At 45.1% G+C, this 55,000-nt stretch overlaps 1 protein-coding gene across 1 annotated transcript; it reads left to right on the top strand.

Moving 5' to 3' along the window:
* Positions 1-1,177: 1,177 nt before the first annotated feature.
* Positions 1,178-48,783, top strand: LOC120035910 (sushi, von Willebrand factor type A, EGF and pentraxin domain-containing protein 1-like; the record flags this gene model as incomplete). Its single annotated transcript, XM_038982377.1, has 9 exons — positions 1,178-1,571; positions 9,282-9,458; positions 34,434-34,592; positions 36,334-36,513; positions 38,565-38,744; positions 43,759-43,953; positions 45,950-46,068; positions 46,352-46,481; positions 48,676-48,783. Coding segments are annotated over exons 1-9 (1,642 nt in total), but the record flags the coding sequence as incomplete, so codon positions are not given.
* Positions 48,784-55,000: the final 6,217 nt, after the last annotated feature.

The raw sequence follows: 55,000 nt of genomic DNA, 5'->3' as shown, positions 1-55,000 counted from the left end.
AGTCATCTCTCCTCCTTCCAGGCTTTTTCATCTTTGAACTTATATGGTGATTGGCATCTAAACTTTCATAGTATTACCACGACGACCGACGACACAGTTCGTCTGTCAATCACCCACGTGGGTATAACCAATGAGGAGATGGCACGTGGGTATCTGCTTCTATAAACCAATGAGGAGATGGGAAAGGCAGGACTTGCAGCGCGATCTGCGTCACAACTAGAACTGACTTCTATTTTAGGCCTTGGCAACGCAGACACTCGTTGACACGCGCGAGCAGTCTGGGCGCAATAATTGAATAACATAGATTTCTAAATGTAGTCAGGGTGTAATATCGCTCCATCAATCTCTCTTCACTCTTTCCCTACAGTATCTTCACTGTCTTTGTCTTCCTCTTGTCACTCTCCTCTTCATCTCATCTATACAATTCCAATTAATTTCATTACAAACAAACAAACCAAGTATAGAGTATTGTAGCAGGTCTGGTCTGGCTTGGTCTTGCATGTCGGGTACAAGACAGTATAGCACAGCAGCAGAGCTCTCTCTATTCTTCTCTCCAGGATTTTTGTGCAGGGGAAAAAAAGATATGTTTCTCTGTGTCTTTAATGTCCTGTCTAATTGTACAGGGATTGGTTGTCAACTGCAGCTAAACATAGTGCTGTGAACCAGAGCCTGTGTCTGAGGGAGTCCTGTCCTGGGTTTCAAATATTATTTAGAAATCTTTGAAATACTTTGAAAGTTCGCTTTAGCCTGCCTAAAGAAGCCAGATGGGTAGTGGTTACACTTTTTGGGACTATCATATTCGTCCCATTTTGCCAAGCAAGCTCCATCAAACACAGATAAAGTATTTGAAATGATTTCTAATAGCGCTTGAACCCAGGTGTGAGGCAGCTGCTTTAGTAGGGTTGTTCTAGTGTTCTAGTGGTTAGCTGACAGCAGACCTATCAGACTAGAGGAGAGGGTCATTGCTGCTTTTTTCTTCTCTTCTCTCTATTGCTTGACTTGCCAATGTCCATTTTGATTTCGGGGAGTAAGTCTCACAGAATTGTGGGGTTGTGTCTGTGTGTTGGGGGGGGGGGGTATGTGCAGTTAACTAATATCATGAATCATTCCATTTCTAAAATGTATCCATGTCAGAGATGTTGGAAATATATTGGTATGTTGGTCTGCGTCCCGAGGAATGGTATCTTTCAAACCACATGAATGTGTTTACTATATTCATGGAGTTACAGTTTTCACTCTCACAACACCTGATCATGATCCAACAACTTCCACCATTCATTCACACGTGTTAATTATTCCAATCCCCCCCCCGCAGCAAATCCTGCGTCACTCGCGGGCCAACGCCACCAAGGTGATCTTCCTGATAACGGACGGCTACTCCAACGGGGGCGACCCTCGCCCGGTGGCGGCCGCTCTGAGGGAGCAGGGGGTGGAGATTTACACCTTGGGGATCTGGCAGGGGAACATCCGTGAGCTCAATGACATGGCCTCGCATCCCAAGGACCAGCACTGCTACCTGGTACACAACTTCGCCGAGTTTGAGGCCCTGGCTCGCCGTGCGCTGCATGAAGGTGAGGTGAATGAGCAACTGAATAGTTTGAGTACCAGTCTTTTCACTCTTTGCTACTCCTTGTCAAGTCTACACTTGTTGTATTCAGCACAATGACGAATACAATTTTATTTGACTCTCGTGTCATGCCAAATATATTTTCATAAAGGAGTGGCAAGGAGTTTAATGATAGCACAAGAGACTGGTACCCAGACTGACCCTTGAAGGCTTGAATCAGGTTTTACAGTACTATGTCAATGGGAGATTTGTGGGAAGGAAAGGTTGAGTGGAAGATGTTTTTCTCAACTTTGCATACAGGTAGCCCATTGTGACTAAGATATATAAAGTGCATTCGGAAAGTATTCAGACCCCTTGACTTTTTCCACATTTTGTAACGTTACAACCAGTACATCACCGGGGTCAAGCTTCCTGCCATCCAGGACCTCTATACTAGGCGGTGTCAGAGGAAGGCCCTAAAAATCGTCAAATTCTCCCCTAGTCATAGACTGTTCTCTCTGCTACCGCACGGCAAGCGGTACCGGAGCGCCAAGTCTAGGTCCAAGAGCCTTCTAAACAGCTTCTACCCCCAAGCCATAAGACTCCTGAACAGCTAATCAAATGGCTACCCAGACTATTTTCACCCCCCCCACGCTGCTACTACTCTGTTATTATCTATGCATAGCCACTTTAACAACCCTACCTGCATGTACATAATTACCTCAATTACCTCGACACCGGTGCCCCCACACATTGACACATTGACTCTGAACCGGTACCCCCTGTATGTAACCCCGCTATTGTTATTCACTGCTGCTCTTTAATTATTCGTTTTTCTTATCTCTTACTTTTTTCTTAATCATTTTTTTAGGTATTTTCTTAAAACTGCATCCATCGTTGGTTAAGGGCTTGTAAGTAAGCATTTCACTGTAAGGTCTACCTGTTGTATTCAGCATATGTGACAAATACAATTTATTTATTATTTATTCTAAAATGGATTAAATCGTTTCCCCCCTCATCATTCTACACACAATAACCCAGAACGGCAAAGCGAAAAACAGGTTTTTAGAAATATTTGCAAATTTATTACAAATAAAAAATGGAAAAATCACATTTACATAAGTATTCAGACCATTTACTCAGTACTTTGTTGAAGCACCTTTGGCAGCGGTTACAGCCTTGATTCTTCTTGGGTATGACGCTACAAGCTTGGCACACCTGTATTTGGGGAGTTTCTCTCATTCTTCTCTGCAAATCTTCTCAAGCTCTGTCAGGTTGGATGGAGAGCGTCGCTGCACAGCCATTTTCAGGTCTCTCCAGAGATGTTCGATCAGGTTCAAGTCCGGGCTCTGGTTGGGCCACTCAAGGACATTCAGAGACTTGTCCCGAAGCCACTCCTGCGTTGTATTGGCTGTGTGCTTAGGGTCATTGTCCTGATGGAAGGTGAACCTTCACCCCAGTCTGAGGTCCTGAACACTCTGGAGCAGGTTTTCATCAAGGATCTCTCTGTACTTTGCTCCGTTCATCTTACCCTCAATCCTGACTAGTCTCCCAGTCCCTGCCACTGAAAAACATCCCCACAGCATGATGCTGCAACCACCATGCTTCACCGTAGGGATGGTGCCAGGTTCCCTCCAGATGTGATGCTTGGCATTCAGGCTAAAGAGCTCAATCTTGGTTTCATCAGAGAATCTTGTTTCTCATGGTCTGAGAGTCTTTTAGGTGCCGTATGGCAAACTCCAAGCGGTCTGTCATGTGCCACTGAGGAGTGGCTTCCGTCTGGCCACTCTACCATAAATGCCTGATTGGTGGAGTGCTGCAGAGATGGTTGTCCTTCTGGAAGGTTCACCTATCTCCACAGAAGAACTCTGGAGCTCTGTCAGAGTGACCATCGGGTTCTTGGTCACCTCCCTGACCAAGGCCCTTCTCCCCCAATTGCTCATTTTGGCCCGGCAGTCAGCTCTAGGAAGAGTCTTGGGGTTTTCAAACTTCTTCCATTTAAAAATGATGGAGGCCACTGTGTTCTTGGAGACCTTCAATGCTGCAAACATTTTTTGGTAACCTTTCCCAGATCTGTGCCTCGACACATTCCTGTCTTGGAGCTCTATGGACAATTCCTTCGACCTCACGGCTTGGTTTTTGCACAGACCAACACTGTCAACTGTGGGACCTTATATAGACAGGTGTGTGTCTTTCCAAATCATGTCCAATCAATTGAATTTACCACAGGTGGACTCCAATCAAGTTGTAGAAACATCTCAAGAATGATCAATGGAAACAGGATGCACCTGCACCTCAATTTCCATTCCAAAATTAAATCTAGAATCGGTTTCCTATTTCGCAACAAAGCCTCCTTCACTCATGCTGCCAAACATACCCTCGTAAAACTGACTATCCTACTGATCCTTGACTTCGGCGATGTCATTTACAAAATAGCCTCCAACACTCTATTCAGCAAATCTATCACAGTGCCATCTGTTTTGTCACCCAAGCCCCATTTACTACCCACCACTGCGACCTGTATGCTCTCGTTGGCTGGCCCTCGCTTCATATTTGTAGCCAAACCCACTGGCTCCAGGTCATCTATAAGTCTTTGCTAGGTAAAACCCCACCTTATCTCAGCTCACTGGTCACCTGTAACGGTCGTCTTTTGGTGAGAGAGTGGACCAAGGCGCAGCGGGTGATGAATACATGATGAATTTAATTGACAAGACGAACACTGACACGAAAATACACTTGATAATTACAAAACAACAAACGACGTTAAACAGACCTGAACATGTGAACTACATAAAACGAAGAACGCACGAACAGAAAAGAACGAAATGAACGAGACGAGACAGTACCGTGTGGTGTATCAAACACAGACACAGCAACAATCACCCACAAACAAACAGTGTGAACAGCATACCTAAATATGGTTCTCAATCAGAGGAAACGTAAAACACCTGTCCCTGATTGAGAACCATATCAGGCTAGTTAACATGAACCCAACATAGAAACACATAACATAGAATGCCCACCCCAACTCACGCCCTGACCATACTAAACAAAATACAAAAACAACGGAAAACAGGTCAGGAACGTGACAGAACCCCCCTCAAGGTGCGAACTCCGGGCGCACCCCTAAAACTCAAGGGGAGGGTCTGGGTGGGCATCTGTCCGCGGTGGCGGCTCCGGCGCAGGACGAGGACACCACTCCACCATTGTCTTTGTCCCCCTCCTTAGCGTCCCTTGAGTGGCGACCCTCGCCCCCGACCCTGGTCCAGGAACCTTCACCAAGGCCCCTCCTAAATAGAGGAGACAACTCAGGACAGAGAGGTAGCTCAGGACAGAGAGGTAGCCCAGGACAGAGAGGTAGCTCAGGACAGAGAGGTAGCTCAGGACAGAGGGGTAGCTCAGGACAGAGGGGTAGCTCAGGACAGAGGGGTAGCTCAGGACAGAATGGTTGCTTCGGACTAGATGCAGCTCCGGACTATATGGCAGCTCATGACTGGAGGGCAGCTCATGACTGGAGGACAGCTCATGACTGGAGGGCAGCTCATGACTGGAGGGCAGCTCATGACTGGAGGGCAGCTCATGACTGGAAGGCAGCTCATGACTGGCAGGCAGCTCATGACTGGAGGGCAGCTCATGACTGGCTGGCAGCTCATGACTGGAGGGCAGCTCATGACTGGCTGGCGGCTCTGGCAGCTCCTGACTGGCTGGCGGCTCTGGCAGCTCCTGACTGGCTGGCGGCTCTGGCAGCTCCTGACTGGCTGGCGGCTCTGGCAGCTCCTGACTGGCTGGCGGCTCTGGCAGCTCCTGACTGACGGACGGCTCTAGCGGCTCCTGACTGACGAACGGCTCTGACGGCTCGGGACAGACGGGCGGCTCTAATGGCTCGGGACAGACGGATGGCTCAGATGGCGCTGGGCAGACGGATGGCTCAGATGGCGCTGGCTAGACGGATGGCTCAGATGGCGCTGGGCAGACGGATGGCTCAGATGGCGCTGGGCAGACGGATGGCTCAGATGGCGCTGGGCAGACGGATGGCTCAGATGGCGCTGGGCAGACGGATGGCTCAGATGGCGCTGGGCAGACGGATGGCTCAGACGGCGCTGGGCAGGCAGGCAGCTCAGACGGCGCTGGGCAGACGAGCAGTGCAGGCGGCGTTGGGCAGACGGCCGACTCTGACCTGCTGAGGCGCACAGTAGGCCTGGTGCGTGGTGCCGGAACTGGTGGTACCGGACTGGAGACACGCACCTCAAGGCTAGTGCGGGGAGCAGGAACAGGGCACACTGAATTCTCGAGGCGCACTATAGGCCTGGTGCGTGGTACCGGAACTGGTGGTACCGGGCTGAGGGCACGCACCTCAGGGCGAGTGCGGGGAGAAGGAACAGTGCGTACAGGGTTCTGGAGACGCACAGGAGGCTTGGTGCGTGGTGCCGGAACTGGAGGTACTGGGCTGGAGACACGCACCACAGGGAGAGTGCATGGAGGAGGAACAGGGCTCTGGAGACGCACTGGAAGCCTGGTGCGTGGTGTAGGCACTGGTGGTACTGGGCTGGGGCGGGAAGGTGGCGTCGGATATACCGGACCGTGCAGGCGTACTGGCTCCCTTGAGCACTGAGCCTGCCCAACCTTACCTGGTTGAATGCTCCCCGTAGCCCGACCAATGCGGGGAGGTGGAATAACCCGCACTGGGCTGTGTAGGCAAACCGGGGACACCATACGTAAGGCTGGTGCCATGTACACCGGCCCGAGGAGACGTACTGGAGGCCAGATATGTTGAGCCGGCTTCATGGCACTTGGCTCAATGCTCAATCTAGCCCGCCCAGTGCGGGGAGGTGGAATAACCCGCACCGGGCTATGCACACGTACAGGAGACACCGTGCGCTCTTCCGCATAACACGGTGTCTGCCCGTACTCCCGCTCTCCACGGTAAGCATGGGAAGTGGGCGCAGGTTTCCTACCTGCCTTTGCCACACTACCCTTTAGCCCCCCCCCCCCAAGAAATTTTGGGGATTTCTTCTCGGGTTTCCGTGCTAGCCGCGTACCTTCATAACGCCAGTTCCTCTCTCCGGTTGCCTCTGCTCTCCTAGCTGCCTCCAGCTGTTCCCATGGGAGGTGATCCTTTCCAACCTTAGCCCAGGGTCCTTTTCCGTTCATGATTTCCTCCCATGACCATTCCTCCTGGTACCGCTGCTGCTGTCGCTGCTGCCCGTTGCCCCGCTGCTTGGTCCGGGTTTGGTGGGTGATTCTGTAACGGTCGTCTTTTGGTGAGAGAGTGGACCAAGGCGCAGCGGGTGATGAATACATGATGAATTTAATTGACAAGACGAACACTGACACGAAAATACACTTGATAATTACAAAACAACAAACGACGTTAAACAGACCTGAACATGAGAACTACATAAAACGAAGAACGCACGAACAGGAAAGAACGAAATGAACGAGACGAGACAGTACCGTGTGGTGTAACAAACACAGACACAGCAACAATCACCCACAAACAAACAGTGTGAACAGCCTACCTAAATATGGTTCTCAATCAGAGGAAACGTAAAACACCTGTCCCTGATTGAGAACCATATCAGGCTAGTTAACATGAACCCAACATAGAAACACATAACATAGAATGCCCACCCCAACTCACGCCCTGACCATACTAAACAAAATACAAAAACAACGGAAAACAGGTCAGGAACGTGACATCACCATAGCAGCACCCACCCGTAGCACGCGCTCCAGCAGGTATTTTTCACTGGTCACCCCCAAAGCCAATTCCTCCTTTGGCCGCCTTTCCTTCCAGTTCTCTGCTGCCAATGAATGGAACAAATTGCAAAAATCACTGAAGCTGGAGACTCATATCTCCCTCACTAACTTTAAGCACCAGCTGTCAGAGCAGCTCACAGATCACTGCACCTGTACATAGCCCATCTGTAAATACCTCATCTCCATACTGTTATTTTTTTTTTGTCCTTTGCACGCCAGTATCTTTACTTGCACATTCATCATCTGCACATCTATCACTCCAGTGTTTAATTGCTAAATTGTAATTATTTCACCACTATGGCCTATTTATTGCCTTACCTCCCTTATCTTACCTCATTTGCACACATTTTTCTCTATTGTGTTATTGACTGTATGTTTGTTTATTCCATGTGTAACTCTCTTTATCTTGGCCAGGTCGCAGTTGTAAATGAGAACTTGTTCTCAACTGGCCTACCTGGTTAAATAAATGTGAAATAAAATAAATTAATAAATACATTTCGAGTCTCATAGCAAAGGGTCTGAATACTTATGTAAATAAGGTATTTCTGTTTTTTACTTTTAATACATTTGCAAAAATCCCTAAAAACATGTTTTTGCTTTGTCATTATGGGGTTTAGTTTTTATTGAATCCATTTTAGAATAAGGCTGTAACTTAACAAAATGTGGAAAAAGTCAAGGGGTCTGAATACTTTCCGAATGCACTGTATATATATAGAAATTCCATCCACGTCTTGCAGACAGTTTGCTCTGTACATCTAGCCAACACATAACATCAGAGTAAAAAAGGACGTAAAATACTTCGGTGCTGGAGTCATCATTTTTCAGACGTCAGTTGCATCGGTCCATAAAACAACAACATGCAGCACCGAAGCCATCTATGCAGCGTCCCAAATGGCACCCTATTCCGTATATAGTCCTATGGGCCCTGTTCAAAAGTAGTGCACAATAAAGGGAATAGTGTACCATTGGGACACAACCTATGTTAGAACCTAGACGGTGGTAAATCTGTCCTGTTAGACAGAGAGAGTGATAAGGTTGTCAGACATTCATCCCAAATGGCACCCTATTCCCATTATAGTGCACTACTTTTGACCAGTGCCCATAGGACTATATAGGACTAGGGTGTAATTTGGGACGGATCCAGTGTGAGCCATGGCAGCCAGTGCATGTTATCAAGCCTGCCAACCCCAACTCAAGCATCAGCCCCTCAGCCCCATAGCCCCCGTTTCAGCCATAGCTCCCACTCCAGCCATTGAGTCCATTGCACCAGGCAAGCTCAATCGAGTGTAGTTAACATTTTTGAAAGTGTTCAAATGCTATTTGAACCCAGGTCTGCTTTCTCTACCTCTGCCAACCTCTGGACCAAACACCATCCTCAGCCATGTGTGAAAAACATCTGGCCCACAATGCTCTTTGATTGGTTCCTGCTTCTCAGAAAGAACAAACAATGGCTCAGCCAAACCTGCTCCCTTTGTCATTATTTATGTATGAGGCAGATAAGCATGTCTAGCCCTAGCTTAGAGTACATGACATTTACACCGGATTCATCAACACAGATGTGTTTATACAGTAGTAGGCCAATTTACGGTAATCTACTCTGTTATCAGGATTGGAGTAAACTACAGTTATCAGTAAAATGACTCAGGAATGTTTTTTCCCACCAGTATATTAAACCTCTTCCAGTGGCCTTTGGTTTGATTAATTGGTTTGCTTATATCACAAAATCTCTCTATCTCCTCTCTATCTCCTCTCTCTCCCCTCTCGCTTTCCCTCTCCTTTCTCATCACCCCTCGCTCCTCTTTTAGTGAGTTGATCCAACCCTCCACTCATTCCCTCTCTTCTCCACCTCTCCCTTCTTTCCATCTCTCCTCTCTCCTTTTCTATGGACAAGCAAGAAGTTTATGAAATGATGAAAATATTTACAAATATCCTCGGGTGACCTTTGACCTCTGCGTCGACCCTTGTCTCCCCTCAGACCTGCCGACAGGAAGTTACATCCAGGAGGACCTATCCCGCTGCTCGTCTCTGTGCGAGGCAGGTTCAGACTGCTGTGACATCATGGCCAGCTGCAAGTGTGGCACCCACACGGGCCAGTACGACTGTATCTGTGAGAAGGGCCACTACGGCAAGGGGCTGCAGCAAGAGTGCACAGGTAGGTCACAGATGTAGGGGAATGTGCCCAGTATGGACCATAGACATAGAGCAGTTTTATATCTATGGTAAGGACAGCCATGTCGACTCTATTCTTGTTGCCTCGTGAATAAAAATGTAAGCATAAAATTACTTAAAAAATAACTTTTTGGAGTGTGGACCCTCTACAATGCGTCTAATGGTTTCATCTTGGTGTGTGCACCAGTTCTGTGCACAGTGGTTTCAAGAACTGTTGTCAATAAGGACATCGCTGTGGTCTTTGGAGAGTGACTGAATGTGGTGATGGATGGTGAAGATAACGGTGTGATTTCAGAGGGTTTCAGCCTGGGCTATCTGACTATTTCACCTCTGAAAACAGACCACTTAGCCCCATGATGCCTGTCAATCAAATTCAATCAAATGTATTCTATACAGTGCCCTGTAAGCTCACAGTGAAAGGACAAATAACCAAGTGTCATTGATTCACTAAGGAGGCTGTGTAGCCAGTCAGTGCTGAGATCCTGATCAACAAATACAGGATTTCCCCAAGGTGTAGGAGCTGACCTTGGAGCCGTGTGTGTGTGTGTGTGTGTGTGTGTGTGTGTGTGTGTGTGTGTGTGTGTGTGTGTGTGTGTGTGTGTGTGTGTGTGTGTGTGTGTGTGTGTGTGTGTGTGTGTGTGTGTGTGTCGATCGATCCTAGACCTATCCGTGTGTAGAGAGGCCTGGCGGGGGTCTGTGACAGACAGTGATGTGTGTTTGTGTGCATTAGGTCTCAGATGGCCTAGCTCTCCTTCTCTCTCTCTCTCTCTCTCTCTCTCTCTCTCTCTCTCTCTCTCTCTCTCTCTCTCTCTCTCTCTCTCTCTCAGTCTCTCTCTCTGTCTCTCTCTCTCACACACTCTGGCTCTCTCTCTCTCCCCCCGTTGTGCTGTTGCTGCCGACATGTTTTAAATACTGGCCCTGAAATGTGCTGAGGGCATCAGGGTCATCAACGGGAACGACTCCCAAATCACAATCAGATGTTGTGGAGACAAGAGACAGTCTGCTTATTAATGGCTGTTTAATTCATTGCAGAGAGCCAGAGAGCAGACAGTGTGTGTGTTTAAGCAGACAGACAGAATCTGAGGAAGGAAGACGCTGTGTGACACACAGGAGGCTGCTGAGGGGAGGACGGCTCATAATGTCTGGAACGGAGCAAGTGAAATGGCGTCAAACACTTGGAAACCATGTGTTTGATGTATTTGATACCATTCCACTTATTCCGCTCCAGTCATCACCTTGAGCCCGTCCTCCCCAATTAAGCTGCCTACAAACCTCCTGTGGTGTGACGCTAGGCTAAACCGCAGGTTACTGCTTCCTGTGTGTCGCTCTCTTCTTCTGCCTGTCTAGCCAATTGGCAGGCTAATCTCACCACCCTCAAAATGTCCAAGGCAGAACTTATATGTTCTATATATAAAGGTGTTATACAAACATTTGTATTTGTATTTTTTGGAAAGATAAAAACAGCAGTCACCTATATCATGCATTTCTGCCCCATATACCGTCCATCGTTAGGAAGATCTCTTCCTCAGGATTTCCTATTGACCTTGTGCTTCTGAAACCCCACCAGGCTTGGCCTAGTGAAAGGTGTTGTGGTAGTTATGGGTAACGTCTGTGCTGCTGTTAGCAGGGTTAGTGTTGTCTAAACTTTAGACTGTGAACTACTAGAGATGGGAAGTAAGTGTTTAGAGGCCTACTACTGTGGATGGGGGTGAATGTCAGGTTCTTCGGTAGCTTGAAGTACTGGACTGAGGAATATTTTAGTTTGGACAGGGAGGAGCTGACCTTGAGCGTGTGTGTGTTTGGACTTGTTTTACTATTCTTGTGGGGACCAGGTGGGGTTTAGGGTTAAGGTTAGAATTAGAATTAGTGTTAGGGTTAAAATTACGTTAAAGGTTAGGGTTAGGAGCTAGGGTTAGTTTTAGGGTTAGGAGCTAGGGTTAGTTTTAGTGTTAGGAGCTAGGGTTAGTTTTAAGGTTAGGGTTAGGAGCTAGGGTTAGGTTTAGGTTTAGGATTAGGAGCTAGGGTTAGTTTTAGGATTAGGAGCCAGGGTTAGTTTTCAGGTTAGGAGCTAGGGTTAATTTTAAGGTTAGGGTTAGGAGCTAGGGTTAGGTTTAGGATTAGGAGCTAGGGTTAGTTTTAAGGTTAGGGTTAGGAGCTAGGGTTAGGTTTAGGATTAGGAGCTAGGGTTAGGTTTAGGATTAGGGTTAGGAGCTAGGGTTAGGTTTAGGGTTAGGAGCTGGGGTTAGTTTTAAGGTTAGGGTTAGGAGCTAGGGTTAGGTTTAGGATTAGGAGCTAGGGTTAGTTTTAAGGTTAGGGTTAGGAACTAGGGTTAGTTTTAGGGTTAGGAGCTAGGGTTAGTTTTTAGGTTAGGGTTAGGAGCTAGGGTTAGGTTTAGGATTAGGAGCTAGGGTTAGGTTTAGGATTAGGGTTAGGAGATAGGGTTAGGTTTAGGATTAGGGTTAGGAGCTAGGGTTAGGTTTAGGATTAGGGTTAGGAGCTAGGGTTACCTGGTTAAATAAAGGTGAAATTAAAAAATAAATAAAAAGGTTAGGTTTAGGATTAGGGTTAAGGTTAGGTTAGGTTTTTGGGTTAAGGTTAGGTATTTGGGTTAAGGTTAGGGTTAAATTTAGAGTTAGGGTTAAAGTTAGGGTTAGGGTTAAAGTTAGGGTTAGAATACGGGTTAGGGAAGGAAGACGCTGTGTGACACACAGTGCCTTCGGGTTAGGTTTAGGGATTAGGGAAAATAGGATTTTGAATGGGACTGTGTGGTGCGTCCCCACAAGGTTAGCTGTACAAGACGGTGTGTGTGTGTGTGTGTGTGTGCATGTGTGTGCGTGTGCGTGTGCGTGTGCGTGTGCGTGTGCGTGTGCGTGTGTGTGTGTGTGCATGTGCATGTATGCGCTTCTCTAGGAGGGACAATCATGTGGAATCACAGAGCGACTTTTTCACTCTGACAAATTGGTTTGATTGAATTAGCTAGAATTGATTAAAGTATTGAGGAAGGATCTTGGGTATGTGCTGTGTGTACAGTAGAGCTAACTGTGTCCTGTCTATTCTCCTAAGGAAAATAAAACATGTCTGGAATGTGATGAGATAGACAGAAAATAGAAGAAGCCTCTTTAAACAACATGTTACTTTGCGTCAATAGAGTCCCCATCCTCCTTGGCCACCCGTCAATTACTAATCTAGCCTGATCCCAGATCTGTTTGTGCTATCATGACCATGACCATAGCAATTGGCAAGACAGCACAAACATATCTGGGGCCAGGCTACTAAGTCACATGACTGAAAGGGAAAACATGACACTGAGTGTACTCCTAGTCCATACCAATAACAGTTGTCAGGTCTAGCCTGAAGCCAGAGAATGGAGAGAATGTGATAGATGCAGTGAGAGGATAACATCTCCTTCTCTTCCTCTCTTCCTCTCACCCTGGCAGGACTATCATAGCCTGGGAGGACAGGGAGGATGGAGGGGGGAGGAGAGAGAGAGAGAGAGGGAGATACAGTGCCTTCGGAAAGTATTCAGACCCCTTGATTTTGTCCACATTCTGTTACGTTACAGACTTATTATAACATTTATTAAAAGTTTTTTCCCCTCATCAATCTACACACAATACCCCATAATTACAAAGCAAAAACAGGTTTTTAGACATTTTTGCAAATGTATTGAAAATAAAAAAACGTAAATATCAGGAAAGTATTCAAACCCTTTACTCAGTACTTTGTTGAAGCACCTTTGGCAGCGATTACAGCATCGAGACTTCTTGGCTAGGACACTACAAGCTTGACACACCTGTATTTGGGAAGTTTCTCCCATTCTTCTCTGCAGATCCTCTCAAGCTTGTTCAATCAGGTTGGATGGGGAGCATCGCTGCACAGCTATTTTCAGGACTCTCCAGAGATATTAGATCGGGCTCAAGTCGGGGCTCTGGCTGGGACACTCAAGGACATTCAGAGACTTGTCTCGAAGCAACACCTGTGTTGTCTTGGCTGTGTGCTTAGGGTCGTTGTCCTGTTGGAAGGTGAGCTTCCGCCCCAGTCAGGTCCTGAGTGCTCTGGAGCAGGTTTTCCTCAAGGATATCTCTGTACTTTGCTCCGTTCATCTTTCCCTCGATCCTGACTAGTCTCCCAGTCCCTGCCGCTGAAAAAAGAGATGGTTGTCCTTCTGGAAGGTTCTCCCGTCTCCACAGAGGAACTCTAGAGCTCTGTCAGAGTGACCATCGGGCTCTTGGTCAACTCCCTGACCAAGGCTCTTCTCCCCCGATTGCTCAGTTTGGCCGGGCGGCCAGCTCTAGGAAGAGTCTGGGTGGTTCCAAACTTCATCCATTTAAGAATGATGGGGTCCACTGTGTTCTTGGGGACCTTCAATGCTGCAGAAATGTTTGGCTACCCTTCCCCAGATCTGTACCTCGACACAATTCCTTCGACCTCACAGCCTTTTTTTGTGTTGACATGCTCTGCCAACTGTGGGACCTTATATAGACAGGTGTGTGCCTTTCCAAGTCATGTCCAATCAATTGAATTTAACACAGGTGGACTCTAATCAAGTTGAATGTTCATGTAAATAATGTATTCTGTTTTTTTAAAAATAAATGTGCAAATATTTCTAAAAAACTGTTTTCGCTTTGTCATTATGGGATATTGTATGTAGTTTGCTAAAAAACTTTAAATCAATTTTAGAATGAGACTAACGAAATAACGTGTGGAAAAATTCAAGGGGTCTGAATACTTTCTGACGGCACTGTATATGGAAGTGGAAAAAGATAGGGAGGGTAGAGAGAAAATGTGAAATAGGGCAAATGGACAATGGGAAAGAGAGAGGGAGAGAGAGAGAGATGTAAGAGGTAGAAGTTAAGAGTCATAGGTCTGTGATTAGCTTGTCCGTGTTCCCTAAATAACTATAGACCCTTTGATGTCCATGATGGTGTGTGTGTTTGTGTTTGTGTGTGTGTGTGACGCGTGCCAGCTGGAGTGAACCCAGGACTCCGTCTCTCTCCATGGGGGGCCATTTATTTCCTCTAAGCTCACACGGTAAATATTTGCTCTCGTCCGATGGGCCGGTCCAGATCCCAGGAGGAAGAAGCCTCGAGGTGAACATAAATCCGACGGTCGAAATAAAAACTTCAAAAAGGAGAAAAAGGAAAGGAGTCTTGGATATGCTGAAGAGGACAGGGAATTCCAGGGAAGAGGATGAATGTTGCAATCCTTTGTTTCACTCTTCCCCCTCCTCATCCTCCTCTCCTATCCTCTAACCCCGTGTTAGGTTTCCTGTGTGTAGTACTAGTAATACACTGTAAATACGATCGGGAAAAGCATTTGGTATGAAACCAGAGGAATGCATGAGAACCCCTAACACTCCATTAATTATCAGAGACTCTCCAGCTCTTCTCTCCTCACACTCTCACTCTGAGTCATGTATCAGCCAGGTCAAACAGACAGACAACAGCTACAGTGTTCAGTATCTCAGGGTGAAAGAGGAATGGTTCCAGAGACAGACAGGGCCTCGAACCATAGAGAGAGAATCGCCAGGCTTCAACTTCAACTGATGTACTCCAGTCCCAGAGAAAGTCAGCGAGTTAGTTGCTTAGAAAGACAAAAGATCGGAGACAGAGCTACGATCTGTAGAGTGAGAATCACTGGGAGAGAATGAGCTTCAGTTCACTGATGTACAGATGTAGGATCTTAATTTGATCACTCTTTTGTTGCTGAGGATTAATGCACAGCAGGAAATGCAATCGTGTAGTGTATTTTAGTTTTTAAAAAGGCTTCTAAAGTTTGTCATTTCCCCTTTGAAATGTCAGACTTGATTTTCCCTTACGAAAAATTTATCAACCCCTACAAAAATGTCCATTCATTAAAATCCACATAATAATTCACATTTGTTGTTGCTGCAGGATTAGACGAGTCTGTAGACGAGTCCTGAGCCAGACATACAGTGACGGAAATGCTAAACTTTTCCACTGTACTTCTGATACCTCCCTGGCTCCATCTGAAAAGACAGGTTCTGGCAAACATCAATAACGTTGTCTTGTAAATGACCTGCTTTGCATTCATTTGAGCCAACCTAAACTAAATATTTCCTTCTTGACTAATACATTCGTCTTTCATAGCTAATCTGAACCCAGGTCAGGTTTTGATGTTAGCTTCTCTGTTTTGACTACCAGGAAAAATCCACTCATAAACTACATTTGGAAGATCATTTTTTTTACTGCACTGTTAATACAGTCCCAAAAGGTTTTGGTGAAGTTTTCGAGATATTTGAGTTTTTTTCCTTTAAGTATATAGTCACATATATGTCCTAGTACGACCCATTCACACACAAACACTAACAACCTGGAGCAACATGATACAGACCATGCCTTAGGAAGCAATACAATACACGTGTTTACATTGTCAGACAACATGCTGCATATATACACACACACACTTCTCCAGCTGTGTCTGTATGTACACAGTGCATTCAGAAAGTATTCATACGCCTTGACTTATTCCACATTTTGTTGTGTTACAGCCTGAATAACCCCCCCCAAAATTATCTCACACATCGACATACAATACCCCATAATGACAAAATGAAAACATGTTTTTAGAAATGTTTGCAAATATATTGAAAATTACCCCTGAGTCAATACATGTTAGAATCACCTTTGGCAGCGATTACAGCTGTGAGCCTTTCTGGGTAAGTCTCTAAAAGCTTTGCACACCTGGATTGTAAAATGTTTGCACATTATTCTTTAAAAAATTATTCAAGCTCTGTCAAGTAGGTTATTGATCACTGCTAGACAGCCATTTTCAAGTCTTTACATAGATTTTCAAGCCAATTTAAGTCAAAACTGTAACTAGGCCACTCAGGAACATTCAATGTCATTTTTGTAAGCTACTCCAGAGTATATTTGGCCTTGTGTTTAGGTTAATGCAGCCACCACCATGCTTGAAAATATGATATGAAATATGAAGTGAGGTACTGTGTTGGATTTACCCCAAACATCTTTGCCACATTTTTGCAGTTTTACTTTAGTGTCCTATTGCAAACAGGATGCATGTTTTGTAATATTTTTATTCTGTACAGGCTTCCTTCTTTGCAATCTGTCATTTTGGTCCTTCTTTTCACTTTGTCAATTAGGTTAGTATTGTGGAGTAATTACAATGTTGTTAATCTATCCTCAGTTTTCTCCTATCACAGCCATTCAACTCTGTAACTGTTTTAAAGTCACCATTGCCGTCATGGTAAAATCTGAGCTGTTTCCTTCCTCTCCGTCAACTTAGTTAAGAAGGACGTCTCTATCTTTGTAGTGACTCGGTGTATTGATACACCATTCAAAGTGTAATGAATAACTTCACCATGCTTAAAGGGATAGTCAATGTCTGCTTTTTATTTTATTTACCCATCTACCAATAGGCACCCTTCTTTGCGAGGCATTGGTTGCATCTTTGTTTGAAATTCACTGCTCGACTGAGGGACCTTACAGATAATTGTATGTGTGGGGTACAGAGATGAGGTAGTCATTCAAAAATCATGTTAAACACTGTTATTGCACACAGAGTGAGTCCATGAAACTTATTTAGGCTTGCCAGGACAAAGGGGTTGAATACTTATTAACTCAAGACATTTCAGCTTTTCATTTTTAATTCATTTGTAAAATCTTCTAAAAACATAATTCTACTTTGACATTATGGGGTATTGTGTGTAGGCCAGTGGCATCAAATCTCAATTTAATCAATTTTAAATTCAGTCTGTAACACAACAAAATATGGAAAAGCCAAGGAGTGTGAATACTTTCTGATGGTACTCTATGTGTGTATGCATGTGTGTGTTTGTGTGTGTCTGCAAAGGTTATGTAAGCGTATCCACGAAGGATCTCTTCCTAAATATGAGGCCCCCCCTTCCCAACAACCAATGGCAATGTGCCCACAGAAAAAAAACACTGACTTTTAGTCCAAAATAAAAGCTGAGGAGTTGCTCAACAAATGTTGGAGCGTCGGTCCAAAACACTTTTTTGGCAGCGGTGACCATCTCAGCGAATGCCTGAGATTCTCTGAGGATATGAAGAGGTCGTAGGGTCAAGAGGGGGTCTCCTAATTTATTCAATTGATAGGCTGGAGGTTTAAAGGTTTAGATTTGTGGATTCTCCGTTGTTGTTGATCGTTGAGGAGGAGAATCCTTGGCTGTATCCCAATATTGCGCTACTTTCGACCTGGGTGTCACATTGTATAAATGATTGGAGACAGGCGCAATAATTCGTAATAGGGGGTTTTAATATTCCACCCAAAATATACAACATGCCATGAAAAGGCATGGGGACAAAGCCCAAAACAAACTCGTATACAAAAACACAGGGCTGTAACCCAAACAAAAGAGCGAGGTAAAACCTCTAATAAATACACTGGATGAGACCCGTAATAACAAGATCACAATAAGCACAGCACGAAAGCCGAAATAACAACGCACAGGTACTCACAGACGCACAGGTACTCACAGACGCACAGGTACTCACAGACCAACGGACATGGGAACAATTACCGACCAAGACAATGGTGAACAGAGGGTACATATATACAATTACTATTCAGGGGAATGGGAATCAGGTGTGCGTAATGAGACAGTTCAGTAACACCTCCGGAGCTGGTGAACGGAATGAGCAGCAGTACCGACACTGGGCCCATAGTGTTCTAATCAAACGTAGTGCACTAGGGAATAGGGTGCCATTGCTTTGGCTCTGTTGTAGTAGAGGGTGCCAGTGCCCCTCTCTCAGTCAATGGACAGATGGACTGAAACAGGACCAGACTGGCCTGGCGCTATCAGAGAGACAAACGGACGGATGCACAGAGCGCATTGGCTGAGTTATCTGAATGAGATCTATGGAGAGAGACCGAATGTCAGTGTTAGAATAGAGACATGGAATATGGGATCCTTGTTAGAATCTAATGAGTAGTACATCTGATTCACAGTCCTGTACACTGAGTATCACCTATCACCATCAGGACCACCAGCATGCGCCTCTTTAAAAGACATATAGACTATTATAAAGGTTTAATTGATGCCTTTGAGAGAGGGGGACTGTGATGTAGGACAGGGACATTGTGAAAACCCTGTAAAACAAACATAGCTGTTGTCGTAAAATGAGAGAGAGAGAGAGAGAGAGAGAGAGAGAGAGAGAGAGAGAGAGAGAGAGAGAGAGAGAGAGAGAGAGAGAGAGAGAGAGAGAGAGAGAGAGAGAGAGAGAGAGAGAGAGAGAGAGAGAGAGAAAGAGAAGAGAGGAAGAGGTGCAGTCTGGGATCCCACACACCTGAGTTGTCGGAAAACTGTGGCACCTCCCAGGCGACGGCCTCACTGCATCATTAACACTCCCCCATCCATCCCTCGTTCCTCCATGTCCTCCCTCTCTTCCCTTCTCTTCCACCCCATACCACCACCATCAACCATAAAAAGAGGAGTGAGTTTACAGGGTGATATAAAAGAGCCATTACACACATTAGAACCCCCCCTGTTGAATGTGCTCTAATTCCTCCTCCTGGGGGCCCAGGTACAGTGGACGCTCACACATCAAGGAGGCAAAGATAGCACCAGGCATGCTACACAAACATGATGTCTATAAACATGCTAAACACACACACACGACGTCTAATAACATGCTAACAACACACACGACGTCTAATAACATGCTACACACACGCACCATCTACAAACATGCTACACACACAATGTCTATTAGCATGCTACACACACACGTCTATTAACATGCTACACACACACACACAATGTCTATTAACATGCTACACACACAAAACATATATTAACATTCTACACACAAAACATCTATAAACATGCTACATACACAATGTCTATTAGCATGCTACACACACACACACACACACACACACACACGTCTATTAACATGCTACACACACACAATGTCTATTAACATGCTACACACACAAAACATATATTAACATTCTACACACAAAACATCTATAAACATGCTACACACACAATGTCTATTAGCATGCTACACACACACACAATGTCTATAAACATGCTACACACACACACGTCTATTAACATGCTACACACACACAGTGTGTTAACATGCTACACACACACACAATGTCTATAAACATGCTACACACACAATGTATATAAACATGCTACACACACAATGTCTATAAACATGCTACACACACAATGTCTATAGACATGCTACACACACAATGTCTATAAACATGCTACACACACAATGTCTATAAACATGCTACACACACAATGTCTATAGACATGCTACACACACAATGTCTATAAACATGCTACACACACAATGTCTATAAACATGCTACACACACAATGTCTATAGACATGCTACAGACACAATGTCTATAAAAATGCTACACACACAATGTCTATAGACATGCTACACACACAATGTCTATAAACATGCTACACACACAATGTCTATAAACATGCTACACACACAATGTCTATAAACATGCTACACACACAATGTCTATAAACATGCTACAGACACAATGTCTATAGACATGCTACACACACAATGTCTATAAACATGCTACACACACAATGTATATAAACATGCTACAGACACAATGTCTATAGACATGCTACACACACAATGTCTATAAACATGCTACACACACAATGTCTATAAACATGCTACACACACAATGTCTATAAACATGCTACAGACACAATGTCTATAGACATGCTACACACACAATGTCTATAAACATGCTACACACACAATGTCTATAAACATGCTACACACACAATGTCTATAAACATGCTACAGACACAATGTCTATAAACATGCTACACACACAATGTCTATAAACATGCTACACACACAATGTCTATTAACATGCTACACACACAATGTATATAAACATGCTACACACACACAATGTCTATAAACATGCTACACACACAATGTCTGTTAACATGCTACACACACAACGTCTATAAACATGCTAAACACACACACACGTCTAATAACATGCTAACAACACACACGACGTCTAATAACATGCTACACACACGCACCATCTACAAACATGCTACACACACAATGTCTATTAGCATGCTACACACACACGTCTATTAACATGCTACACACACACACAATGTCTATTAACATGCTACACACACAAAACATATATTAACATTCTACACACAAAACATCTATAAACATGCTACACACACAATGTCTATTAGCATGCTACACACACACACACACGTCTATTAACATGCTACACACACACAATGTCTATTAACATGCTACACACACAAAACATATATTAACATTCTACACACAAAACATCTATAAACATGCTACACACACAATGTCTATTAGCATGCTACACACACACACAATGTCTATAAACATGCTACACACACACACGTCTATTAACATGCTACACACACACAGTGTGTTAACATGCTACACACACACACAATGTCTATAAACATGCTACACACACAATGTATATAAACATGCTACACACACAATGTCTATAAACATGCTACACACACAATGTCTATAGACATGCTACACACACAATGTCTATAAACATGCTACACACACAATGTCTATAAACATGCTACACACACAATGTCTATAGACATGCTACACACACAATGTCTATAAACATGCTACACACACAATGTCTATAAACATGCTACACACACAATGTCTATAGACATGCTACAGACACAATGTCTATAAAAATGCTACACACACAATGTCTATAGACATGCTACACACACAATGTCTATAAACATGCTACACACACAATGTCTATAAACATGCTACACACACAATGTCTATAAACATGCTACACACACAATGTCTATAAACATGCTACAGACACAATGTCTATAGACATGCTACACACACAATGTCTATAAACATGCTACACACACAATGTATATAAACATGCTACAGACACAATGTCTATAGACATGCTACACACACAATGTCTATAAACATGCTACACACACAATGTATATAAACATGCTACACACACAATGTCTATAAACATGCTACAGACACAATGTCTATAGACATGCTACACACACAATGTCTATAAACATGCTACACACACAATGTCTATAAACATGCTACACACACAATGTCTATAAACATGCTACAGACACAATGTCTATAAACATGCTACACACACAATGTCTATAAACATGCTACACACACAATGTCTATTAACATGCTACACACACAATGTATATAAACATGCTACACACACACAATGTCTATAGACATGCTACAGACACAATGTCTATAAACATGCTACAGACACAATGTCTATAGACATGCTACACACACAATGTCTATAAACATGCTACACACACAATGTCTATAAACATGCTACACACACAATGTCTATAAACATGCTACACACACAATGTCTATAAACATGCTACAGACACAATGTCTATAAACATGCTACACACACAATGTCTATAAACATGCTACACACACAATGTCTATTAACATGCTACACACACAATGTATATAAACATGCTACACACACACAATGTCTATAAACATGCTACACACACAATGTCTGTTAACATGCTACACACACAACGTCTATAAACATGCTACACACACACAACATCTATTAACATGCTACACACAAAACGTTTATAAACATGCTAGACACACACAGTCACACACACAAACTTCTGCTCACTGCAGACTCAAGCCTGACACGTGGCAGTGTAATGCCCTGTTTGACTTTTAATTCACGCAATTTTTGTTTGCCCTCTTTTTGTCCGTGGGCCTCTCGGGCTCTACCCCTCTTTCTCTCTCTCTCTCTCTCTGACTCCCTTTCTCTGACTCTCTCGCTTCTCTCTCTCTCTCTCTCTCTCTCTCTCTCTCTCTCTCTCTCTCTCTCGCTCTCTCTCTCTCACCCTATTCTCCCTTCTCCTTTCACCCTGACCCCTATTTCTCTCGTTTTGTGTACTCTCTCTCTCTCCTCTCCCTCCGTCCTGACCCCATCTCTCTAGGTGTTGTGTTAGTGTCAGGGTGTCAGGGTGTTCTGTGGTCTGTCCAGCGTTAGCTTCTCCAGGGATAGGTGATGAAGAGGGCCACACACTCCATCTGAGGCCCAGGGGCAGGGGTCATCATGGGGGGAGGATTCAGGAAGTTAGCATCTGCACTCTGGAACAAGGCCCACTCTCTCTCTGTCTCTCACTCTCATCTCCTTTCATCTCTCTTTCTCTTGGTTTTTTGTCTCTCTCTCGTTCTCTCTCTCGATCGCACTCTCTCTCAATCTCATACACTCTGTGTGTAATCTCTCCCTCTTTCTCTCTCTGTTGGTCTATCCTTCTCTTTATCTATCATTCCCTCTTTATCTCTCTCTCTCTCACGCTCTTCCCCCATCATGTCTTTTCTGGGTCCCCTATCAGTCAAAACCAGGGCCCATATGAGTGAACACAACTCCTCTGCCTGAACTCAGAGCCAACCCACCCCCAATGAACCCCCCTGTCCATTCCTGACACCCCGGCCTGTCTACACCCCTACTCTTAAAACAGGAATGTTCCACAAGGAAGGAAGTGTGTGAGTGTGTGTGTGCGCATGAATCCTTGCATGTGCTACTGTGTGTGTGTGTGTGTGTGTGTGTGTGTGTGTGTGTGTGTGTGTGTGTGTGTGTGTGTGTGTGTGTGTGTGTGTGTGTGTGTGTGTGTGTGTGTGTGTGTGTGTGTGTGTGTGTGTGTGTGTGTGTGTGTGCGTTGCATATGTATGGTGTTGTACCAGAGGGATTGGACGATGTATAGTGTCCTTTTAGTGTCCATGTTCTCTAGTCAGTTAACACCTCCTGTTGTTTAGGTTGTCTGAGATACAGAACTCTGCTGCTGCTGCTGCTGTGTGTGTGTGTGTGTGTGTGTGTGTGTGTGTGTGTGTGTGTGTGTGTGTGTGTGTGTGTGTGTGTGTGTGTGTGTGTGTGTGTGTGTGTGTGTGTGTGGGTGGGCGTATGTGTGTTGACCTGATAGCCAGCGAGGTGAGACAATTGGTCTCACCAACAGTAGACATGCATAAACATTCTTGAGTATGTTGAGTAAGTTTCCTGTGTGTCAAATACACCAGATATTGTTGTTGTTGGCAGCGGGAGGGGCTCGTTTTGGAAGTGGGCTGCTCATTTGACGGCACATGGAGCAGGCCTTTGCCGAGAAGCTGCTTAAATACCAGCCCCTCGTGGCACTGGGACACCCTCGAGTGGCGGTACCAGCTGGTGGTGCTGATTTTTGGCAGTCTCGGCCACATACACAGGCTTGCAGTGCGTGGCGTCCAGATTGCGGGCCTGACAAAAACTAGGGCAAAGCAATTGACTAGGTACTGCTCTGTTTCAGCTGTCGTGGGCAGTCTAGCTGTTTGGAGAAGGAGGTGCTTTCTGTATCCTTCAGTGCCCTGCACAGAGGGACCTTTGAAATGTTTGGATCCTTTTTTTGTCAATTTGATTAGTGGATTCAAATAAAGTATTTAAAATGTGTGTGTGTGTGTGGGGGGGGGGGGGGGGTGTCACACAGAGTGTGTGTGTGTGTGTGTGTGTGTGTGTGCTTTCTAATTCCCCCAAGTCATCCTTCAGATCACGTAACTAAGAAGTATAAAAACATTCTTAGCCAACATACTAATGAGATTTATATATGAATATGAACAGTAAGGGCAGTTTTGAGTGTAATCCTTTCTGTATATTGCGTCATCATTTTTATTCTCATATTTCTCAGCACAGAGCGTCCTTTAAAGTCAAACTGACCCATTGTGTAACTCATTAACTAGGAACAACCTGTGTTTTGGCTTTTGTTTTGTGGTTGCCTTGCTTTGCTTTGCTCTCACATTGGACTAACTCGGCGTCTTGGAAACAGGAAACGTAGGCTGCCTCTCAAATGGCACCCAATTCCCTATATAGTGCACTACTTTTGATCAGAGGCTCTATATTTGTATTCTGTATAGGCAATAGGGTGCTATTTGGGACACAGCCGTAATGTGCAAGACAGGATAGTTCAGGCTGGCCTTGAAAATCCAGCAGAGGTAAGTAACAATTTGGGTAAACTCAGATTGCTATGGGAATGAAATGCAGTAAGCTGCTAAACAGCTAAACAGGGACTGAAAGACAGATGTTGGACGACAGTTCCTATCCAATCAGGAGGGGAGAGAGAGAGAGATCCGAAAGAGGGTTTTTTCCATGAGTCTCCCCCCCCAGATGCTCTGTTCTTGGCCAGATGGGCAGCGGTATCCTCCCTCCTCATAAGACATACCAGTAGTTCTCTATGGCTCTAAATCTAAGCCTTTGGTTTCGCGATATCTACAATGCTAACATATGGATTTTTTAAAAGATAGTCATATCTTGGATCTTTTAGCTATTTGATTGTGAACTTTAGGACTCCTGTAGGTATAAAAATATACATATACATTATATGACCAAAGTATGTGGACACCTGCTCGTCGAACATCTCATTCCAAAATCATGGGCAATAATATGGAGTTGGTCTCCCCTTTGCTGTTATAACAACCTCCACTCTTCTGGAATGGCTTTCCACTAGATGTTGGAACATTGCAGCTGGGACCTGCTTCCTTCCATTCAGACACAAGAGCATTAGTGAGGTCGGGCACTGATTTTGAGTGATTAGGCCTGGCTCACAGTAGGTGTTCCAATTCATCCCAAAGGTGTTTGATGGGGTTGAGGTTAGGACTCTGCGCAGACCAGTCAAGTTCTTTCACACTGATCTCACCAAACTATTTCTGTATGGACCTCGCTTTGTGCATAGGGGCATTGTCATGCTGAAACAAGGAAAGGGGCCTAGCCCGAACCATGAAACTAAGGGGCCTATCCCGAACCATGAAAAACAGCCCCAGAGAATTATTCCTCCTCCATCAAACTTTACAGTTGACACTATGCATTTGTGCAGGTAGTGTTCTCCTGGCATTTGCCAAACCCAGATTTGTCCATCGGACTACCAGATGGTGAAGTGTGATTCATCACTCCAGAGAACGCGTTTCCACTGCTCCAGAGTCCAATGGCGGTGAGCTTTACACCACTCCAGCCGACTCTTTGCATTGCGCCTGGTGATCTTAGGCTTGTGTGCGGCTGCTCAGCCATGGAAACCTCATTACATTAAGTTCCAGACGAACAGTTCTTGTTCTGACGTTGCTTCCAGAGGCAGTTTGGAACTCGGTAGTGAGTGTTGCAACTGAGGACAGACAATTTTTACATGCTACACGCTTCAACACTCAGATGTCCTGTTCTGTGAGTTTGTGTGGCCTACTACTTCGCGGCTGAGTCGTTGTTGCTCCTAGACATTTCCAATTCACAATAACAGATCTTACAGTTGACCGGGGAGCTCTAGCAGGGCAGAAATTTGACAAACTGACTTATTGGAAAGGTGGCATCCTATGACGGTGCCATGTTGAAAGTCACTGAGCTCTTCAGTAAGGCGATTTTATTGCCAATGTTTGTCTATGGAGATTGCATTGCTGTGTGCTTGATTGTATACCCCTGTCAGCAACGGGTGTGGCTGAAATAGCCAAATCCACTCATTTGAAGGGGTGTCCATATGCTTTTGTATATATTTGGGGGGGATAAAATATTGAATTTGGCCTTTACTGTTATAGCCCATAGAAACGCATTGTATAACACATTCATAAATTGCAAAACAAAAAAAAAATGTATCAAGAGGAATAAGGTTTTGAAGTGCTTTTCCTATATCTTGGAGATATTAGAAAACTCATGGATTTGCAAGTTTTTTTGTTGCCATATTTAATCACTTTGTTTATGGCACTTTTTACACCTTATTAACTTTTGTGCCATTCTTACAGGGTTACCTTCCCCTGAGCTTGTGTAGGTCATGGAGCAAAACAAGTGAGTGAGTGTTTACCTGTCGATGTTGGTGACTTATTAGTTTGTAACTCAAACGGTTCGGTCTGAACAGTCGGTTTTGTGAGAACACATTTTCGAAATTAGGACTTGGGTGTCTGAAAGTTCAGACGACTGCTTGTGGATGTTGTAGAGCAAAACATATGACACTGTTGTGTTCGTGAGAGTCGCTAGCTTAAACTGTTCGGGTTTTACTTACCTAACGTAGCAGGCGTAAAAGAACCTGAAACTAGATACTCTACATACTGGTCTTGACGAGAAGAAATAAAATGTTGGGGGAGGTTCTCTTCTGCACTGTTCAACCAATCCAGTAAATGTGGAGGAGGAGTTAAAATGGAGTGTCACCTTGTTAACGTCCAAAAGAGGAAGTTGCATCACAGGCTCTCTTTCCACTTCCCCTGAAAACCAGAACATCCGGTTGTTGGGGACTTGGCAGATGCTAGGGTTTTACAGACAATTTTGTGACGATTTTCTTGTCCGGATCCTCTCATGTGTAGAAAACACCGCTTTCAACAAGCTCCATGTTATGGAATAGGTGCAAACTTTATATCGGCGGAAAGAGAGGATTGAGCTGCAGCCAATGCAGAAACAGTAAGTCTCTAGCATAAACACATAGGGAGCTATTCAATATAAAAATGATGTCATGCTAGAGTCATTATCTTTGGCTACAGCCTCTGAATTTCACAAGGCCTTTGTTTGATTTTGGAGTGGTGTGCGTGTCTGCTGTTTTCAATGCAACCTGTCACGAAAGGTCACAGCTGTCACTGTTGATGACTGAGAAAATGACTGAGGGGCCAATGATGGGGGCTTGAAGTGTCTGTGTGTGTAGGTGTCGTCCTTTTGTGTCTTCTCTAGGATCACTGCATTGACCTATGACCTACTGTATGATCCTAGGAAGTATGCTCAAGCTTAACTTGTCCACTGTATCAGTTGACTTTCCATTTGGTATGAACTATTCTGGTGATCTAAAGACAATATGTCACATTGAGGTGTATACAATATGTTGTTAATTTAAGCCAGTTTGCTACAGCAGGAAAACAAATCCTGCAGCAACAGAAAATGTTAGGGCAAATCAAGTCTCAAGTTCTCAAGTGAAAATATATTTTTTTGAGTCCTTTTTAAACCTTGAATAGACTACAAGTTTGTGTTTCCTGCTGTGCAGAAACATTCTCAGCATCAAAAGAGTGATCAAATTAAGATCCTACATCTGTACAGTACCTTGTTCCTTGTGAATGTACATTTGACTGTTTCCCCCCTGGTTTGCTGCACATTTTCAGCGGCAGATTGAGGTCTTAAACGTGAAGTCATGTTAAGAATGCAAAGTGTCCTTTCATGTGAATGTTTTTTTTATCTCTGTTAATAAAAACACAGGGATTTAAAACCAATCCAACGGAATCACAACAAGAGCCCTTGTCTGGCCACAAGTGGTGTGGCTGCGGTCCAGATTTAGAGTGTTCAGATTTATGTTTGACTTGTTCTGTCTCAATTGTTAGTCTTAGAAGAGAACAGGCAAATAAGGTATTTCAGTTTTGTATTTTTAATACATATGAGAAGAAAATATGTAAAAACCTGTTTTCACTTTGTTATTATGGGGCATTGTGTGTAGATTGATGAGGGAAAACAATAATTTAATACATTTTAGAACAAGGCTGTAACGTAACAAAATGTGGAAAAAGGGAAGGGGTCTGAATACTTTCCGAATGCACTGTATCTGGAAACACAAAACCCCCATTTTTTAAAGAAGGACCACAGGGATTGCGCCTGTGCAACAGTAGATATTAATTAAGTTTAACATATATTTGTATTGTACATTTGATCAAGACTTTAAGATAACTAAGGTTATTTTCAGACAACCAACAGAATAGCAATGATTTGTACATTCCCCAGTTGCTCCCCACATGGGAAGATAGAGACACAGTCTATAGGAAAACGCTGGTGGCCTTTTCGCTGAGGGGGGAATTTGTTAGACTCAGCAAATCTGTCACTGTTATTGGGGACTGAGATGCGGAGATGTGCTGGGTATTCTTCTGGATTCACTTTCAGGGTTTCCGTTTGTCTGTTTGAGATCCCACTAATGGATTACAGGCTCCCCATGGTCTCCAGAGAAGATTTCTAGACTTCTTTGGCTTCTTGAGTGACTTCTTTGGCTCTTACGGTTTGTTCATGAGCTAGACTAAATGGCTTACTTTATCATTTTATGAGCAAGAAATGATGGCGATGAATTTGTCTGGTACTGTATGTTGTTTTGTTGAAAGTGATGCACATGGAAATCATTACATTAACCTCTCTAGGGTATGTGGGACGGTAGCGTCTCACCTCGTCAACAGCCAGTGAAACTGCAGGGCGCCAAATTCAAAACAACAGAAATCCCATAATTAAAATTCCTCAAACATACAAGTATTTTACACCATTTTAAAGTTACACTTGTTGTAAATCCAGCCACAGTGTCCGATTTCAAAAAGGTTTTACGATGAAAGCACACCAAACGATTATGTTAGGTCAGAGCCAAGTCACAGAAAAACACAGCCATTTTTCCAGCCAAAGAGAGGAGTAACAAAAAGCAGAAATAGAGATAAAATTAAACACTAACCTTTGATGATCTTCATCAGATGACACTCATAGGACTTCATGTTACACAATACATGTATGTTTTGTTCGGTAAAGTTCATATTTATATCCAAAAATCTGAGTTTAGGCGGGACGCTACTGTCTCACTTGGCCAAAAGCCAGAGAAAATGCAGAGCGCCAAATTCAAATAAATTACTATAAAAATCTAACTTTCATTAAATCACACATGAAAGATACCAAATTAAAGCTACACTGGTTGTGAATCCAGCCAACATGTCAGAATTCAAATAGGCTTTTCGGCGAAAGCAAACGATGCTATTATCTGAGTCACCATAGTAAACAAAGAGAGAGAAGCATATTTCAACCCTGCAGGCGCGACACAAAACGCAGAAATAAAAATATAATTCATGCCTTACCTTTGATGAGCTTCTGTTGTTGGCACTCCAATATGTCCCATAAACATCACAAATGGTCCTTTTGTTCAATTAATTCCGTCGATATAGCCAAAATGTCCATTTATATGGCGCGTTTGATACAGAAAAACACCGGTTCCAACTTGTGCTACGTGACTAAAAAATATCTCAAAGGTTACCTGTAAACTTTGCCAAAACATTTCAAACTACTTTTGTAATACAACTTTAGGTATTTTTTAACGTAAATAATCGATAAAATTGAAGACGGGATGATCTGTGTTCAATACAGGATTAAAACAAACTGTAGCTAGCTTTCTGGTCACGCGCCTCTAATAAACAGTACACTTCAAGTGACCCTCTTTCAAGATGGCCGTACTTCTTCATTACACAAAGGAAAAAACCTCAACCAATTTCTAAAGACTGTTGACATCCAGTGGAAGCGGTAGGAACTGCAAGAAGGTCCCTTAGAAATCTGGATTCCCAATGAAAATCCATTGAAAAGAGAGTGACCTCTAACAAAAAAAAATTCTGAATGGTTTGTCCTCTGGGTTTCGCCTGCTAAATAAGTTGAGTTATACTCAACGACTCGATTCAAACAGTTTTAGAAACTTCAGAGTGTTTTCTATCCAAATCTATTAATATCTTCTGGGGATGAGTAGCTGGCAGTTTAATTTGGGCATGCTTTTCATCCAAAATTCCGAATGTTGCCCCCTACCCAAGAGAACTTAACATTTTAGTCATTTAGCAGACTTACAGGAGCAATTATGGTTAAGTGCCTTGCTCAAGGGTACATCAACAGATTTGGGGGGATTCAAAGCAGCAACCTTTCAGTTGCTGGCCCAACGCTTTTAACTGCTAGGCTACCTTCCGCCCTCCTGCCATCCTCCTGACATCCTCCTGCCATCCTCCTGCCATCCTCCTGCCGCCCTCCTGCAGCCCTCCTGCCATCGTCCTGACGTCCTCCTGCCATCCTCCTGCCGCCCTCCTGCAGCCCTCCTGACATCCTCCTGCCATCCTCCTGCTGCCCTCCTGCAGCCCTCCTGCCATCGTCCTGACGTCCTCCTGCCATCCTCCTGCCGCCCTCCTGCAGCCCTCCTGACATCCTCCTGCCATCCTCCTGCTTCCCTCCTGCAGCCCTCCTGCCATCCTCCTGCCATTCTCCTGACATCCTCCTGCCACCCTCCTGCAGCCCTCCTGCAGCCCTCCTGCCACCCTCCTGCAGCCCTCCTGCCATCCTCCTGACATCCTCCTGCCACCCTCCTGCCGCCCTCCTGCAGCCCTCCTGCCACCCTCCTGCCACCCTCCTGCAGCCCTCCTGGCATCCTCCTGCCATCCTCCTGCAGCCCTCCTGCAGCCCTCCTGACATCCTCCTGACGTCTTAGGCCTAAACTGCTTCTAACACCCTGCCCCTGTGTGTTTAGAGGATTGATATCTCACACACATTTTCATTGGATTTAGATGTAAATCCTATATTCTCGTTCCTCTTTCTGTAGATATTGTTACCATTCTAACCATGCCTAGTAAGAGTTTGAAAGCACACATGTAGCTCTGAGGGTTGAAGGCCCGTTGTGCTCCGCTCTGTGAGGTATTTTAACCTGGGCCTGGGCGCACTCTCTCCAATTTACAGATAATCTGGACTGGACTGGGCTGCAGGGGTTTTAGGCTGGGTTTCTCTACATCACTTTGATATATCAGCTGATGTAAGAAGGGCTATATAAATACATCTGATTTGATTTGACCCTTGACGGCCTACTTCCTGACCAAATGGAGGGTATCCATAGGAGTCAGGGGTCAATGGACTTGTCACTAAGAGATGGAAATCAGTCTCTTTGCGGGTCATTTGGGGCTGAAGCAGATGTGCTAGCTCTTGATTCACTTTCAGGGTTTCCATCAGTCTTTTCCAGTCTCAAATCGACTGTCAGTTGGTCTTCTTGGCTAAGGTCATTTATTTCTGAGCATATTTCATCTATCACAGTGTGTAGTCTGGTACACTTCGCTGGTACACATTTAGGAAATTCACAACGTTTTCTTTCCAACACCGTCTTTCGTTTTGGCGTTTTAAGATGTATTCGTTTCTCTTTCCCTTTTCTCCTTCTCTCCTTCTATCCACCCCTCCTTCTTTCTTTCTCTCTCGCTCCCGGAACACAGTGTGTGTTTCTACGAGAGCCTGGTCTGGCCCCTCGGAACTCTCCCCCTGTAGAGAAAACTGACGTCCAGGTCTGTATTCAGAAAGTGTCTCGGAGTAGGAGTGCTGATCTAGGATCAGGTCACCTCTGTCAATTCATTATAATCTGAAAAGCCAAACAGATCCTAGATCAGCACACATTGAGACACTTTATGAATATGAGATTAGGTCTGTTACTTACCCTAGTGTCTACCTAAGCCAGCCGACCAAGTTTCCAGTCCAGGAATTAAAATGAAACTTTAAAACAGTATTTCTACTGTTTCACTACAAGTGAAATATTTTTCGTGCATAAATAACTGTGTTTCCTGTCAACTATAAGTGGAGGCTGTAAAAGGGGATCCAGGGGCCTCAAATACATTCAGACATTTACCCTTCAGGTTCTGCTGCTTGCTTATGAGGTTGAAGGTGGATATCATTGAGAATGTATGGGCTACTTCAGTTATCAGATCACACACACACACACACACACACACACACACACACACACACACACACACACACACACACACACACACACACACACACACACACACACACACACACACACACACACACACACGCACTACAGTCTACACATAGCTGGTGTGTATTTGATGTGGGTGAGAGGGAGGGGGCTATTCCAGGCTGTGCCAGGCTACTGGTCGAGCGGCGGTTAATGCTGCTTGGCCGACCCTGGTGTGTTTAGGTGGGGAATGAGTGTGTGTTGGCACGGAGCATCCGGATCCAATGCTTGGCCCCTGTTAAGCACTAGGGCATGAGAGAGAGAGAGAGAGAGAGAGAGAGAGAGAGAGAGAGAGAGAGAGAGAGAGAGAGAGAGAGAGAGAGAGAGAGAGAGAGAGAGAGAGAGAGAGAGAGAGAGAGAGAGAGAGAGAGAGAGAGAGAGAGAGAGAGAGAGAGAGAGAGAGAGAGAGAGAGAGAGAGAGAGAGAGAGAGAGAGAGAGAGAGAGAGAGAGAGGCCCCTCTCCAGACTACAGCTTGGCACTAAAACAACACAGAAAATTCCCCCCTCCAGCTTAGCGTTGGGTAGTAGATTAGATCTAAACACTGATTAGTCAGATCAACACCATGTATCCTCTATGACACTGCTCTGTGTGTTCAGGTCTCAACAAGCCCCCACAGTGTTTTCTGTCCTTCACCCATACATGGCCTAGAGCTAGATGGTACAGCTCCCTTCACAACTGTGTACTTCTTATATTGCCAACTTCATATTTTGTCAAAATTCATGCATTGTGGTTTGACAAACACTTCTGATTGAGTATAGCCTATCCATTATAGTGAGTTGGAGATACCCTCTCCTTCTGTACTGTTAGCTAACTGGTCTCTATAACACAACTGGTCTATAACACAACTGGTCTCTATAACACAACTGGTCTCTATAACACAACTGGTCTATAACACAACTGGTCTATAACACAACTGGTCTCTATAACACAACTGGTCTATAACACAACTGGTCTCTATAACACAACTGGTCTCTATAACACAACTGGTCTCTATAACACAACTGGTCTATAACACAACTGGTCTATAACACAACTGGTCTATAACACAACTGGTCTATAACACAACTGGTCTCTATAACACAACTGGTCTATAACACAACTGGTCTCTATAACACAACTGGTCTCTATAACACAACTGGTCTCTATAACACAACTGGTCTCTATAACACAACTGGTCTCTATAACACAACTGGTCTCTATAACACAACTGGTCTATAACACAACTGGTCTATAACACGAGGGATGCATTGAGACGGCCATCTTCTTCTGTGAGGATCATTTAGTGCAGGGCTGCCCAATTCCGGTCTTGGAGGGCCGAAACACTTCTGGTTTTCATTCTCTCTTTCTAACCAGGGACTGATTTAGATGTGGGACACCAGGTGAGTGCAATGACTACTAGGTAGAAAATAAACCAGAAGTGTTTCAGCCCTCCAGGACGGGAATTGGGCAGCCCTGATTTAGTCAATGGAGGAATGTTTGAAATCAAGCTCGGTAGCTCTACAGCCAGACAGCTTCCTGACCCCTAGCGTCCTGACCCCTAGCGTCCTGACCCCTAGCGTCCTGACCCCTAGCGTCCTGACTCCTAGCGTCCTGACCCCTAGCTTCCTGACCCCTAGCGTCCTGACCCCTAGCGTCCTGACCCCTAGCGTCCTGACTCCTAGCGTCCTGACCCCTAGCTTCCTGACCCCTAGCGTCCTGACTCCTAGCGTCCTGACCCCTAGCGTCCTGACCCCTAGCTTCTTGACCCATAGGTTCTTGACCCCTAGCTTCTTGACCCCTAGCTTCCTGACCCCTAGTGTCCTGACCCCTAGTGTCCTGACCCTAGCTTCCTGACCCCTAGCTTCCTGACCCCTAGCTTCCTGACCCCTTGCTTCTTGACCCCTAGCGTCCTGACCCCTAGCTTCCTGACCCCTAGCTTCTTGAGCCCTAGCATCCTGCCCCTAGCTTCCTGACCCCTAGCGTCCTGACCCCTAGCTTCTTGACCCCTAGCATCCTGCCCCTAGCTTCTTGACCCCTAGCGTCCTGACCCCTAGCTTCCTGATCAGTCTCAGGTGCTTCTAACACAAAGCATAATTGCCAAGTTAATAGAAGTATTATCCACCTCCGTGATCTCAGAATTTGCTCATGGTCATGGACATGTTTTTGCATTTGTGTGTGTATACTGTCTGTACCGGTCCTTCCTTTACATGCAACTAACAGGGCTGGGGTCAATTCCTTTTCAATTCCAAATGTTCCTAATTCAAAAGCATTGAAGCGTTGAAGAGAATTGTAATTTCAGTGGGACTGGAATTGACATGGAGTTAACTCCAACCCTGGCAACTAACTACATTTCTAGGCTGTGTCGTCTGTGTTGAGGCTAAAAGTGAGTGTCTGCGTCCTCTGTACAGCGTGCCCGCCTGGCACCTACAAACCAGAGGGTACACCTGGAGGCCTGGGTACCTGCCTGCCCTGCCCCGACCAGCACCACACCTCCCAGCCCAGCAGCACCTCACGCAGCGACTGTGTCTGCAAGCAGGGCTACAGGCCCCAAGGGAAGACCTGTGAAGGTATGAGGCTCCAGACTGTCCACACTACACTTCCAAAGTCAGACACTCAGGGACGTTTTCCCAGACACCAGTTAGGCCTAGCCCTGGACTAAAAAACCTACTGAATGGAGAATGCTTGAAATAACTTTTTGAACTAGAATGAGGCTTAAAGGCCAATTCCACCACTTTTCAACCTCATATTCATTATTAAAAAGTAGTGGAATTACCCTTTAATCTGCATCTGGGAAACCGGCAGAACTCCCTAGGGTTCACACACCCTCAGACACACTTAGGAGGCTTCTTGAACTACGTACAGCAGTAATAATATCCAACAACGTACCATGTCGTCACCCATTCCCCTAAGAACGAGTCAACAGCGTGCTCACGTCCATGTGTCAGACTTTCCCCCCTTTCTACAGCTGAGAGAGGTTGTGGCCCAAATGGCACCCTATTCCCCACATAGTTCACTACTTTTACACAAAGTAGTGCACTATATAGAGAACAGGGAGCCATTTGCGACACAGCCAGAGACTGGTGGATCCCAGAGCAGAGAGAGGTGCTATCTGTCTGTCTGACAACCTGTAATCTTCTGCCTTCATGCTCTCTTCCTCTGTGTCAGGACGATTAACGTTCCCAAAGCCCTTAGGCTTCACCACAACCAAGCGTCTGCCGCAGGGATCAGCCTCAATACCCAGGCTTGAGGGCTGTATGTGTGTGTGTGTGTTTTATTTTACTCTCCTTGTGGTGACCAGAAGTCCTCACAAGGATAGTAAAACAAGGAACATTTGGACAAGTGGGGACATTTTCCCGCTCCCCACAAGGAAAAAGGCTATTTTAGCCTTAGGGTGTAAGTTTAGGGTTAGAATTAGGGTTAGTGTGAGAATTAGGTTTTAGGGTTAGGTTTTGGGTTAGGTTAAAGGAGTTAGGGTCAGGTTTAGGGGTCAGGGAGAATAGTATTTTGAATGGGAAACAATTGTTGGGTCTCCACAAGCATAGTAAAACAAATGTGTGTGTGTGTGCGTGCGTGTGCAGTATAACTGAGTGTGCGTGTTCATGCATTTGGGCTTTTGCATCAAATAGAGGAAACCGATTTTTCATGTTTTTCATGTTTCTCCTCTCCCTCCCTCTCTCTCTCTCCTTCCATCCATCTCTCTCCCCATCTCTCTCTCTCTCCATCCATCTCTCTCACCGTCTCTCTCTCTCCTTCCATTTCTCTCCCCATCTCTCTCTCCTTCCATCCATCTCTCTCCCCATCTCTCTCTCTCTTCTTCCATCTCTCTCCCTGTCTCTCTCTCCTTCCATCCATCTCTCTCCTCGTCTCTCTCTCCTTCATCCATCTCTCCCTCCCTCTCTCTCTCCTTCCATCCATCTCTCTCCCCGTCTCTCTCTCCTTCCATCCATCTCTCTCCTCGTCTCTCTCTCCTTCATCCATCTCTCTCCCCGTCTCTCTCCTTCCATCCATCTCTCTCCCCATCTCTCTCTCCTTCATCCATCTCTCTCCCCGTCTCTCTCTCCTTCCATCCATCTCTCTCCCCGTCTCTCTCTCCTTCATCCATCTCTCTCCCTGTCTCTCTCCTTCATCCATCTCTCTCCCCGTCTCTCTCTCCTTCCATCCATCTCTCTCCCTGTCTCTCTCTCCTTCATCCATCTCTCTCCCCATCTCTCTCTCCTTCCATCCATCTCTCTCCCTGTCTCTCTCTCCTTCCATCCATCTCGCTCCCCATCTCTCTCTCCTTCCATCCATCTCTCTCCCCATCCCCAGTGGTGTACTGCCCTGAGCTGTCTCCTCCAGAGAATGGTTTCTTCATCCAGAACGTGTGTAATAACCAGTTCAACGCTGCCTGTGGGGTACGATGCCAGCCTGGCTACGACCTGCAGGGCAGCGGCATCAGACTGTGCCAGCCAGACGGGACGTGGTCAGGCTCTCCGCCCAGCTGCAGAGGTGAGAGGGTGGTAGAACACACACACACACACACACACACACACACACACACACACACACACACACACACACACACACACACACACACACACACACACACACACACACACACACACACACACACAGTAATGAAGTATGCACACACCGTAACCCCTCTAATGGTCCTTCTAACCTTAACCTCTATAATGGTCCCTCTAACCCTAACCTTAAACTATCTAATGGTCCCTCTAACCTTAACCCCTATAATGGTCCCTCTAACCCTAACCTTAACCTCTCTAATGGTCCCTCTAACCCTAACCTTAAACCCTCTAATGGTCCCTCTAACCCTAACCGTAACCTCTCTAATGGTCTCTCTAACCTTAACCTCTATAATGGTTCCTCTAACCCTAACCTTAACCCCTCTAATGGTCCCTCTAACCTGATCCTCTATAATGGTCCCTCTAACCCTAACCTTAACCTCTGTAATGGTCCCTCTAACCCTAACCTTAAACTATCTAATGGTCCCTCTAACCCTAACCTTAAACCCTCTAATGGTCCCTCTAACCCTAACCGTAACCTCTCTAATGGTCTCTCTAACCTTAACCTCTATAATGGTCCCTCTAACCCTAACCTTAACCCCTCTAATGGTCCCTCTAACCTGATCCTCTATAATGGTCCCTCTAACCCTAACCTTAACCTCTTTAATGGTCCCTCTAACCTTAACCTCTCTAATGGTCCCTCTAACCCTAACCTTAACCTCTTTAATGGTCCCTCTAACCTTAACCTCTCTAATGGTCCCTCTAACCCTAACCTTAACCTCTTTAATGGTCCCTCTAACCCCAACCTTAACCTCTTTAATGGTCCCTCTAACCCTAACCTTTCTAATTGTCCCTCTAACCCTAACCTTAACCTCTCTAACGGTCCCTCTAACCCTAACCTTAACCTCTCTAACGGTCCCTCTAACCCTAACCTTAACCTCTTTAATGGTCCCTCTAACCCTAACCTTAACCTCTTTAATGGTCCCTCTAACCCTAACCTTAACCCCTCTAATGGTCCCTCTAACCCTAACCTTAACCCTTATGATGCTTCAACACATTCCTAAACATTTGTGAGTTACATCGGCCTATCAGGGAGACACACACACGTACATACTGTACACAAAACACACACGCACATACTGTACACAAAACATACACGCACATACACAAATCACATGCACATACTGTACACAAAACACACACGCACATACACAAAACACACGCACATACTGTACACAAAACACACACACACACACACACACACACACACACACACACACACACACACACACACACACACACACACACACACACACACACACACACACACACACACACACACATATACACACACACACATATACACGTTGTATATAGTCAGTAAGAGGGCTTGTTAAGTTTGGGCATGGTGTGTGGAGTTAGTATGGAGACTGTCTGGCTGGTGTGTCAACGTATTCCCTGTAGGTTGAGATCATGTGTCTGTGTGTGTGTGTGTGTTCTTGGCTCACTCTCTGTGTGCCTTCCTGTGCGTGCATGTGTGCGCGGCGTGTGCCTGGACGTCTGTATGTCTGTCTCTCTGTCTGTCTGCCTCCCTGTGTCTGCATGAGTTCCAGTGCGGGACCTCCCAGCCAGTTAAGGCATCAGGGAGGGGGTCTCCTAAAAGCCTGTCTCTCAGTGGTGCTGAAAACCAACACACTAAACACACTCTTCTAGACCTCAGGCTGACACGGACCAGCCCTGCAGGATCAAGGTTTTTATTAAGGGATTTTGCAGGAGAGCAAATGATAGATCTCAGAAAATATTTAGCTAATGTTTAAGACAGATGAATCATTCTTCTTTTTTCATTCCTCCATTTCATTTTTGTATCTCCTTCATTCTCTTCTACTTGGTTCCTCTCTCTTTTTTAAAATCTCTACCCCTCCCTCCCTCTCTACCCCTCCCTCCCTCTCCCTCTTTTCATACTGTATTTTTGTCAATGCGGTTAGACCGACCAGTATCTAGGTCTTCCTCTGTGTTTCTTGGTTTGAACAACAGTGCGCTCCTGTCCCGCCCTGTCCCGGCCCCAGCATGGACACATGAACTGCAGCGAGGGTGGCACCTCCTACAGGGCGGAGTGTGAGATCCGCTGTGCAGAGGGCTACAGGCTGGAGGGAGACGCCAGGCTCAGCTGTCAGGCCGACTCACTGTGGAGCGGGATCCAACCACGGTGTGTGGGTAAGCCTGCAGGAACCAATTACCCCACTCTCCCCCTAAAACCCCTCTGCACCCCACTAAAACATAGCATCTAGAACAGGGTTATCTAGAACTGGGTTATCTAGAACAGGGTTATCTAGAACAGGGTTATCTAGAACAGGGTTATCTAGAACAGGGTTATCTATTTTGGATGCAATTTGAATGGAGGTTATGGAGAGAGAGAGAGAAAGACTGCGAGAGAGGGCTCGCGCACGTAATGATTTAAAGCAAAGATATTTGAGTGATAGTCTGTCTTAAAACTCTGCAGCTGCAATTAAGAACACAATAATCTTTACAATGAAAAAACAAGCCAGATGGAGATGGGTAAATGAGACGTGCATTCGGTCTTTATATTACTGTAGCATAGACTATGCTGCAGCAAATGCAGACCTACCTGTCACAAGAGAAAAGTTCCCGTGATGAGATGATAGGTTTGTGAAGTGCATTGTGAAGTGTGCTCCATACTGAGATGTCTGTCCCACCCTGAGCGTTGATTCATCATGCAGAGGCCGTAGAGAAGCCAGATTTACACATTGCATATAATTTAACAGTTCCATTTCACGCCATGCTGCTCACATAAATAATTTATTATACTTTACAGTTTTCTCACAGTTAGTTATCCCGGGGAAAGGGAGCGGTTTTAGTAGCCGGGTTCCTGCAATTCAACCATCTAATACCCCACTCTCACCCCTAAAACCCCCACTCTACCCCCACTCTCCCCACTGAAACCCCACTCTACCCCCACTCTGCCACTTACCATGCTCTCGCCACTAAAACCTCACTCTACCCTGCTCTCGCCACTAAAACTCCACTCTCCCCAATAAAACCCCACTCTACCCTGCTCTTCCCACTAAAACCGCACTCTACCCCCACTCTCCCCACTAAAATCCTACTCTAACCCCACTCTCCCCACTAAAACCCCACTCTACCCCACTCTCCCCACTAAAACCTCACTCTACCCTGCTCTCGCCACTAAAACCCCACTCTCCCCACTTAAACCCCACTCTACCCTGCTCTTACCACTTGAAACCCCACTCTACCCCCACTCTCCACACTAAAAACCCACTCTACCCCCACTCTTCCCACTAAAACCCTACTCTAACCCCGCTCTCCCCACTAAAACCCCAAACTTCCCACTAAAACCCCACTCTACCCCACTCTCCCCACTAAAACCTCCCTCTACCCTGCTCCCTCTACTAAAAACCCACTCTACCCCCACTCTCCCCACTAAAACCCTACTCTAACCCCACTCTCCCCACTAAAACCCCAAACTTCCCACTAAAACCCCACTCTACCCCACTCTCCCCACTAAAACCTCCCTCTACCCTGCTCCCTCTACTAAAAACCCACTCTACCCCCACTCTCCCCACTAAAACCCCACTCTACCCCCACTCTCCCCACTAAAACCCCACTCTCCCCACTAAAACCTCACTCTACCCTGCTCTCCCCACTAAAATCCTACTCTACCCCCACTCTTCCCACTAAAACCCTGCTCTACCCCCACCATGCCCCTTACCACGCTCTCCCCACTAAAACCCCACTCTACCCCACTCTCCCCACTGAAACCGCACTCTACCCTGCTCTTCCCACTAAAACCCCACTCTACCCCCACCCTCCTCACTAAAACCTCACTCTACCTCCACTCTTCTTACTAAAACCCCGCTCTACCCCCACCATGCCCCTTACCACGCTCTCCCCACTAAAACCTCACTCTACCCTGCTCTTTCCATTAAAACCCCACTCTACCCCACTCTACCCACTAAAACCCCACTCTACCCCCACTCTCCCCACTAAAACCCCACTCTACCCCCACCCTCCCCACTAAAACCTCACTCTACCTCCACTCTCCCCACTTAAACCCCACTCTACCCCCACTCTACCCCTTATCACACTCTCCCCACTAAAACCTCACTCTACTCTGCTCCTTAAAAAGTTCTACAGCTGCACCATTGAGAGCATCTTGACTGGCTGTATCACAGCTTGGTATGCCAACTGCTTGGCATCTGACCGCAAGGCACTACAGAGAGTAGTGTGTACAACCCAGTACATCACTGGGGCTGAGCTCCCTGCCATCCAGGACTGATACCAGGCAGTGTCAGAGGAAGGCCCTAAAAATTGTCAAAGACTCCAGCCACCCAAGTCATAGACTGTTCTCTCTGCTATCGCACAGCAAGCGGTACTGATGCAGCAAGTCTGGAACCAACAGGACCCTGAACAGCTTCTACCCCCAAGCCACAAGACTGATCAATAGTTCAATAGTTAACCAAATAGCTACACAGACTATCTGCATTGACCCTTTTTATACTAACTTTTTTGACTCATCACATACGTTGCTGTTACTGTTTATTATCTATCCTGTTACTTTGTCACTCTATTCCTAGTTACAGTGCATTCGGAAAGTATACAGACCCCTTGACTTTTTCCACATTTTTTACGTTACAGCCTTATTCTAAAATGGATTAAATAAAATGTTTCCCTCATCAATCTACACACAATACCCCATAATGACAAAGTGAAAACAGGTTTTTAGAAATGTTTGCAAATGTATAAAAAAATAAAAACAGAAATACCTTATTTACATAAGTATTCAGACCATTTGCTATGAGACTCGGAAATTGAGCTCATGTGCATCCTGTTTCCTTTGATCATCCCTGAGATGTTTCTACAACTCGATTGGAGTCCACCTGTGGTAAATTCAATTGATTGGACATGATTTGGAAAGGCACACACCTGTCTATATAAGGTCCCAGAGTTGACAGTGCATGTCAGTGCAAAAACCAAACCATAAGGTTGAAGGAATTGTCCGTAGAGCTCTGAGACACGATTTTGTCAAGGCACAGATCTGGGGAAAGGTTACCAAAAAATTTCTGCAACATTGAAGGTCCCCAAGAACACAGTGGCCTCCATGATTCCTAAATGAAAGAAGGGCCTTGGTCAGGTGACCAAGAACCTGATGGTCACTCTGACAGGACTCCAGAGTTCCTCTGTGGAGATGGGAGAACCTTCCAGAAGAACAACCATCTCTGCAGCACTCCACCAATCAGTCCTTTGTGGTAGAGTGGCCAGACGGAAAGCACTCTTCATTATAAGGCACATTACAGCCCTCTAAGTGTTAGCCAAAAGGCACCTAAAGGACTCTCAGATCACGAGAAACAAGATTTTCTGGTCTGATGAAACCAAGATTTAACTATTTGGTCTGAAATCTAAGCGTCATGTCTGGAGGGAACCTGGCACCAGACCTGAAATATCTGTGCAGCGACGCTCCCCATACAACCTGACAGAGCTTGAGAGGACCTGCAGAGAAGATTGGGAGAAACTTCCCAAATACAGGTGTGCCAAGCTTGTAGTGTCCTAGCCAAGAAGACTCAAGGCTGTAATCACTGCCAAAGGTGCTTCAACAAAGTACTGAGTAAAGGGTCTGAATACGTACAGCACCAGTCAGACGTTTAGACACACCAACTCATTCAACGGATTTTCTTTATTTTTGCTATTTTCTACATTGTAGAATAATAGTGAAGACATGAAAACTATAAAATAACACAAATGGAATCATGTAGTAAGCAAAAGTATATTAGATTTTTGATTTTTGATTCTTCAAAGTAGCCACCCTTTGCCTTGATGACAGCTTTGTAGGTTGAATGTCTGTTTGGCTTCGGATGAAACGCTTTCTAGACAAATATATATCTCTCACACACACACACACACACACACACACACACACACACACACACACACACACACACACACACACACACACACACACACACACACACACACACACACACACACACACACACACACACACACACACACACACACACACACACACACACACACCACACAGAGGCACCACCACAGGTCAGGCACACAAACACACAAAAACAGGGCAGAACGGTTGTGTTTTGCCCACAAACCTCCGGCCACTCGGCGTTGGCCTCTAATGAGTCACTGTCTCTCTGTCTCTCTCCAGCTATTTAAAAGCTACAGACGTGTACTGCCTAACCAAAGGCACTAATTTCATTTGTGTTTATCGACTACAATCTCCCCCGGAGTAGAAGGATGAGAGAGTTGTGAGTTAAAGTTTGTTTGTGTGAAGGTCTGAACGCTTCGCTACAGACTGTCATCATTACTGCTCCTTTCACAGTGGTACTTCAGTACTCTGGTTGCTGCTACTGCACCATGGGTTCAAATATCATTTGAAATCTTTTAAACACTTTAAATGTTTGCTTTAACCGGCCTGGAGCGCTAGGTGGGAGGGGTTGGGACTTTTGTGACTTTTCTATTGGTTCAATTGCAACAAGCATGTTCAAGTAAGCCAAGCTCGAGTATTTGACCAGTATTTGAAATAGTATTTGAACCCAGGTCTGGCTGCTACAGTGTTTAGTGTTTGTTGGTGTAGATGTGTAATGTGATCACTGATTCACTAAAGAGGGATGGGCTATTTTATTTTAATCTGATGAAATGTCCACTGTTGATTTTATAGTCCTCATCCCCCCCTCTTGCCTCGTAGCTTCTTGCTATTGCTCTTCCTACGACTCTAACTCCATCTAACAGCCAATAGACCAGGTTCTGGGTCAAAGCCACACACTTTATGTCCAAAAATTCATTAAACAACTTGTCTGTAATAGTTTTGTGGTCTTAGAGTCATTTCCGGAAACATTCTTGTTCCTTTTCTCCTAAAACGGATCTACTGCTCCTGAAAATAGGTTTATTGCGACTGAGCAAGCCTTGTTCAAGGCCAGAGAGATTTGATCTCAGTAGGTTGAAAACGCAGGAAGCATGTTTATGTGCTCCAAGCTTTTTCTCCTCTCTTCCTCCCCCAGTTCAGTTACTGAGACTTGTTGTGCTTCTCTGCTTCATGTAGTCAACTCAATTTGTTGTGACTGTCAATAAATATCTCTCCACCACCTCTCTCTCTCTCTCTCTCTCTCTCTCTCTCTCTCTCTCTCTCTCTCTCTCTCTCTCTCTCTCTCTCTCTCTCTCTCTCTCTCCTCAGAGGTGCGTTGTCCCCCCATGGTGACTCTGAGGAACGTCCTGCGGTCGCCCCCTGCCTGTGGAAAGAGGGAAGTGAAGCCTGGCACCATGTGCCGCCTCGCCTGTCGCCACGGTTACAGTCTCCAGGGAGACGTGGACGCACGCTGTCTCTCCTCTGGGGACTGGAGCACTAACGTCCACAAAACCACCTGCACAGGTAACAACACCTAGCATACTCTGTGAGTGTGTGCGTATGTGTATGTGTGTATGTGCATGAGACAGTTTTCCATGCACCCCTTTTGCTATTTCTGTGCATTTCTTTCCATGTGAATGGTGCTAACCTTCTGCTGAGAGCTGTCCCTAACATAAACCATACCAGAGCAGAGCAGAACCAATCGCTGTGTTTGAGGACTGGGGGAACAACACTGTAATTGCATACAGCTTCTCCAGATGCTTTACAGGTGAAACAGGTGGCTGTAGAATGAGTTCTGTTTGGAGGAAAAGATGTCGTAAAGATAAAACGAGTGGAGAGAGGGATGGGGATGCCGTTGAGATGAAAAGAATGAGGGTTCGAGGGTCAGTCATCCATAGGAGTTATAGAGGCCAGGGTGGAGTTATAGAGGCCGGGGTGGAGTTATAGAGGCCAGTGTGGAGTTATAGAGGCCGGGGTGGAGTTATAGAGGCTGGGGTGGAGTTATAGAGGCCAGTGTGGAGTTATAGAGGCCAGGGTGGAGTTATAGAGGCCAGGGTGGAGTTATAGAGGCCAGTGTGGAGTTATAGAGGCCAGGGTGGAGTTATAGAGGCCAGGGTGGAGTTATAGAGGCCAGGGTGGAGTTATATATATATATATATATATATATATATAGAGAGAGAGAGAGAGAGAGAGAGAGAGAGAGAGAGAGAGAGAGAGAGAGAGAGAGAGAGAGAGAGAGAGATGAGAAAGAGCTGACCTGGTTCCAGTCTATTACACTAACAGGGAAATATTTCCAGTCCAATTAAGGGAAAACCTTGTCAGATCTGATCAGAAGGCTGTGTGTTTAAGAGGGATACCTCACTAAATGGGTCTTTTCCAGCTGTGAACTTTCACACAAAACCCAGTAAAGCAGTCTTCTCTGTTGACATTGACCTACCTGGCTTAGCAAAGCTTAGAGGGAGTCTCATATACCCTAGAGCGCTGGTTCTCAACTGGTTTTGGCTACAGACCCAAATGGACCAGGTTGTCTCAGTCACGACCCAATATTTGCATTGTGATTCTTTGTGCCGAAACGCAATCTGGAAAACTATTTTGAATGCTATATTGACAGTAAATGTAGCAATTATATTAAACAATGGAACAACATTCACATAATTTCATTGTCAATAATTCCACATTTCTCATATACTTGGTGAAGAATGTTGGCAAGCTCTTTTGTTTGAGACCACAAATATTGAAAATACTGTGATTGAATTTTTTTTTTTTAAGAATAAATAATTGAAAAAAATGTAAGTTCATTATAATTTCGACACACTTTCTACCTGGTATTAGTTGTTTAAATTTAGACTGGAGTATTTTTTTAATCCCCCGCAAAAAAATATAAAATAAATACATCCAAATTTGGGTCCCACCAGTTCAGAACCACTATCCTAGAGGGTAATGTTAAGGTTATTGATGTATAGAAAGACAGCGACAGCTGTAATCGGCAATGAGACAGACACATAATTGGCTAAGAGGTGATGATGTCAACATGGCAGAGTGTTTTAACTCTGTAATTAAGAACAGAGGGGGCTCTGACATGTTGTGTGAGAGGGGTCAGAGGTTAGGTGTGACATCACAGTCCCTCCCTCAGTGTCATGACGACGTGTGATAGAAGGGTGCATCCCAAATGGCACCCTACTCCCTATGTAGTGACCTACTTTTGAGCCCGATGGGCCCTGGTCAAAAGTAATGAGAATAGGATGCCATTTGTTGCGTCAGTTCATGTCCTTCTTTACCGTTTATTGTTCTTAGCAGAGTTGGAGTTAATTCCGTCTAAATTCCTGTCAGTTGAGGAATGGCACTCCTATGAGTAAGTCCCATCGTGTCCAATTTAACTGAGTGGAATTGAAACCAGATTGACCCCGACATCTTGCTTGTTAGGTTTTTGGGGGATTTTTTGGCCACCTCTTTATCCATCCACTCTGATTCTTAGGACTGTCGTTTATCTGTTGTTTATTTTCTTACTCTCTCCATCCAGATTCAGAGCGTCCGTGGATCCAGTGCCCCAGAGACGTGGTGGCAGAGACGGACGAGCGGCGTGGCACTGCCAACATCAGCTGGAAGGTGCCCACTGCTACTGACAACTCTGGGGAGGAGGTGAGTGGAGGAGAGTTGTCTCTTTTCCCCTCCAGGGTGTTAGTGTGCACCTCTCCTGAGGTTCATATTTTCTATGTGAAGAGCTTTTCACAAAGAGCAACAAGGTGCAGAACATCAACTCAAACCTAAACCCCCAAGCAACCAAGACCAAGCAGTAGGGTCAAGGAACAAAGGAAAAACTCTCAAGGAAGGAAGAATCCTTTACATGACTAATCCTGTGAAGGAATCAATGAGAGATTATGAATAATACTCCTAACAGTCATCTGTGACCTTTGCCCTCTAGGTCCTGGTTCAGGTGAAGCCTGTGTACACCCCTCCCCAGCTGTTCCCTATAGGAGAGGAGAAGATAATCTATACAGCGACAGACCGTGCTGGGAACCAGGCTAACTGCACCTTCACTGTCACTGTCATAGGTGAGGTCAGGTCGCAAGCACATCACAGCCAACCACATATCACAACCACATCACAACCAACCATCAGATCACAACCACATCACAACCATATATCACAACCACATATCACAACCACATATCACAACCACATCACAACCAACCATCAGATCACAACCACATCACAACCATATATCACAACCACATATCACAACCACATATCACAACCACATCACAACCAACCATCAGATCACAACCACATCACAACCATATATCACAACCATATATCACAACCACATATCACAACCATATATCACAACCATCAGATCACAACCATCAGATCACAACCATCAGATCACAACCACATATCACAACCACATATCACAACCACGTATCACAACCACGTATCACAACCACGTATCACAGCCATATATCACAACCATATATCACAACCACATATCACAACCACATATCACAACCACGTATCACAGCCATATATCACAACCATATATCACAACCACATATCACAACCAAAAATCACAACCATATATCACATCCACATATCGCAACCATATATCACATCCACATATCACAACCACATATCACAACCATATATCACAACCGCATATCACAACCACATATCACAACCATATATCACAACCATATATCACAACCACGTATCACAACCACATATCACAACCATATATCACAACCATATATCACAACCATATCGCAACCACATATCACAACCACATATCACAACCATATATCACAACCATATATCACAACCATATATCACAACCACATATCACAACCACATATCACAACCACATATCACAACCACATATCACAACCACATATCACAACCATGTATCACAACCACATATCACAACCATATATCACAACCATATATCACAACCATATCACAACCACATATCACAACCACATATCACAACCATGTATCACAACCACATATCACAACCATATATCACAACCATATATCACAACCATATATCACAACCATATATCACAACCACATATCACAACCACATATCACAACCATATATCACAACCATATATCACAACCATATATCACAACCATATATCACAACCATATATCACAACCATATATCACAACCATATATCACAACCATATCGCAACCATGTATCACAACCACATATCACAACCATATATCAGAACCATATATCACAACCATATATCACAACCACATATCACAACCAAAAATCACAACCATATATCACAACCATATCGCAACCATGTATCGCAACCACATATCACAACCATATATCACAACCATATATCACAACCATATATCACAACCACATATCACAACCACATATCACAACCATGTATCACAACCACATATCACATCCACAAATCACATATCACCACCACATTGTAACCATAACACCACCTTATTGTAACCATATCACAACCAACATCACAAGCACATCACAGCACATCACAGCAATACCAATGTGAAACGTGTGATTGCGATCAGGAACCTAAGTTTTTCCTGACCTCATGACCTGACCGTGAAAAACTCCAGGCCCCAGTTATAGCCTACAGGCTCTAGTCATACTGTATCTTTTAAGTAGTGCCCAGAGTTTCTCCTGGTCAGGTTACGTTATCAGGAAATACTTCTGGTAGTTCCTATTTCCAATGACTCGGTTAGTGGGAGTGAGGTGCTTAGAACTCCAGAGTGGTGGGTTTGGATCCCGGCTGCCACATGCAGTAGTCCCTTTGGATAAAAGCTACATAACGAGTCTACACAGTAGTCACAGGTGGCAAACTCAAGTGTGCAAAGTGTGGAAAATAAGGGTGTCCAGTGTCACACACTTAATACTCTCAGAAACCAAGGGGGAAAGCACTGTGGTAGCCCCGAATATTTCCATATGCTATTATGAAGGAATGCAGTGGCTTTCATTAGACACACATGTTTAACACATACCACTAAAATGGAGAACATAACATACCCTACTTTACCATAGGGTTACACTAGATTGTTATCCGATTGTAGGAATACTACTACCTATATACTAATATACTGATATAAGTCCTAATGTAGGATAGCAATAGTGCTCAACACTAAATCAGTCCAATTAGTCCAATTAGTTAACATTCAGCTGGAGATTGTTGGTTGTCATGGTCAAGCTTTGTCGTCTCCCTAACAACAACGATGTTGTTCCTTTCTAGATACGGAGCCCCCTGTGATTGACAGGTGCAGGTCACCGCCCACTTTCCAGGCCACAGACACGCAGGCGGCCGTCGCCTGGGAGGTGCCACAGTTTTCCGACAACTCAGGTGTGTGGGATCCCAGACTGCACCTCTTCCTCTCTCTCTCTCTCTCTCTCTCTCTCTCTCTCTCTCTCTCTCTCTCTCTCTCTCTCTCTCTCTCTCTCTCTCTCTCTCTCTCTCTCTCTCTCTCTCTCTCTCTCTCTCTCTCTCTCTCTCTCTCTCTCTCTCTCTCTCTCTCTCTCTCTCTCTCTCTCTCTCTCTCTCTCTCTCTCTCTCTCTCTCTCTCTCTCTCTCATATATATTTAACCAGGTAGGCCAGTTGAGAACAAGTTCTCATTTACAACTGCGACCTGGCCAAGATAAAGCAAAGCAGTGCAACACAAACAACAACACAGAGTTACACATGGAATAAACAAACTTACAGTCAATAACACAGTAGAGAAGTCTATATACAGTGTGTGCAAATGAGGTAAGATTAGGGAGGTAAGGCAATAAATAGGCTATAGTGGTGAAATAATTACAATTGAGCAATTAAGCACTGGAGTTATAGATGTGCAGAAGATGAATGTGGAAGTAGAGATACTGGGGTGCAAAGCAGCTAAATAAATAAAATAAATAACAGTATGGGGATGAGGTAGTTGGATGGGCTATTTACAGATGGGCTATGTACAGGTGCAATGATCTGTAAGCTGCTCTGACAGATGATGCTTAAAGTTAGTGAGGGAGATATGAGTCTCCAGCTTCAGTGAGTTTTGCAATTCGTTCCAGTCATTGGCAGCAGAGAACTGGAAGGAAAGGCGGCCAAAGGAGGAATTGACTTTGGGGGTGACCAGTGAAATTTACCTGCTTGAGCACGTGCTACGGGTGGGTGCTGCTATGGTGACCAGTGACCTGAGATAAGGCGGGGCTTTACCTAGCAAAGACTTATAGATGACCTGGAGCCAGTGGGTTTGGCGACAAATATGAAGCGAGGGCCAGCCAACAAGAGCATACAGGTCGCAGTGGTGGGTAGTATATGGGGCTTTGGTGACAAAACGGATGGCAGGGTGTGTGTGACAGTAGAATGGTGTGAACCAGACAGACAGAGAGACAGAGGACGTGCGGTATACAGGATAGTGTGTTTCTGTCATCACCGTACTATTAGGGGCCGTGGTTCAGACATCTGAGAGACACAAGCATTTTTTGTGGGAATATGCTGAACTATAGAAATGTTTTTGGACATACGGACATCCTTAAAAATGTTGGTGCCAAAACGAATCTTCGTCAGACCTGACGGATGGGAACGTTGTCAATAAAGCGGTGAATTGGGAGCATAGTTAGTGTGAGCTTTACAGATATGCTTAGATAGAAACACTTATGCAATAATATACTAATTATAGAGTCATATACAGTCATGTATATTCCTTCAGTTTACTATACCACAAAAAGTTCAATCATCATTTCTACTATATATTAGTGCTCCAGGGTCCATGTCCAAAAACTGTGTCAGAGAGGTGTGCTGATCTAGGATCAGGTTCCCCCTGTCCATATAGTCTTATTCATTATGATGTCAAAAAGGCAAAACTGATTCTAGATCAGCACCCCTGCTCTGAGAGCTTTAACACAGTGTTCTGTGCTGGCTAATATGAAGGCCATGGCGTCATAGATCACCTAATACTGAACCTCTGTGGCTGGCACAGAGAACACACACACACACACACACACACACACACACACACACACACACACACACACACACACACACACACACACACACACACACACACACACACACACACACACACACACACACACATACTGTACACACACACACATACTGTACACACATATACACAAGTCAAAGGGTGATGTTAGTACTGGACCTCTGTGGCTGGCACAGAGAACACACACACACACACACACACACACACACACACACACACACACACACACACGCACACACACATACACACACACACACACACACGCACACACACACACACACACACACACACACACACACACACACACACACACACACACACACACACACACACACACACACACACACACACACACACACACATACTGTACACACACACACATACTGTACACACATATACACAAGTCAAAGGGTGATGTTAGTACTGGACCTCTCTGGCTGGCACAGAGAACACACACACACACACACACACACACACACACACACACACACACACACACACACACACACACACACACACACACACACACACACACACACACACACACACACACACACACACACACACACACACACACACACACATACATACTGTACACACATATACACAAGTCAAAGGGGGATGTTAGTACTGGACCTCTCTGGCTGGCACAGAGAACACACACACACACACACACACATACATACTGTACACACATATACACAAGTCAAAGGGTGATGTTAGTACTGGACCTCTCTGGCTGGCACAGAGAACACACACACACACACACATACATACAGTACACACATATACACAAGTCAAAGGGTGATGTTAGTACTGGACCTCTCTGGCTGGCACAGAGAACACACACACACACACACACACACACACACACACACATACATACTGTACACACATATACACAAGTCAAAGGGTGATGTTAGTACTGGACCTCTCTGGCTGGCACAGAGAACACACACACACACACACATACATACAGTACACACATATACACAAGTCAAAGGGTGATGTTAGTACTGGACCTCTCTGGCTGGCACAGAGAACACACACACACACACACACACACACACACACACACATACATACTGTACACACATATACACAAGTCAAAGGGGGATGTTAGTACTGGACCTCTCTGGCTGGCCAACCCACAGACTTGCTGACAGAGAATCTGGAGAGCTCATGTTTCAGTATGCAGTAAGGAAGTGTTTATGTGTGTGTTAGTAAACAGCTGAGTCAGGAACAGTAATGTATAGACAGGACATCAGACCTCAGCTATGTTTCAGTATGCAGTAAGGAAGTGTTTATGTGTGTGTCAGTGAACAGCTGAGTCAGGACAGTAATGTATAGACAGGACATCAGACCTCAGCTATGTTTCAGTGAGTTTGATGACCTCACTCAGTATGCAGACACAGGGTCTTGCTTAAACACAAGCACAGACACACACACACACACACACACACACGCACAGAGACACACAGAGACACACAGAGACACACAGAGACACACACACACACACACACACACACACACACACACACACACACACACACACACACACACACACACACACACACACACACACACACACACACACACACACACACACACACACACACACATCATAGGGTAATAGTGAATCTCTCAGACAGACAGACAGAACATCCCCAAACAGCAGCCCTTGTGACAGGTACATCACCATAACTCTCTATGGGGCTCTAACCTGTCATCATCACTGCTGCTGGCCTGCTGGGAACTCACACACTCAGTCAGACAGATATACACACACACTCAGACAGACAGATATACACACACACTCAGACAGACAGATACACACACTCAGTCAGACAGATGTACACACACACTCAGTCAGACAGATACACACACTCAGTCAGACAGATGTACACTCAGTCAGACAGATGTACACTCAGACAGACAGATGTACACACACACTCAGTCAGACAGATGTACACTCAGACAGACAGATACACACACTCAGACAGACAGATGTACACTCAGACAGACAGATATACACACACACTCAGACAGACAGATACACACACTCAGACAGACAGATACACACACACACTCAGACAGACAGATACACACACTCATTCAGACAGATACACATGCATGCATTCAAGCACACCCACAGTATAGACTAAATATTTGAGCACACGCACACACACACACACACACACACACACACACACACACACACACACACACACACACACACACACACACACACACACACACACACACACACACACACACACACACACACACACACACACACACACACACACACACACACACACACATTACCTTCCTGCCAAGGTCCACACACGATATGGGGCGGCAGGGTAGCCTAGTGGTTAGAGCGTTGGGCTAGTAACCGAAAGGTTGCAAGTTCAAATCCCCGAGCTGACAAGGTACAAATCTGTCGTTCTGCCCCTGAACAAGGCAGTTAACCCACTGTTCCTAGGCCGTCATTGAAAATAAGAATTTGTTCTTAACTGACTGCCTAGTTAAATAAAGGTTAAATGTAAGTCGCTCTGGATAAGAGCGTCTGCTAAATGACTTAAATGTAATATGCCATCAACAAGCAAACAGAAATAACCACGTTGTGGTTTACAACCAAGGGGGCGAGACGACGTCACTCGGACGTTACTCCAACGTCAGCATGTTTTGTTTTTCCATCAGGCCCACGCCCTGATTCCCACACACACACACACACACACACACACACACACACACACACACACACACACACACACACACACACACGCCCTGGTGCTGCCTGGGTTATATTTAGTCGGAGACTGACTGCCTGGCAGGGTAGACACGGCCAGGACACCACTCAGCCAGACATGTCAGTCTGGTTGGAATAAAAACGGTTCTCCTCTCCTCTACTGTGTCTGTTAGACCAGTGGTTCTACTCTACTGTGTCTGTTAGACCAGTGGTTCTACTCTACTGTGTCTGCTAGACCAGTGGTTCTACTCTACTGTGTCTGTTAGACCAGTGGTTCTACTCTACTGTGTCTGTTAGACCAGTGGTTCTACTCTACTGTGTCTGTTAGACCAGTGGTTCTACTCTACTGTGTCTGTTAGACCAGTGGTTCTACTCTACTGTGTCTGTTAGACCAGTGGTTCTACTCTACTGTGTCTGTTAGACCAGTGGTTCTACTCTACTGTGTCTGTTAGACCAGTGGTTCTCCTCTACTGTGTCTGTTAAACCAGTGGTTCTACTCTACTGTGTCTGTTAGACCAGTGGTTCTACTCTACTGTGTCTGCTAGACCAGTGGTTCTACTCTACTGTGTCTGATAGACCAGTGGTTCTACTCTACTGTGTCTGCTAGACCAGTGGTTCTAGTCTACTGTGTCTGCTAGACCAGTGGTTCTACTCTACTGTGTCTGTTACAGTGGTAGACCAAGTGGTTCTACTCTACTGTGTTTGTTAGACCAGTGGTTCTACTCTACTGTGTCTGTTAGACCAGTGGTTCTACTCTACTGTGTCTGCTAGACCAGTGGTTCTACTCTACTGTGTCTGTTAGACCAGTGGTTCTACTCTACTGTGTCTGCTAGACCAGTGGTTCTACTCTACTGTGTCTGTTAGACCAGTGGTTCTACTCTACTGTGTCTGTTAGACCAGTGGTTCTACTCTACTCTACTGTGTCTGTTAGACCAGTGGTTCTACTCTACTGTGTCTGTTAGACCAGTGGTTCTACTCTACTCTACTGTGTCTGTTAGACCAGTGGTTCTACTCTACTGTGTCTGCTAGACCAGTGGTTCTACTCTACTCTACTGTGTCTGTTAGACCAGTGGTTCTACTCTACTGTGTCTGTTAGACCAGTGGTTCTACTCTACTGTGTCTGCTAGACCAGTGGTTCTACTCTACTGTGTCTGTTAGACCAGTGGTTCTACTCTACTCTACTGTGTCTGTTAGACCAGTGGTTCTCCTCTACTGTGTCTGTTAGACCAGTGGTTCTACTCTACTGTGTCTGTTAGACCAGTGGTTCTACTCTACTGTGTCTGTTAGACCAGTGGTTCTACTCTACTGTGTCTGTTAGACCAGTGGTTCTACTCTACTGTGTCTGTTAGAACAGTGGTTCTACTCTACTGTGTCTGTTAGACCAGTGGTTCTACTCTACTGTGGCTGTTAGACCAGTGGTTATCCTCTACTGTGTCTGTTAGACCAGTGGTTGTACTCTACTGTGTCTGTTAGACCAGTGGTCCTACTCTACTGTGTCTGTTAGACCAGTGGTTCTCCTCTACTGTGTCTGTTAGACCAGTGGTCCTACTCTACTGTGTCTGTTAGACCAGTGGTCCTACTCTACTGTGTCTGTTAGACCAGTGGTTCTCCTCTACTGTGTCTGTTAGACCAGTGGTTCTACTCTACTGTGTCTGTTAGACCAGTGGTTCTACTCTACTGTGTCTGTTAGACCAGTGGTTCTACTCTACTGGTCTGTTAGACCAGTGGTTCTCCTCTACTGTGTCGTTAGACCAGTGGTTCTACTCTACTGTGTCTGTTTAGACAGTGGTTCTACTCTACTGTGTCTGTTAGACAGTGGTTCTAC

The sequence above is a fragment of the Salvelinus namaycush genome, unplaced genomic scaffold (assembly GCF_016432855.1).
Source record: "Salvelinus namaycush isolate Seneca unplaced genomic scaffold, SaNama_1.0 Scaffold1149, whole genome shotgun sequence".
In the NCBI taxonomy this organism is placed as follows: Eukaryota; Metazoa; Chordata; class Actinopteri; order Salmoniformes; family Salmonidae; genus Salvelinus; species Salvelinus namaycush.
The sequence above is the reverse complement of the archived record's forward strand: the minus strand, read 5'-3'. Positions and strand labels throughout refer to the sequence as shown.